Source organism: Nerophis ophidion, linkage group LG07 (genome assembly GCF_033978795.1).
Source record: "Nerophis ophidion isolate RoL-2023_Sa linkage group LG07, RoL_Noph_v1.0, whole genome shotgun sequence".
NCBI lineage: Eukaryota > Metazoa > Chordata > Actinopteri > Syngnathiformes > Syngnathidae > Nerophis > Nerophis ophidion.
The window spans coordinates 70,891,361-70,963,449 of record NC_084617.1 but is presented as its reverse complement, the minus strand read 5'-3'; the positions used below and the strand labels follow the sequence as shown (position 1 = coordinate 70,963,449).

Below are 72,089 nucleotides of genomic sequence, written 5' to 3'. Positions count from 1 at the left end.
TGTTTATGTTGTTTAAAAAGACATGTACCGTATTTTTCGGATTATAAATCGCTCTGTAGTATACATTGCACCGGCAGAAAATGCATAATAAAGAAGGAAGAGAACATTTACGTTGCACTGGAGTATAAGTCGCATTTTTGGGGGAAATTTATTTGATAAAATCCAACACCAAGAATAGACATTTGAAAGGCAATTTAAAATAAATAAAGAATAGTGAACAACAGGCTGAATAAGTGTACGTTATATGAGGCATAAATAACCAACTGAGAAGGTGCCTGGTTTGTTAACGTAACATATTATGGTAAGAGTCATTCAAATAACTATAACATATAGAACATGCTATACGTTTACCAAACAATCTGTCACTCCTAATCGATAAATCCCATGAAATCTTCCTCGATGTCGCTTCTATACAAAGCTGCCAACTCCAAAGATATGTGCCGCTTCCTCTTGTCGTTTTCTGCTGCATATTTCACTACGTCCAGCTTGTAATCTGCTGTATATGATTTCCTTTTCGGTTCCATTTTTTTTTCAGCGCCTCTCAGTTTTTATAAGTTACCGCCAACAATGAAATGATCCATTTTAATAGCTACAGGAGTAGCATATAGAAGTTAGCATTCCATGACCCACAATGCACTTCTGCCATGACCCTTCCCTACCGAATTCTTATTGGTTGACGTGTGTGTGACGATTGCTGACATTTTCTTCGTCTCTTCCGCGAATGAGATAAATAATATTATTTGAAATTTTACGGTAATGTGTTAATAATTTCACACAGGTCGCTCCGGAGTATGTCTCACCCCCGGCCAAACTATGGGGAAAAAACTGCGACTTATAGTCCGACAAATACGGTATATGTTCTCAAGAAACATGTGCTATTTAATTGTTTTATTTAGAAAAGATAGGAAGTTTGTTAACGTGTTTCTACATATACTGGGATAACATATGCGCAGTGTTTGTGGGCGGGAAGGTGGGATTGAGTGTTTCTGGTTTTTCCTCTGTGGAGCAGTTGATTAAAAATTGTGAACCAGAATAAACGTTGTGTCTATCCACCTCCATTTAACACTTACTTTTGTTTACCGACTGTAACATGATGTAGTACAGGAGGAATAAGAATGTGTATGTTTCTCACCCATCAAGGTTCAACAGGCTTGCCAGCAGTGTCACGTACAGTTTGGGGAGTATTATTGTGACATTTGCCACTTGTTTGACAAGAATAAGAAACAGTACCACTGTCATCCCTGTGGAATATGCAGGTGGGTCCACACAACATATTTACTGTATTCCATTTCACACATTAACATATACATAAATATTTGGCGTGTAACATAAGCTACAAGATACATTGGAAGTGATAGGGTGCATTCATGTACTGAATACATGTTTTATTTTTGATCCATTCAGGATTGGGCCAAGAGAAAAATATTTTCACTGTAGCAAATGCAATTTATGTTTAGCAAAGGATCTGCGGGGAAACCACAAGGTGATTAGTGTGCATTTCCTTGTATATTTAAAATCCCATTTGTCATGAAGAACTGCATATTCACTTGCTTTTTGTTCCCTTTTTCTGTTTCAGTGTGTCGAGAACGTTTCGCGGCAGAACTGCCCAGTTTGCATGGAGGTAATGAAAGCTATACAATAGAAGTAGGATGGAGAGCGGTGTTGAATATGTGCTTCTCATGTTCATTTACACACTTTTCATTTTGTGTTTGTGCATACAGGACATCCACACATCTCGAATTGGAGCTCACGTTCTTCCCTGTGGTCATCTTCTCCATAAGTATAACTTGTTACAGTTACAGTCCATAAGTAACATTATATAAATAATATCAATAGGATTTTTTTTTTGTCCTGCACAGCTACTCAGGCAAATCATATATTTGATGTATATGCTCATGTCGGCTGTACAGATTTAGTTTACAAAAGAGACGCATGGGATACTTCTCTTGTTGCCTTATTTGTATTTGACTTTATTAAATGGATTTATATTATTATTTGGTGCAGCCAGGCCGGAGCAGGAGGGGATGGAAAGGGAAAAAAAGGAAGACAGAGGGGAAAATTGCGGGGACAAGAGGGAGATAAAACAGCGACAACAGAATAGTATCAGCGAATTGGATATGTACAAATTGGGCCGTAAAAGTGTTAGCAAAGAAGCAGTTGGTAGCAGAAATAAATATTAACACAGAAATAAGAATGAGCATTATTGCACTACGAATGGAGCAATACAAATACCAATAGAAATATCACTATTGATAATGAATAATAATGATATGTACATTTATTATCAACAATACAATTGTTTCAAATGCAATAATACATATATGTAATGATAACTTGAAATAGAAAAAAAGAAGATAAATTGAGGGGAAGAAGGCAAAGTGAAATGTATTAACCTAGTAGATTGTTATAGTAAAAATGGGTTAAGCTTTGTCTGTGGGCCATGTGTTACCCAGTTTACCCTAGGGCAACAATGTTGATATATATTTGATGAAATGTGATTATATGCATGAGTGTATGTATGCATATGTATTTTTATGTGTATATGTATGTTTGTACAGTGAATGTATATGTACAGTATGTGTATATGTATGTCGGTACCGTATGTGTATATGTATCTTTGTACCGTATATGTATATGTACAGTATGTGTATATGTATGTTTGGACAGTGAATGTATATGTACAGTATGTGTATATGTATGTCGGTACCGTACGTGTATATGTATGTTTGTACCGTATATGTACAGTATGTGTATATGTATGTTTGTACAGTGAATGTGCGTGTGGATGTATGAACTTTGAGTGTGTAGGTATGTACTTTGTGTATAGGATCATTTAGTACACACTTATCATCAGACATCAAAATAAGATTGTCTCTCATTTTCTTGCAGGAACTGTTTTGACGACATGGTCAGCACTAAGTATGTGTATTTTTCCCTGGTAAAATCATTCACCCATTAGGTGTTTACTAACTTTGTATTACTTTCACCTGTGTCGTAGTGCGTATCGCTGCCCTCTTTGTATGCACTCTGCCTGGAACATGGAGGACTACTGGGATCAGATCGACAAAGAGATTGCTCATTCACCGATGCCCACTGAATACCAGGATGCCACTGTCAAGGTAAATCATCACAAGTACAGTGGCATTCACATGGTACATTCAGTGGGGAAAATAACGATTTAATTCACTTACAATTATGAACAGTCCAGAATTGGATTGGGGAGAATAAAGAATATGAATATACATTGGGAGAGAAAACATAATCAATATTAAAAAAAAATACCTTCGATAAAACATTTGATGTACATATTTCTTTTTGGTTGGATAAAATCATAAAGGATAAAGCATGAACAAAAGCACTCGTGGTCGAGCATGTTAGAAAAACATGAAGTGATCAGTGAGCAATGGGAGGGACACTAAACAGCCAATCGCATACCAGTATCAACCATCACATTTGGTGACGTTATCTTGCTGTCTTGCTGTTGATTCTCTGCATGGAGTGAAAACAGAAAGTAAAAACGAGTGCTGCAGAGAGCTAAAAAAAAAATGTTGATAAAACCACAAACGTCACCTCGGGAGTATGGCAGTTTTTTGATTTTTTCCAAACGGAGCTTAGTTCTTTGCCACGCTCATCTTTTCAACCCTCGCCCGTTCCCTGTTCGGACGTACGGAAACAACAGGTAGGAACTAAAGCGCTGGACTGTATGAATAAATAACAAAATATAACAAATGTGCTACTTTAAAGTGACAATTTTGTCCAATCACAATTAAATAATAAACACTGTATAACATAAATTCATTTCCATACTTAAATAAAAATGACAGACCAAATTATCAATCAATGTTTACTTATATAGCCATAAATCACGAGTGTCTCAAAGGGCTGCACAAGCCACAACGACATCCTCGGCTCAGATCCCACATCAGGGCAAGAAAAAACTCAACCAAATGGGATAACAATGAGAAACCTTGGAGACGACCGCAGATGTGGGGACCCACCCCCCACGGGCGACCGGTGCAATGGACGTCGAGTTGATCTAGCATAATAGTAGTGTAAGAGTCCAGTCCATAGTGGATTTAACATAATAGTGTGAGAGTCCAGTCCATAGTGGATCTAACATAATAGTGTGAGAGTCCAGTCCATAGTGGATCTAACATAATAGTGTGAGAGTCCAGTCCATAGTGGATCTAACATAATAGTGTGAGAGTCCAGTCCATAGTGGATCTAACATAATAGTGAGAGTCCAGTCCATAGTGGATCTAACATAATAGTGTGAGAGTCCAGTCCATAGTGGATCTAACATAATAGTGAGAGTACAGTCCATAGTGGATCTAACATAATAGTGTGAGAGTCCAGTCCATAGTGGATCTAACATAATTGTGTGAGAGTCCAGTCCATAGTGGATCTAACATAATAGTGTGAGAGTCCAGTCCATAGTGGATCTAACATAATATTGTGAGAGTCCAGTCCATAGTGGATCTAAAATAATAGTGTGAGTCCAGTCCATAGTGGATCTAACATAATATTGTGTGAATGGAGTCCATAGTGGAGCTGATCATTGGCTGAGCCTTTGCCATTTTGGTTATTCTTCCATCCTTTTCAATAATTATTTTTCTTTTTCTTCCTTGCCTATTTGTTTTGGCTGCCATTTTAAAGCGTTTGATATCATTTTAGCTGAACAGCCTCTCATTTTCTCCACTTCTGTATAGGTTTTCCCCTATTTTATGAAATTCTGAATCAAAGAACGCTCTTATTTTGTTCAGTGTCTTGAATGACCCATTTTACTCCTTCAAGGACAAAAGCACAGCCAGCATATGCAGCGTCAGTTGCCGTGATCCTTAAATAAGGGCCACTTGTTTAACACCTTTTTTTTTTCAATTCAACTACGCACTTCTATTTTTTTGAACACGCCCTTTTCAGTAAATGATTCAGTTTCACAGAATCAGCAGCATGCACGTCATGCCTGTTGGTTGTCTATACCTTTACTAAACCTTCTAGAAACTTACTTGCAGTGTCGAAGTTGAAATTCTGACAAAAATAGTGATTTATCTTGCTAGTGATGTGGGACTGCTATTATTTTGAACACAACTTTATAATCAGTGAGAATAATAAAAATATATGTAGATATGTTATATACAGGTAAGCAGGTATGCTCAGACGGATGTGGTATGGTATAAGTATATGTAGATCAGAGTATATGCAGCAATATGTACGCGCTAACATACAGTTATAGGGTTACATTAGGGGTGTAACGGTACACAAATATTTCGGTTCGGTACGTACCTCGGTTTAGAGGTCACGGTTCGGTTCATTTTCGGTACAGTAAGAAAACAACAAAATATAAAATTTTTGGTTATTTATTTACCAAATTTGTAAACAATGGCTTTATCCTTTTAACATTGGGAAGACTATAATAATTCTGCCCACGTTAATCCACATTAAACTGCTTCAAGTTGTTGCTTTGATTAAATAAAATGAAAAAAAACTTTCTTCTACATATAAAAAGTGCAACATTAAACAGTTTCCATTGAAACTGTCAACTCATGCTTAATTTATTACAGCATTTGGGAAGCCTGTAGTTGACTATTATTATGTAAATGTTGTATTTTTATCAACATGTGATAGCGGGGACCCTGCTATTCAAAACTAGGCTGCTACATTACTAATGATTCATGTAACTATAGCTGACAAAATAGTACAATTGCAATAGGAGAGACTTTTCATCCTAAACACAATGGAGTTCAATGAAATAACAGACAGACAGGGTTTTGCTGCCCCTAAAACACGCACGCACACGCTCACACTCACACACACAGCAAAATGAGCTAACATTACGCTAAAAGCTAATTATCCTTCACCTCAAGCCTATACTGTGAGCTAGCTGAGCTGCAGTTTATGTGTCTAGAATGTCAACGGGCTCATAGTGATGTTAGTAATAGTTATGACTGGGTAGAGTGCGCTGCTCCCCTGCTAAACGAATATCTCTGCTCGACGCTAAAGCATTGACTACATCGCTCTGAAATCTGAATACGCACTGCTGATTGGCTTTGTATGTAACCAATCAGATGGTAGGGTGGGCGGGACAATGCTTGCTGCTGAGACAGAGCCACAGAGGCAGAAAGCAGAGCAGCTTGTGAAGACTTCTGCTTCCAAACTCGTTCGGTATGCCTGCGTGCCGAACCGAAACCCCCGTATCGAAACGGTTCAATACAAATACACGTACTATTGTACCCTTAGGTTACATGCAAATGTATAAATACGTATATCACGGATTATTGCAAGTATGTTCAGATAGTGAATTAATATAGGGCTAGTAATAAATGTGGATGGCTTTTGGAACAGTGAGTGACTGTAGCAGGGGATTAAATACTTTTCCCCCACCATATAGACAACCATACACATTTCTCAGCTCGGTGGAGTTGTGCTGTTGTGGGTATTGATGTTGGCCTTTGCTGATGTCATTCAATCAATTGTTTAGGACAGACCTGGGCAAAGTAAGGCCCGGGGGCCTCACGCGGCCCATTGAGCTTTTCAATCCGGCCTGCCGGACATCACCAAATAATTTTTTTAGATCTTTTGGTTTGTAAAGTGTAGCTGCCATTATGAGGTGCAGTCATGTTTTCTAATGACCGTAAGTTTTCAACTATACAAATTATTTTAATGCTTAGAATTTGCGCTTATGGATGATATACTAGTTACTATGGTAATCTAATTAGTTGCTATGGTCGTCTGATTAATTACTATGGTCATCTACCTCACAGCAGCTCAGACGAGGCACCAAGCAGTGTGAGCGAGAAGCGTTTCCACAGACGCGGATCGAGATTTTCAAAGCACAGTTCTAAAGTTTTGCGATACATCAATTAGAATATAATACAATAGAAAGTACTTTATTGATCCCTGGGGGAAATTCAGCATATATCAGATGTATCAGAGTTTAGGTAAGTTTATTTTGTACCCTTTGCGTTCATTGATTGACTGAAACTTTTATTAGTAGATTGCACAGTTTAGTACATATTCCATACAATTGACTTCTAAATGGTAACACCCGAATAAGTTTTTCAACTTGTTTAAGTCGGGCTCCACGTTTATCAATTCATGGTATTCATGTTTCACTATTTGTTGCATTTTTGTTGCGTTTCACTTAATTGTAAAATATGTCGATCGAAAGGGGATGTGACGTTCATGTATCGTCAATATTCAGTGTTTTATCCTTACTAGAAGAATTAAAAAATCCATGATGTTTTGTAAGGCGGTCTGTCATAACGTTTTTAGCATTCAATGAGACATTATTGTGAGGTTTTGTATTAGTATTCCTAAAAATCTGGCACATTTTTTTCTCTAAATTTGGCCCCCTCGAGTCAAAATAATTGCCTACATCTGGTTTAGGAGGTGATAAATCAGTCAATTCAACAAAATCCTCTGAATTGTCAACTATTATTGGATGACTGTTACTACTGTATCCACATTTGGTTTAAACATGTAAGGTTTGACCCTGGCCCATCACCTTGTTTTACCTCAGTCTTTATTTGTTCTAGATTATATGCAACGACTGTCAAGCACACTGCACGGTACCTTTCCACGTCTTGGGGATGAAGTGCAGCAGCTGCGGTTCGTATAACACCGCACAAAACGGAGGTCTCATCCAGCAGCGCCATCCAGAGCCAGGAGACGGCGACGACAACGACAACGACGACAAGCCCGAGAGAAACGCGGAGCCGGAGCAGCAGGATGAAGTAGGGTCAGGTCTGGCACATTAGCACATGGTTTATTTCACAATTGTACACAAGTATAATACTACCATGGTGTAGTTTCCATTTCCCCTCCTGTGCCTGCTTATCCAACTAACTTTGCAGTTGCCTTGATCACCTTCCACTTTTACAATCTATTTCCTAAACAGCCAAACTCATGAATAATCATATCGAATATGTACTGTTTACAATTGTGAAAAAAAACCTTGAATCATGACATTTCTATTTCATCAGAAACATACGTTCAAATTATGTTTTGAAATATATTCAATAAGGTACAGAAATGCATGAGGTGAATAATTACATACTGTTGAAGTTAAAATATGTGCAATTGTTCCTGAAAACTATTTGAATATGAAACAATGTGAATAAAATGTTGCTTTCTGTTACAAGGCCCATGTGACATATTTTCAGGGTCATTTAAAAAATGTTTTAAAAATTACATACTTTCTATTGACTGACTGGTTCATTTGGTATGTTCTGTTATTTCAATTTTCTTTTACATAGAGGGATTTTGGAGAAAACAAAAATGACGGGATTATTTGAATTTCGCTTTACAATAAAATTGGTGGAGGAGTTCAAGTACCTCGGAGTCTTGTTCCCGAGTAAGGGAAGAATGGATCGTGAGATCGACAGGCGGATCGGTGCGGCTTCGTCAGTTATGTGGACGCTGTATCTATCCGTTGTGGTGAAGAAGGAGCTGAGCCGGAAGGCAAAGCTCTCAATTTACCGGTCGATCTACGTTCCCATCCTCACCTATGGTCATGAGCTTTGGGTTTTGACCGAAAGAAAATCACGGGTACAAGCGGCCAAAATGAGTTTCCTCCGCCGTGTGGCGGGGCTCTCCCTTAGAGATAGGGTGAGAAGCCCTGCCATCCGGGAGGAGCTCAAAGTAAAGCCGTTGTTCCTCCACATGGAGAGGAGCCAGATGAGGTGGGTCGGGCATCTGCTCAGGATGCCACCTGAACACCTCCCTAGGCTGTAGGTAAGACCCAGGACGACTGGGAAGACTGTCTCCCGGTTGGCTTGGGAACGCCTCGGTATACCCCGGGAAGAGCTGGAGAAAGTGGGTGAGAAAAGTCTGGGCTTCCCTGCTTAGGCTGCTGCCCTCGCAACCCAACCTCGGATAAGCGGAAAAAAATGGATGGATGGATGGTTTAGAAAAGAAAAATGAGGATCCCCAGTAAACAAAAAAGGAAAAAAAAAAAAGTTCAAAACGGTGGTTTTTCAGTTGCAGACACCGGAAGTTTTATTTTCAAAGTAAAAGCGGGGATACTACAGTGCCCTTGTATCTGGCTAGAATGTCTTTGGAGCTCTATACCAGTGGTCCCCAACCTTTTTGTAGCTGCGGACCAGTCAATGCTTGATCATTTATCCCGGGGCTGGGGGGGTCTTGATTTTTTTTTTTTTTCTTTGTCATAAAAAAGGGAGGTTTTTGTCATGAAAAAGGGAGTTTTTTTGGGTTGGTGCACTAAGTGTATCTTGTGTTTTTTATGTTGATTTAGTTAAAATAGAAACATTTTAAAATAAATTCTCCCACGGCCCGGTGGTTGGGGACCACTGCTCTATACAGAACATTTTTTAGACGGGGCACAAGGTCTGACATCTGCATATCCAGTTATCTATATGTACAAATAAAAGAGATTTGCTCGCATATCAAAGTACAGATTTTCTTACAGGAATGTCTGTAGTCCTGCCTTTAAAAAATACTACTTCCAGTGTCGGAATATGAAAGCATCAAATAAAATCACATGTACATAAGTATTCACAGGCTTTTCTCATTACTTTGTCGATGCACCTTCAGCAGCAATTAGAGCTTCAAGTCTCTGAATACAATGCCACAAGCTTGGCACGCCTATCTTTGGCAGTATCTACCATTTGTCTTTACAGCACTATCAAGTTGGATGAAAAGCAATTTTCTACTGTTTGTCTTTCTCGTGGTCACTGGGATTGTTGGAGCCAGCTGCATTCATGTAGACCCTGGACAAGTCACCATCTCATCACAAGGCTAACAGAGAGACAACATTGATGCTCACATTCACACACTGGGGCCAATATAGTGTTTCCAGTTAACCTATCCCCGCAGTTGCATGACTTTGAAGGTGGGAGGGAACCCACGCAGTCACGGGGAGAACATACAAACTCTACACAGAAAGATCCCGAGCACGGGATTGAACTCAGGACTACTCAGGACCTTTCTATTGTGAGGCACATGCACTAACCCCTGTGTCTATGGATATTAAAATCCCCCATTATAATTATATTATCTATGTTCGACACTAGATTAGTGATAAACTCTGACAATTCACTGATAGTCTGAGTAGGACCCGGGGGGGCAGTAGATAACAGCCAGATAGAGCCACCTCAAATTTATTACTTAGGTCAGGGCTAAGGTTAAGACTTTCGTTGGATATTAGTGCGACCCCTCCAACCCTTTTTTAAAAAAAATGGGCAAAACATGTACCTGTGTAGTTAGATGCCTCGTTAAGTGGAAAAAATGCATCTGGTTTTAGCCAGGGGTTGCTGAGACAAATGACATTGCGATTGTCTCTCGTGACCTCATTAACATTTTGGGAGACGAGCTGTTTAAAGAGCCCATATTATAGGTACTGGCCAGTTTTGTGGCATTTTTGTTGATATCTGTAGTACTAATGTGTCTATTTTGCAGTGTGCCTTAAATTAAATCACATATATGAAGTGAAATTATGGCCATCTTGAGATTTGCTTAGTGCTGCAATAATTAAGTCATAATTTGCCACCTCGGTAGAATGCATGTTCACCTCTGGCACAGTCGCTACAGAAAAAAACATGCGAGTTATGTAGTATTCTACATGTAACCTGCATATTAACAAAGTATGAGTAACGTTCTAAGAGCAAATACTGAGGAACTACTTTTTGGAATACTTTGATCATAAAGTACTGCAGCTATTGACATACTGAGCTGCTGCATCGCCTCAGTCGGTATTAGATTATAAATTATGGCTCATATAGTAGGAGGATGTGTCCTTGGACTGATAAGCAGTCAATTTTGAAATTGTGAATGATTAAAAAGTGCTCTTTAAAAAGAATCCATTGAGATTGTAGTTTTGAAAACTGTAGGCAACCGTCAGAAAAATTTTATGTAAAATATCAAAAAAAAAAAAACTTTACGTTCCCAGTGAACAGAAAAAAGCTGTCTTTGTTGCACCAAGCGAAAGACTTGGAATATTCCGCTGTGCACGATGGGAAGTGTTATCTATTGTCATCCAAGACCTGCCCAAGCCCGATCCAGGACCAGTCCAAGCCCGAGGCATCTTTTTTTGTGGTAATGTGACCAAAAACAGTGGCTGTTTACATACTCCCCATTCCTTTAGAAACATTTGTTTTGTAAACAGGGACCATCCAAATAAAGGATATGTGAACTTTGTTAGTGTGATGACTGTACAAAATGGGTGTCAAACTCTGGCCCGCGGGCCAAATTGGGCCCACGAGGTAATTTCACCTGGCCCTTGAGGAAATATTAAACAGAGCTGGCCCGCTGCTGTAACACCGCATTCACCGCTAGTACTATTACTTGCCAACCCTCCCGATTTTCCCAGGAGACTCCCGAAGTTCAGTGTCCCTCCCCAACAATATTGGGGGTGGGCCTTAAAGGCACTGTCTTTGGCTTTCTCTACAATCTGTCGCCACGTCCGCTTTTCTTCCATACAAACAGCGTGCCAGCCCAGTCACATAATATATGCAGCTAATACACACACGTGAATGCAAAGCATACTTGGTCAACAGCCATACAGGTCACACTGAGGGTGGCCATATAAACAACTTTAACACTTACAAATATGCGACACACTAAACCCACACCAAACAAGAATGACATTTTGGGAGAACACCTGCACTGTAACACAACAGAACAAATACCCACAACCCCTTGCAGCACTAACTCTTCCGGGACGCTACAATATACACCCACCTCAACCCCGCTGTCGAAAAGAGGCATTCCATTTTTATTTAAATTGTATTTGTTATGCCATTGATATTTAATTATTTGAAACTCAAATTTGCATGTCACTATAAATTTGAATCCTGAACAAGCAGTGCTTACAGTATATAATGCAAAACTTGTTTGGGCCCCTATTAAAAAGGTTAATTTGTTCAATCTCGGCCCGCTGCTTTGTTCGGTTTTAAATTTTGGCCCACTCTGTATTTGAGTTTGACACCCCTGCTGTACAAGATCACAGGTATACGCCTCTCATATTAAGCCAAATTGAATCCTGTGTATTTCCTTGCTTGTCTGTTTTAATAGTTATCAATGTTTAAACCTGACAGCATCATTTATTGAATTAGTGAAATGAAATTTAAAAACGGTTTTATTACTTGTCCAGGGTGTGCAACACCTTCCGCCCGATTGTAGCTGAAATAGGCTCCAGCACCCCCCAAGGGAATAAGCGGTAGAAAATGGATGGATGTATTTCTTCCAGAACGTAGACAAGATAGGTTAAGTAATCATGAACCACTAATGGTAAACTAGCCGGTGGTCTTATTTCTGTTGATTGGAGTTTGTTAGTTTCAAATATTCCAATTAGTTTTTAATTCATTATCAAAGGACTACGCATGAATTTAAGACCAAGGTGTCCATATTTTCCAGCGAGAGCCACATACAGAAACATTACGCACTTTGATACACGTCAGTCACTGCCAACTTCAAAGGGGATGTCTAGCATTGGCAACCAAGTAACTGTCAAAAAAATCAGTCTGTTGATACATGGCTGGTTCAGTCTTTATTTAAAACATGTGTTGTCATTGGTCCACTGGTGACACGGCTTCCTGTAATAACAAAAAAACTGTAAGATTGACCCGCCTCAAATGTTAGAGTATTTGCTACATACGTTTCCGGCGTCTGTTGCAGAAGTCACTACACTGGGAGGGGCTGCAATTTTGCTCTCGAGATCCATCATACCAGTTTCCTTAACCGCTTCTGGACTTTCCCTTCTGCAGGGCACAAATGCAGCAAAAACAAAATGCAAATAGATGCAGATTTTAAATCCTAGTTTAGATTGAGGAACTTTGTGATTCTTTTGTTTGGTTACATTGTAATTTCAATACCTTGTACTGGAACTCTTCTTGCGCTTGATCACCACTGCAATGACAGCGATGACGACAACAACCGCGCAGGCGCCGGCAGTGCTGTACACAATGGGACCTTGCAGGGCCTTGTTCTGACACCAGTCACCGTTGTAGCCGATTGAACACACGCACGTCACTTTCTCGTCAGTCTCCTTGCAGAGTCCATTTCCACTGCAGCGTCTCTGGCCACATGTTTGGGCGTCCAGGTTTAAGAGCTGTTTGATCGTGTTGGTGGTAGAGTTGAAGCCAGTGACCGGTTGTCCAGTCGGGGAGATTGGAGACTCCGTGAAAGCCGGTACAGTGACTCCAGACCTTGGTTTTAGACCGACACCTGTAATGACGACATTGTGGTTAACAGGACAACACACAGGAAAACTTTGGGAAGACTCACAGTTCTCATCCGAGTAATCAGCACAGTCAATGTGGCCATTACAAAACTTTTCAGCCGACTGGCATGAGAGTTGATCCAGACATGACCTGCTGCCAGGTGGGCAGCGCTGTTCCGGGTAACAGTGGGTTGCGTTCACGTTGACATAGTCATGGGCACACTGGCACGTTCGACCCCTCGGGGTAGCCAAGCACAAGTGCTGGCAGTGGCCGTTGCTCACTCTGCACTGGTTCGAACCTGTTAAGATTTTTTTAGGTAAGACCAATTAATAAAAAAAGCTACTTGGAATGATTAATTCTGGTAAGTTTTACTCACCGATCTGACTAAGTTTGCTGAATGCCTTCATGCTGACCACTTCCGTACCAACTTCGAACCACAATTTCTTCAGCTGCTTCTCATCGGTGTACCAGAGCCTCGTCTTATCTGGATTTATGTAAAAAAATAAATACTGCTACATGCAAGGGTGGACAATATGGACTTTTATGCAACTATTGGTAATTGCTACACAAACACATGGAAGGGTATGTGCCTCCTAAAGTCATGTATACCATGCCATATTTGGTCAAGACAGTCTTCTTACTCAAGTTTCAGTTCTTGGCCATCATTCAACTTTCAGCGGCTTTGCACAAAATTAGCATGCTTTGAATGGAACATCTATCTCTGTGTTTACTGGAGTTGTCCAGTACATCTATCCATTTTCTGCCACTTGTCCCTTTTGGGGTCACTGAAACCTCAGATGCATTTGGGCAAAAGGCGGGGTACACCCTAGACAAGTCGCCACCTCATCGCAGGGCCAACACGGAGACAACATTCACACACTAGAGACCATTTTAGTGTTGCCAATCAACCTATCCCCAGATGCACGTTTTTGGAGGTGGGAGGAAGCCGGAGTACCCGGAGGGAACCCACAGTCACGGGGAGAACATGCAAACTCCACACAGATCCCGAGCCCGGGATTGAACTCAGGACCATTCACTAATCTGTGCTGCCGTGCCTTGTCTAGTACAGTTCCAATATTGTAGTCTGTCCAATAACTTTGTCCTGTGACCATATCGCCATACCATCAGGTGGCCAAATTTTTCGAGGACCGGATATTGAAAAGATTTATGGGTGATATTCTTCGCATTTTAAATAATCCAATGCTGATCCCAAAATGTCAAATTATCAAGTTCAAAAAATAATATCTGTGGCCTTGTTGAAAGTTATTTTTCTTGAGAATTGTTATACTAGCAATTGATGGGGACATCTCTGCGCTGCTGATCCGCCTCCGCTTGGGATGGTTTCCTGCTGGCTCCGCTGTGAACGGGACTCTCGCTGCTGTGTTGGATCCGCTTTGGACTGGACTCTCGCGACTGTTGGATTCATTGTGGATTGAACTTTCACAGTATCATGTTAGACCCGCTCGACATCCATTGCTTTCCTCCTCTCCAAGGTTCTCATAGTCATTGTCACCGATGTCCCACTGGGTGTGAGTTTTCCTTGCCCTTATGTGGGCCTACCGAGGATGTCGTGGTGGTTTGTGCAGCCCTTTGAGACACTAGTGATTTAGGGCTGTATAAGTAAACATTGATTGATTGATTGATCTGAGGGCTGTAAACAAAGGAAAAATGTAGATTTTAAGAACTCTGGATGCAAGCCTGTGCTCAATAGTGCCCCCTTTAGGGTGAAATATGCACCTATGTACAATTGAAATTTCTCACTATGTTTAGGTTCCAGGACGCCCATATAAAGCATCTACAAAAAGTCCTGTAATTGCCTTTGAATTGAAAATGACTAACACAATTTTAAAAAGATTAGTTTTGCACATTAACTGCAATGCTGCAGGCCTGTAATTGTAAACATTAGCAGTACCGTATTTTTTAAACTATGAGTCGCATATTTCCATATTTTGGCCAGGGGTGAGACTTATACTCAGGAGTGACTTGTGTAAAATTAACACATTACCGTAAAATATCAAATATTTACCATGAATTGATTAACATTGCCCCGACTTAAACAAGTTGAAAAACTTATTCGGGTGTTACCATTTAGTGGTCAATTGTACTGAACTGTGCAATCTACTAATAAGTTTCAATCAATCAGCTCATTCACGTGAGACTAGACGTATAAGATTTCACGGGATTTAGCGATTAGGAGTGACAGATTGTTTAGTAAACGTATAGCATGTTCTATATGTTAGTTATTTGAATGACTCTTACCATAATATGTTACGTTAACATAGCAGGCACCTTCTCAGTTGGTTATTTAACGTACACTTATCCAGCCTGTTCACTATTATTTTGAATTTCCTTTCAAATGTCTATCCTTGGTGTTGGGTTTTATCAAAATTTCCCCCAAAAATGAGACTTATACTCCAATGCGACTTAATTTTTTTTTCCTTAATTATGCATTTTTGGCAGGTGCGATTTATACTCCGAAAAAAGCGGTAAATATACTTGACAAATTGAATTGAAGATTAATAGCTGGGACACTTTCCCCAGCTGATGGCACCATCAAACCAATTTCTATCAAAGTAATGACAAAATATACTCAGCAAAATAAAATAAAAAAACAGGCAGGAATCTACGGTGCAGGTAGATAACCAGTTGGGGGGAATTTCTTTGCTTTGTGTAAAATTCTTAATGGGGGCAGTGTTTAATTGTACCTGTTAAATATGCTGTGGGCCAAACTTCAGAGACACTGACAGACGTTTTTAACTAGACTAGGAGTAACATTCGATTAGTCATTACCACTGACGGTCATCCAGACCAGGGTATCTTCACTGAGAGCAACCACAGCCAGTCCATCAGCAACCTTCAGTTCTTTGTACCCAGAGCCATCAAGTTGAATAGAACCAATCACGTCTACACCTGTGGAAATAGACCCTTATACATCACACTGCAGTTCATATTCAACCACAACAATGAAAAGTGTCAAAATCCTCAGGTCATTAAATCCATCGCAACTGGACCGTTCAGATATTCTTAGAAGAATCCTTGATTAATCTAGCAGGCTTCATTTGTTCACGCTCAAACCTAGACAGGACAACTCTAGCCTGAGAGGAAGGTGAAGGATCCAAAGTACTTATCCTCTAAAGAAGGGGACACACCCAGACATTATGCTGTAGAGGTGCAAGATGACCGTTAAGAGCCTATGAGAGACCTCTGCCAGCACTACAACAATCTCTAGGATGTAATGCCAAGGATTTCAAACAGACCGGTCTCACGCCATTTTGCACCACAAAGCAAAATAGCCCATCCATCCATCTTCCGCTCACCCGAGGTCAGGTTGCAGGGGCAGCTGCCTAAGCAGAGAAGCCCAGACATTCCTCTCCCCAGCCACTTAGTCCAGCTCCTCACGGGGGATCCCGAGAAGTTCCCAGGCCAGCCGGGAGAGTCTCACCAACGTGTCCTGGGTCTTGCCCGTGGCCTCCTACCGGTCGGACGTCCCCGAAACACCTCCATAGGGAGACGTTTGGGTGGCATCCTCTTAAGAGGCAACGTGGACCCCCCCCACAAATGGGCTCACCACCCATAGCAGGGGCCATAGGGCTTGGGTACAATTTGAGCTGGGCGGAAGCCAAAGGCAGGGACTCGACGGTCCGTTCCTCGGCTTCATAAACTAACAAAATAGCCCGTGTCCTTATTTAAGATTGATACATTGGATCCAACACCATCCTTAGACCATAGCTGTCCTATCCAAGTCTGAACATGATCTTAAGATGCCCGTTTGAATAAGAAGCAAATTGTACAACAACCTGAACAGTCTGAGTCAATGCCTTGAGAATACCAAAACCTGGATGAATTACAATATTCTCCAGCATGTTAGCGTCAATACAAGTGATTTTTTTTTTTACCAGCGTCAGCCCAGAAAACAGTGTCTCCGTTACTGGAGAAGACCAGAGAAGTTGGTCGGACAGCATCTTTCCACACAACTCTTCTGGCAGCACCATCCATGTCGGAGCACTCCACCGTGGCCCCCGCGCCGGTGTCCTGCAGACCCTGATTGGTGAAGCACAGAATCCCCCTGGGCGGATTAAGCGCTATGGATTCCACTCTCCCGATATCCTCCTTTATCAAGACAGCAGTAAAGCCACTTCTGCTGGAGGTGACATGCAGGCGGGGTTGCTTGTTGCTACTCCAGTAGACATTGAAGGTGACCCAGTCCAACGCCATGGCGGTGATTGTGTCTCCAAGCAGCTTGAGCAGGTGGCCTTGAGAAGTCAAATCCAACTTATTCAGTTTGAAGGAGCTGAGGGACGTTGTGCCATCGTCCGCCAAGAGGAGGACGTGGTCGTGTAAGCTGTAGTCCATTAGGGCGGCTTCGTTGACACTCGGCACCGGCAGGGCCGTGTGTTCAGGCCAGCCTTTCAACACGGCTGCATTGTGTCGAGCCTGCAGGTAAATCTGTACGGAACAGAAAGGGTTTCCTTTGATACATGGTGCCACATCACTTGTAAGGCTCAGTCCTGCAGGAAACCAATTTAAATCCAATTAACTTCCAAAATTGGTAATAACTCAAGACAAGGTTTTTCATTGTCCTCCCATTGGGTTGAGTTTCTACTTGCCCTGATGTGGCTTGTGCAGCCCTTTGAGACACTCGTGAATTAAGGCTATATAAGTAAACATTGATCTTACAAAAAAGAGCCCTAAGACTCATCTTTTTGGAAAAGCCTTGTATCCTTTTAAACTCTGTAGCACTTTGAGATTGATAAATGTTAAGTGCTTTACCAATAAAATTGATTATATTCAACAGGGACAACAACTGAGCGCTCATACGACTTACAAACTGATGCAATCACACGATTCCAGTAAATCTTACAAATTGTTAGGCTCAACCTATTATACCTGTGGCGCTTTCAGTGGCACTCCCGATTGGGTTACTACTGTATTTGAGACTATTTGGCTCGACAGTGGGTATTTTTGCAGCTGCATTAAAGTAGTACGGAGACAGAGTTCTTACTTCATACAAAAGACGTCGTAAAAAGTTTTTGCCTAAACAAATCGTACAAAAACCGGGTCATATAAATCACTGAACTGCAATACATTGTAAGAGTAAACCCTTGGATTAGACTGGCACCTTTGTTTATGACCTTCAATCCCTCAGAGGGCACTGTATCAAAACCTGACAATCTCTAAAAGGATATCACCACATGGGCTCACAAACACTTAAAAAAACCACTGGGAAATTTTCAAGTAATATTGGTTACACAGCCAAACATTCCCAAATATTAAACAGGTCTAGATTCTAAACACCTTCCCCTCAGAGTAAAGGTATTCATCTTATAAAAGTGGGGATATGTCCAGACTAGTGTTGTCCCTAAACCAATATTTTAGTACCGGTACCAAAATATATTGATACTTTTTTTAAATAAGGGGGAGCACAAAAAAAAGCATTTTACCAAAATACTCTTACAGTACATTAAACATGTTTCTTATTGTAATTTAGTCCTTAAAATAGTGAACATACTAGACAACTTGTCTTTTAGGAGTAAGTAAACAAAGGCTCCTAATTAGTCTGCTGACATATGCAGTAACATTATGTCATTTATCATTCTATTATTTTGTCAACATTCGGGACAAGCGGTAGAAAATTAATCTACTTTTTCATTTACTGTTAATATCTGCTTACTTTCTCTAACATGTTCTATCTAGACTTCTGTTAAAATGTAATACAGACTTATTCTTCTGTTTTGACACTTTACATTAGTTTTGGATGATACCACAAATTTATGCATCAGATACCAGGATCATAAATTTGTGGTATCATCCAAAACTAATGTAAAGTGTCAAAACAGAATAATAAGTCAGTATTAAATTTTAACAGAAGTCTAGATAGAACATGTTAGAGAAAGTAAGCAGATATTAACTGACTTATTATTCTGTTTTGACACTTTACATTAGTTTTGGATGATACCACAAATTTATGCATCAGATACCAGGATCAGGGCTTCACGGTGGCAGAGGGGTTAGTGCGTCTGCCTCACAATACGAAGTTCCTACAGTCCTGGGTTCAAATCCAGGCTCGGGATCTTTCTGTGTGGAGTTTGCATGTTCTCCCCGTGAATGCGTGGGTTCCCTCCGGGTACTCCGGCTTCCTCCCACCTCCAAAGACATGCACCTGAGGATAGGTTGATTGGCAACACTAAATTGGCCCTAGTGTGTGAATGTGAGTGTGAATGTTGTCTGTCTATCTGTGTTGGCCCTGCGATGAGGTGGCGACTTGTCCAGGGTGTACCCTGCCTTCCGCCCGATTGTAGCTGAGATAGGCGCCAGCGCCCCCCGCGACCCCGAAAGGGAATAAGCGGTAGAAAATGGATGGATGGATACCAGGATCATACATTGGTCATATTCAAAGTCTTCATGTGTCCAGGGACGTATTTACTGAGTTTATAAACATGAATTTTTAAAAATTGAAAAAACATCGATGTAATTGTAGTATCGACTAGGTACGCTATTGTACTTGGTATCATTACAGTGGGTGTTGGGTGTAGGTCCACCCATGGCATTTGTTTATATCAGGGTGCGAGCTTGCTGCTAGTTGTTAGCCATCGTATCCTACGGTGTGTAGTGAAGCATGTTTAGCTATTCCTCGTCCTCCAGTGATACTTGTAAGAAACTTAGTCGCCATGGAGGCGAGGATTAGTGATTTAGAAGTAGCTAACGCATTGCCAACTGCGAATACCATGAATTGATTAACGTGGACCCCGACTTAAACAAGTTGAAAAACTTATTCGGGTGTTACCATTTAGTGGTCAATTGTACGGAATATGTACTGTACTGTGCAATCTACTAATAAAAGTTTCAATCAATCAATCAAAGACATTGGCCGCTGGCTAGCCATGTCTTAACACCTCTTTGAGGGCGTTTCAGTCTTAGAACTTCACCTTTATCGTTAGTTTTTAAGCCAAAATAAGTGTTCTCCCTGATGTCTACACAGGGTCTGCTTGTACATTCTCCGTGTGTGTGTGCTGAAAAACATGCTCGTCTGCTCATAAAACCAGCAATTTCACGAGGCGCCGTGATCCAGTACTTTTCAAACAAAGTATATTACTGTGATGCTATTCTGGTATACCGTACAACCCTAGTCCGGACAATGTTATGCCAAATTGTTGCGCAAAATTACAGTTAATATCTCTGCTAGTACAAATAAGATTTAATGCTAAGAATGATTTCAATCCTATTAACTGTTGCACTGGTAGAGGTTTCACCCCATTCTAATTTAATACACCGCACGAGTCCATTGTCTTTGTCTATATTACAAAACATGCCTAGTTAACCTCTACACAGCTTTATCCCTTCTGAGGCTTTACTAGTTGGTCGCCAGTCTTTTAGTACGACTGTAAAATGTGCCAGACTTTGATAAAAAGGTGAAACAAAAACTATTGTATTCAAGGGTTGAATACATGAGGACTAACAGACACACCTTTGTGACAGTGGAGGGCGACAACAGCAATAGAAAAGCTGCATCAACCAAGTTGATACAAGTCAGAGCATCGTCAGCCAGAATAAGACCAGAAGGACACTTGCACACAGCTCGGAGCCCTGGGGCCAAAACGCACAAGTGAGAGCAGTCTTTTTTCTTGCAGGGATTTTCAGTGCTTAACTGTAACATTTGGTGGATAATCTACAGAGAGAAAAATTTTGATCATACATGTAAATTGCATTCAAAGACCGCAGTTAGTTAAACTTCAATTGGAACCACTTAGAATGTAATTGTGTCTTAATGAGAAATACCCAATTGACTTACTTTTATTCCAAAAGGTTGCCTTGGTCTCTTCAAGAGAACTCGAATGTTTTTGCCGGTAACTTTATGGGCAGCCTGCACCACTCGTCTTTTGGAGTCCGACCAGTAAAGCATGTCATTGAACACCGCCAGGGAGAACGGGTTGGCGGTCTCTTTCATCTGTAGGATCTGATCAGATTTATATGCAATTTATTAGATTGTACTTCTAAATCTTTTTTTAAAAATTGCAGGTTCTATTGCTCCAATATTTTACCCGAATGTCATCTCCATCCAACGTTGCAGAGCCTATTGCCTTGAGCCTTTCATCGGTCCAGTAGACCCTGTCAGCCAGAGTGTCTACTGCCACACCACCTGGCCAGCCCAAGCTGGAGATCACCACCGCCCTCCTCTCAGAGCCATCCATTCCAGCTCGTTCAATCTTGACTATGTTGCCGATTTCTGTCCAGAACATCAGCCTACGAGAATATGAAAATTGACACCCTCAGGATTCCAAGGGTGTCAGTCTTTGTCAGGGGCCACATCAGTTAGGGCTACAGTCAGTACTGCTTGTAAATTTAACAAACTCATAATTGCTTCATAATATAGAAAACCGTACCTTCATTTGATAATTCTTATCCGGATTTCAAATTTCAAAGCAAGATTTCAGAGTTTACCTACTTCAAAAAGGGTTACAATTACCTAAAAATGGCTTGTTGCATCAAGTTGTCAACTTTAGCTACATACCGTATATTTTTCTCTCAATATATGTATGCCAAAGACTCATGTATAAATGTAAGCAATGGCTACTTTATTTCTAATTACAGTTATATCGACAGTCCCAGGACCATTGACCTAAACGGGCTTTACTGTCAATTTCAAAAAATATTTTTTTTTGGACCATCACATTTTATGAGGACTGCAAAAATCAAGACTTAATCCTGACAGTAAAGCCCGTTTAGGTCAATGGTCCTGGGATTGTCCAAATAACTGCAATTAGAAATAAACTAGCCATGTATACATGGGTCTTTGGCCAGACAAATACCTAAAATGATTTCTGGTAACATTTTGACATGCTATTCCATCATTTGTGCATATTTATAATCTTCCATTTTCAAAACAGAGCTGCTGCGATCCTGTCGTTGCATATCTTGACTCGATATTTTGTGCATTTTCAACTCCGGTGGTAAAAATTAGGAGTATTTTGTTAGTTTCTGTGTTAGAAGTCAAGTTACTAGAATGTTTTTATATTGAAGCTCCCTTTTCACCAAATAGGAAGTTACAATGTTTACAGTTACGCTGTTGAGCGATTGTTATTACTACAGTACAACACGTCGACAAACAGACCCCTTTGGTTCTCAAATTGTGTCGGGAAAACTTTGACCATGTATGTAGACGTCGACTAAATGGGCATACCACGGACCAGGACAGACTGATTTAACCATACCCTTTTTCTGGTAACAAGGCCAGGGAGCGAGGCTGATCAAGGTCTTCATCCAGGATAACCGTCTGGTCTGGTGACCCAGCAGTGGCTAGTTCCATCGCAACAATTTGACTACTGACGCCATCAATCCAGTAGATATTTCTCCCAAGCCAGTCCACAGCTAAAGAATCGGCCCGCACACCTGAGGATACAATCATTGGTTAGCATTCATAAAATCACAAGTACTATGCATTTCTAGACCCAACTAAACCAATGATCTACCTCTGATTAGGGTCCCTGTGGTCTTCTGATCAAGAGAGGACCACCTGATGCTGTCAGTGTCGAGACTGACCCAAAACACCCTCTGCTTGTACCAGTCGTAGTCCAGAGATAAGACTGCTTTCTTGGCAGAGGAAGACAACACGTCCAAGCTACCACTGCGCAAACCAAACAGGAAGAGATCCGTTTGGACGGACAACAACAGTAAAGGTTCACCTGCGGGAGAATCATTTATTTAGTTTGTGTATTCAGAAACACGTCTTATAACAAAAATGTGTGTATTATTCAAAGAACTCCGGCTTATTGGTGATTTCCCAGTGCCCCCCCCCAAAAAAAGTATACGGGCTATAGAGTGTTTTCTATTCGGGCTCAAGTACTCCGGAATGCCCTCCAGGTAACAAATGCTACCTCAGTAGAAGCATTTAAGTCCCATCTTAAAACTCATTTGTATACACTAGCCCTTAAATAGACCCCCTTTTTAGACCAGTTGATCTGCCGTTTCTTTTCTCATCTCCTCTGCCCCCCTCTCTCTTGTGGAGGGGGGGCAGGCAGGTCCGGTGGCCATGGATGAAGTGCTGGCTGTCCAGACTCAGGACCTGGGGTGGACCGCTTGCCTGTGCATCGATTGGAGACATCTCTGCGCTGCAGACCCATCTCCGCCTGGAATGGTCTCCTGCTGGCCCCACTATAGACTGGACTCTCACTATCATGTTAGAGCCACTGTGGACTGGACTCTATCATGTTAGAGCCACTGTGGACTGGACTCTATCATGTTAGAGCCACTGTGGACTGGACTCTATCATGTTAGAGCCACTGTGGACTGGACTCTATCATGTTAGAGCCACTGTGGACTGGACTCTATCATGTTAGAGCCACTGTGGACTGGACTCTATCATGTTAGAGCCACTGTGGACTGGACTCTATCATGTTAGAGCCACTGTGGACTGGACTCTATCATGTTAGAGCCACTGTGGACTGGACTCTATCACGTTGGATCCACTGTGGACTGGACTCTCACTATTATGTTGGATCCACTATGGACTGGACTCTCACTATTATGTTGGATCCACTATGGACTGGACTCTCACTATTATGTTGGATCCACTATGGACTGGACTTTCACTATTATGTTAGATCCACTATGGACTGGACTTTCACTATTATGTTAGATCCACTATGGACTGGACTTTCACTATTATGTTAGATCTACTATGGACTGGACTCTCACTATTATGTTAAATCCAGTATGGACTGGACTTTCACTATTATGTTAGATCCACTATGGACTGGACTTTCACTATTATGTTAGATCCACTATCGACTGGACTTTCACTATTATGTTAGATCCACTATCGACTGGACTTTCACTATTATGTTAGATCCACTATCGACTGGACTTTCACTATTATGTTAGATCCACTATCGACTGGACTTTCACTATTATGTTAGATCCACTATCGACTGGACTTTCACTATTATGTTAGATCCACTATCGACTGGACTTTCACAATATGATAGACCCACTCGACATCCATTTCTTTCGGTCTCCCCTAAGGGGGGTCATCTCCAGTCATTCACAGACGTCGCACTGGGGTGAGTTTTTCCCTTACCCTTATGTGGATTCTGTACCACAAATGTCGTTTATGGCTTGTGCAGCCCTTTGAGACACTTGTGATTTAGGGCTATATAAATAAACAAACGATTGATATTAAACCATGCCAGTCTACACTGCATTGACTCACCAACTAATCACTTTTCTGTATTGCTCAAGGACTCTTGTGTAGATTACATAACATGTAATGGGAGTTCTTTAGTAAATATATATATTTTTTTTACAGACCATCTTTAAAGCACTTTCCGGATGCACCGTCTTATTTCCATGCCTACACTTTGAATCGGCTCTCCTCAGCCATGTAGGTTTTAGCACTTCCAAAGAGTCTACTGGAGGTATGAGTCAACTAAACACTAATTTATTAGAACCTCCAGGTTCTGTAACAGCTTCTTCCCTCGGGTCCTAAAACTCTTGAACGCATCATAATCCCCTCAATTCCCCCCAAAAATGGATTAACTGGCTGGAATATAAAGACAACATACATCCATAAACATGGATGCATATGCAAAAGTGCAATATATTTATCTGTATAGTAATCGATATCTGCACCTTATTGCTTTTTTCCATCCATCCATCCATCCATCATCTTCCGCCTATCCGAGGTCGGGTCGCGGGGGCAACAGCCTAAGCAGGGAAACCCAGACTTCCCTCTCCCCAGCCACTTCGTCTAGCTCTTCCCGGGGGATCCCGAGGCGTTCCCAGGCCAGCCGGGAGACAGTCTTCCCAACGTGTCCTGGGTCTTCCCCGTGGCCTCCTACCGGTTGGACGTGCCCTAAACACCTCCTTAGGGAGGCGTTCGGGTGGCATCCTGACCAGATGCCCGAACCACCTCATCTGGCTCCTCTCGATGTGAAGGAGCAGCGGCTTTACTTTGAGTTCCTCCCGGATGGCAGAGCTTCTCACCCTATCTCTAAGGGAGAGACCCGCCACCCGGCGGAGGAAACTCATTTCGGCCGCTTGTACCCGTGATCTTATCCTTTCGGTCATGACCCAAAGCTCATGACCATAGGTGAGGATGGGAACGTAGATCGACCGGTAAATTGAGAGCTTTGCCTTCCGGCTCAGCTCCTTCTTCACCACAACGGATCGGTACGACGTCCGCATTACTGAAGACGCCGCACCGATCCGCCTGTTGATCTCACGATCCACTCTTCCCTCACTCGTGAACAAGACTCCTAGGTACTTTAAGTCCTCCACTTGGGGCAGGGTCTCCTCCCCAACCCGGAGATGGCACTCCACCCTTTTCCGGGCGAGAACCATGGACTCGGACTTGGAGGTGCTGATTCTCATTCCGGTCGCTTCACACTCGGCTGCGAACCGATCCAGCGAGAGCTGAAGATCCCGGTCAGATTAAGCCATCAGGACCACATCATCTGCAAAAAGCAGAGACCTAATCCTGCAGTCACCAAACCGGAACCCCTCAACGCCTTGACTGCGCCTAGAAATTCTGTCCATAAAAGTTATGAACAGAATCGGTGACAAAGGACAGCCTTGGCTTAGTCCAACCCTCACTGGAAATGTGTTCGACTTACTGCCGGCAATGCGGACCAAGCTCTGGCACTGATCATACAGGGAGCGGACCGCAACAATAAGACAGTCTGATACCCCATACTCTCTGAGCACTCCCCACAGGACTTCCCGAGGGACACGGTCGAATGCCTTCTCCAAGTCCACAAAGCACATGTAGACTGGTTGGGCAAACTCCCATGCACCCTCAAGAACCCTGCCGAGAGTATAGAGCTGGTCCACAGTTCCACGACCAGGACGAAAACCACATTGTTCCTCCTGAATCAGAGGTTCGACTATCCGGCGTAGCCTCCTCTCCAGTACACATGAATAAACCTTACCGGGAAGGCTGAGGAGTGTGATCCCACGATAGTTGGAACACACCCTCCGGTCCCCCTTCTTAAAGAGAGGAACCACCACCCCGGTCTGCCAATCCAGAGGTACCGCCCCCGATGTCCACGCGATGCTGCAAAGTCTTGTCAACCAAGACAGCCCCACAGCATCCAGAGACTTAAGGAACTCCGGGCGGATCTTGTCCACCCCAGGGGCCTTGCCACCGAGGAGCTTTTTAACTACCTCAGCGACCTCAGCCCCAGAAATATTGCTTTTTTATCCGACAAAATATTCTTATCTGCAGTGTAAAGTTCAAATTTGAATGACGATTAAAAAAAAAAGTCTCTAAATACAAAAGTAAATCAATCGTACTTTAATTCCTTCAGGAGAGTTCCCTCAGGAAAATTAAAATTCCAGCAGCAGTGTATAGAATTAAAATCAAATTTAGAAATAATGGGGGCATAAATGGAAATAAAATTAAAAATAATAAAATGACAGTAAAAATAAACTAGTGAAGTGAATTATATTTATATAACGCTTTTCTCTAGTGACAAAGTGCTTTTACATAGAGAAACAATACCTAAGTTCAATTTAAACCAGTGTGGGTGGCAGGTGTGTAAAGTGTCTTGCCCAAAGACGGCAGTGACTAGGATGGCGGAAGCGGGGATCGACCCTGGAACCCTCAAGTTGCTAGCACGACCGCTCTACCAACCGAGCTATACCGCTATGCAGTAGTGACCATATTATGAAAATGTATTGCAGTTTTTTTGTTGGTTTATTTTAGCATTATTATTGTTTTACATCCCCCCCAGAGAGGAGTTGTACAGTCTGATGGCATGTGGGACAAAGGAGTTTGTTTTTTTTGTCCATTTAGTCCTGCACTTGGGATGAAGCAGTCCAGCACTGAACAGGCTGTTCTGGCTACTGATAACACTATGCAGAGGCTGACTGGCATCATCCATGATGCTCAGGTATCAAAGAGGTATCAGTAAGAAAGAAATGATTTTGCATAATAGTTGCCATTAGGTGGTGGATGCCATTCTAGTTAATTTTGGGAAACAATGTAAGGCATTGTCTCCACAATTGGATCGAATACTGTACATGTTTGCACTGTATGACCATGCAAAACTGTGATCCCAGAACATGCACATTCAGCCGTTAACTTTCACTTTACCCTTGATTTTGCAGTTTCGTTCGCCAGCCTCCATGATGTAGCCCGGGTGACAGTCGCACTTGTAGGAGCCCGGAGTATTTACGCACAGTTGACTGCACACAGCAGAACTGGGATCGTCGCACTCGTCAACATCAGCACAGGTGGTTCCGTCAGCCAGGAGTCTGTAGCCCGTTGCACAGTGGCAATGCTGCAAAGGCACAAACGTCGGAACAATTAAACCATAGGTTTCCATGTCTTGTTTTGGTAAACGTTGCTACAAACATCTTGTGTTTAAGTTCTTGAAAGGGTAGTGCAGCCTAGTGGGCCATTTTTTGGTATACAAGTTGGCATATTCTAAAAATATAATTCACCATTTAAAAAAAAAAGGGCGGTTTGCAACTTGCTCAGTTACATTTTAAAGCAAAAACAATTGGCAGGTTAGTGGTTTTACAAAACATGTGTTAACGGTCTAGATCTGCGGTCCCCAACTTTCGGCTCGGGGGACACACATGGTTACAAAAATTGGGCCGGGGGCCAGGCAATGAGCGAGATATAGATCTCATACATACAGATCTCTAGAGATAGAGATAATCTCACGCACTAATTGGCCTAAAGAGTGCACCAGACACTGCAGCAAAAGCGCGAGGTCACAAAGTCGATGGGAAAATATTTGCCTGCGTAGCTAAGAGACCAAGTGAAACAAATGTAGAAAAGAACAGATTTAAAAATAAATATTTAATTTGGGATTTCCCACGGGCCGGATTTTGGAAGCTGGCGGGCCGTATCATTTTATTCGGGCTGGTAGAAAACTTACCAGACAAACTTTATAACTGAAAAATAGAGACAGCACATGCACACAAAAGCAGTCCAAGAGAAGCAATGAACAGTTTGTAGTCATGTTATGATGGAATATACATTCAATGACAACTAACAAACTATTCAAATAGTTATTTGGTTACACATCGTAGTTGTGCCATTGAAAATCGGGATATTCTGTGTAAAATAGATTGGAAAGTTAACGCTCTAGGCATTTGTATATGTTGCAAACAAGCACAAACTTTTTGCAGTTAGTACTTTAACTTTAAAGCTGTTCCAAAAAAAGGTCAAATTGAAGCATGTTATCCTACATAAGAATTTTGAGGATTTTTAAGAACAAAAAAAAAAACAACTAAGAAATCACAGGTATTCACAGCCTTTGCCATGAAGCTCAAAAGTGGTGAGTCTTTGATGTTCCTACAACTTCGAGTCCCCGGTGGTAAATTCAGTTGGTTGGAAATTTGTTAAAGGCACACCTGTCTTATGAAAAAAAAGGGTCTCACACTTGACAGTGTATAGCAGAGCACAAACCAAGAATGAAGTCAAAGGAGCAGTTTGTAGACCGAGACAGGAATCCGGGGAAAGGTACAGACAAACATCTGCTGCCTTAAAAAAAAAAAGGTCCCAATGAGCACTGTGGCCTACATTATCTGTAAATGGTAAGAGTTTGGAACCCCCATAGCTCTTTCTGAAGTGGGCTGGCCATCTAATTGGGGGAGATTACCAATAACTTCATGGTCATTCAGCATTCTTGAGGAGAGGCTTCCAGAAGGCCAACCACCTATGCAGCAATCCTTCAATCAGGCCTGTATGGTAAAGGGACCAGATGGAAGCTATTTCTTCACACAAGTTTGCCAAAAATGCACCTGAAAATCTAAGACTATGCTAAACAAATTCAAACTTTTTTTTTAATGCAGCTGTCAGGAGACATTTATGGACACCTTTTGGAAAGAGGGTCTTGCTTAAAGTAGTTTTTCTGCCAACCTTTTTTCAAGGACTGTTCCCTTACCGGACCATTTGGTGTGCTGAAGCAGCTCTGGGAGCAGCGGCTGATGTCAGCTTCTGCACACTTGATCTGGCAGTTCCCATCCTCGTCTGAGCCATCCGCACAGTTTCTAATTCCATTGCACACCAGGAATGGATCCAAACACTCTAAACTGCCACATTGGAATTGATGAGGTAGACATGCCGGCAACTCACCTAGTACACAGATTTGACAAGTTTAGTGTAGACCTAAATCATTCTTACATGTTTCTTGATTTTGAGGGTTTTACCCCATAAACATTTATAAGCACAATACAAATCTTTAATACTATCCAACATGACCAGGTCACCAGTAAATAGTGAACTTATTCAGTAATATGAATCGCTTGGTAGAATTCTGCTAACAGGCAGTTGACAAACAGAAACCGCAAGATTCAAATTTACAGCAACTTACACTCTGTTTCATCACTTCCGTCATCACAATCTTTGGTACCGTCGCACTTCCAGGCCTTATGGATACATTCAGTCTTTGATGAGCATGACCACTGATATTCGCCACAACTCAATGGCATAGTTACAGGGCAATCCTGCGAGGGGAACAACGGATTACCCAATTGTCATACATTTCCTACTTTGGTTGTCTGATACAGTAACAAAATCTGATACTTTTTAAAATAAAAGGGGACAACTAAAAAAAATGTAATTATCCATCAGTCATCTTCTTCCGCTTAACCGAAATCGGGTCGCGGAGGAAAGTCTAAGCAGGGAAGCCCAGACTTCCCTCTCCCCAGCCATTTCGTCCAGCTCCTCTGGAGATCCCGAAGCGTTCCCAGGCCAGCCGGGAGACAGTCTTCCCAACATATCCTGGGTCTTCCCCGTGGCCTCCTACCGGTTGGACATGCCCAAAACACATCCCTAGGGAGGCGTTCGGGTGGCATCCTGACCAGATGCCCAAACCACCTCATCTGGCTCCTCTCAATGTGGAGGAGCAGCGGCTTTACTTTTAGCTCCTCACCCTATCTCGAAGGGAGAACCCCGGCACTTGGCGGAGGAAGCTCATTCCGGCCGCTTGTACCCGTGATCTTGTCCTTTTGGTCATAACCCAAAGCTCATGACCATAGGTGAGGATGGAAACGTAGAATAGACCAGTAAATTGAGAGCCTTGTGGGTCAGCTCCTTCACCACAACGGATCGATACAGCTTCCGCATTACTGAATACGCCGCACCGATCAGCCTCGGTAAATTGAGAGCTTTGCATTGCGGCTCAGCTCCTTCACCACAACGGATCGATACAGCTTCCGCATTACTGAAGACGCCGCACCGATCAGCCTGTCGACCTCACGATCCACTCTTTCCTCACTCAGAGGTACTCTAACTCCTCCTCTTGGGGCAAGATCTCCCCCAACTCAGAGATGGCGCTCCACCCTTTTCGGGCGAGAACCATGGACTCAGGAGGTGCTGATACCCATCCCAGTCGCTTCACTCTGCTGCGAACCGATCCAGTGAGAGCTGAAGACATCAGGACCACATCACCGGCAAAAAGCAGAGACCTAATCCTGCAGCCACCAAACCAGATACCCTCAACACTTTGACTGCGCCTAGAAATTCTGTCATAACTAATAAGTTATGAACAGAATCGGTGACAAAGGGCAGCCTTGACGGAGTCCAACCCTCACTGGAAACTGGTCCGACTTACTGCCGGCAATGCAGACTAAGCTCTGACACTGATCATACAGGATTTAATGTTTAATAGCACACATCAATTGTTGAACCACTTAAGATGTTAAAACATTTGAATGCAGGTTGTTAATTTAGCAACACAAGTATAAAATACCTTTTCATCAGTGCCATCTTTGCAGTCCTGTTCCCCATCACAGACCCACTCCTGCACTAAGCACTCCTTGCTCTGAGGGCAGCGTTGCTTGGTTATACAGACTGGCGCTTTGAGGCATCCTTCTTCATCCGAACGATCCCAGCAGTCAGGGTGGCCATCACAGTGCATTGAGGCCGTCAAACACTGACCACTGGCGCACCTGAACTTACTTGCACTGCAGACTTTAAGCTCTACACAGGAAAACCTCAGTCAAAAATAATGACCGTGTACCTTGTACGCACACAACATACCACAGTCCGACTCGTCGCTGCCATCCCCACAGTCCGTCTCGCCATCACAAAGGAAGCTTTTAGGAATGCAGCGGCTCCCGCCGTCGCACTGATGAGCGCAGCCTTCCACATACTTTGCACACCTTTGTTCATCGGAGCGGTCCTGGCACTGAGGCACGCCGTCACACACCTGGTTCTTTTCGATGCACTTTTTACCATGGGCACACTGGAACTGGTCTGGAGAGAAAAATTTTCCAACTTGAACCACAAAAAATGAAGTTTGCATCGCTTTCATCCGTTCAAATATATTCTACTTAACACGTTCGCTTTGATCCGCAGTCCATGCAATATCCCTCAGTACAGTCATCACCAAAAACTATCAACTCCATCCATCTACCGGTTGTCCCTCTCAGGATACCGGGGGTAACTGAAGCCTATCTCAGCTGCATCCGCTCAGAAGGCAGAGTACACCAAGGACAAGTCGCCACCTCATCACAGGGGCAACTGCTATCCTCAAAAGGCCCACCATAGGATGGACTCAGTTTCTGATGAAGCAAAGCTAACCCCAGAAACAGTCAGTTTTGCAGAGCAGTTAAATAAGTTGTGTTCAAACAGTTTATCCATCAGTCCGGTTTGATGCTACAGAAAAAGGACAAAAATAAAACTGTACGCACTGTTAAATTAATTGCTTAACGTGGACCCCGACTTAAACAAGTTGAAACTTATTTGGGTGTTACCATTTAGTAGTCAATCGTACGGAATATGTACTGTGCAATCTACTAATAAAAGTTTCAATCAATCGAAAAGATCACCCTACCACCCACTCTTAAGTACATGCACCCTGCAAAAACAGGTAAAATGGGGAAGCAAATTCCCCCGGACCGAACCCAACCCAGTCAAAACCTTTCCAGGCTCTTGCCTCAGATACGTGCAACCAACAGCGTCCTCCCCTTTCCTGTCAACATGCTCTGGTATAGTGTATAGGACATAGGGTAATTTGTTTTACTCTTCCCTAAAAGTACAAAAAAGGGACACCAACTACTAAAAACCAATTCCTTTGGCGATTGAAGCCGATTCTTAGCTGATCAGCTGAATTTCACTTAATTGGCTGAAAATTTGGGCAGCACGGTGCGAGAGGGGTTAGTGCATCTGCCTCACAATACGAAGGTCCTGAGCAGTCCTGGGTTCAATCCCAGGCTCGGGACCGTTGTGTGGAGTTTGCATGTTCTCCCCATGACTGCGTGGGTTCCCTCCGGGTACTCCATCTTCCTCCCACTTCCAAAGACATGCACCTGGAGATAGGTTGATTGGCAAAACTAAATGGTCCCTAGTGTGTGAATGTGGTCTGTGTTGGCCCTGTGATGAGGTGGCGACTTGTCCAGGGTGTCATCCCGGACGAGCCCCCAATTTGTTGCGTCCGACCAGTTCTTCCTCCCAGGGAATCTAAGTTACTGGTCAATCCCAAGTTCTTCTGATGACATATGCTGAGTAAGAAGGACCATCGAGATAGAATTGGAGTATTTTCAAGTTTTACTAAAGCTTTAGGAGATCAACTAGAGAAGCTGAAATGAATCGGTTGAGTTGACCTACAGCTTTAGTAAAACTTGAAAATATTCCAATTCTGTCTCGATGGTCCTTCTTACTCAACATATGTCATCAAAAGAACTTGGGATTGACCAGTGACTTAGATTCCCTGGGAGGAAGAACTGGTCCGACGCAACAGTATACTCCGCCTACCGCCCGAATGCAGCTGAGAGGCTCCAGCGACCCCAAAAGGGACAAGTGGTAGAACATTTTTATTTATTGAGGCTGGTGACAGGACACTTATTAATCCTGCTAAATGGGAGCCTAAAATGAAATGTAAAAAAGGGTGGGACACGGCTTTCGTCTAATTTAACTTTATAAACCCAGGACAGGATCTTGCATAATCAAGTTGAGCAATTGCTTGTAACTTCCGGTAGGAATGCCGGAAAGACATGAAACAAAAACTTCTATGTAGGTCTCACTTTGACCTACATTTTAATAATCGACAGCCTGCAGAAAAAAATCAACAGGAAGTTGGCAATTACCCCTTCAAAATAAAAGTTTTGTGAAAACCTGTCACCTTTTTTCAAAAGTTATCTCCTCCGAGCGCGTTTGTCGTTTCGGCTTCAAACTCGCACAGGAGGGAGTTTGAACCCTTCTGATTAAAAGTATAGATCAAAGTTTTGATAAGTTTTCAGGTTTTGATTTTATGCGCCTTCAAAGAACCCCTGCGCAAAGTGTCCTAAAAAATGTCATTTTTGCCTCTTTGAGCTGTAATTTGACCCCCTTAAAATGCTTCAAAACTCAAACTTGGCACACACATCAGGACTGGCAACAATTATGAGCTAATAAAAAAACCAAACCCCAAAACTCAAAATTGTGCTCTAGCGCCCCCTAGGAATACAACACAGACAAACTGCTCCTAGGAAGAAAACAGACAAAACTGCTTGTAACTTCCGTTAGGAATGTCGTAGAGACATGAAACAAAAACCTCTATGTAGGTCTGACTTAGACCTACATTTCCAATAAACACTTCTATACCTAAAAACAGGAAGTTGGCAAAAACCCCTTCAAAACACATTTTTTGCAAAAAATGCCTTTTTTGCCTCTTTGAACTGATATTTGACCCCCTTAAAATGCTTCAAAGTGCAAGTTAAAGCTATACAATGCCAAGCGAAAGCCATTTATCAACAACATCCAGAAACGCCAATCTGTAATTTGACCCCCTTAACATGCTTCAAAACTCAAATTTTACACACACATCAGGACTGGTGAAAATTGCCAGCCAATAAAAAACCCCCAAAAATGAAAATTGTGCTCTAGCGCCCCCTAGGGAAAAAAACTGACAAAACTGCTTGTAAATTCTGTTAGGAATGTCGTAGAGTGATGAAACAAAAACTTCTATGTAGGTCTGACTAAGATCGGGACTCGGGACACGGCGGAAGCGGCCAAAGGCGGACCCGACCAACGCTGCTTGCAGCTTTATTTATTGAGGCTGGTGACAGGACACTTATTAATCCTGCTAAATGGGAGCCTAAAATTAAATGTAAAAAAGGGTGGGACACGGCTTTCGTCTAATTTAACTTTATAAACCCAGGACAGGATCTTGCATAATCAAGTTGAGCGACACTAATCAAGGGGCGTAGGGAGCGCTTCAGCATGTCCTCATTCCCAAATCAGTTTCTTCTCCCATGTACGTGTTTGGGTTCACCTTAAAATCCTTGACCATTTATAATCGCCCATCAGTCTAGTACAGGGGTAGAGAACCTACGGCTCCCAAGCCAGATCTGGCTCTCTGATCAATCCTAGCTGACAGTTCTTAAACACTATAAGTAATGAATAATTCAGATTTAAAAATAACGTTCAAAATATAAAACATTTTCATGCATTTTAGTCAATCCATACGTTTTCTACCGCATCTGTTCAGTCGCATTAATGGTAAGAGGTATTTCATATACGGGGGGACAGCCTGGCGCGGTTGGGAGAGTGGCTGCGCCAACAATCTGAGGGTTCCTGGTTCAATCCCCACCTTCTACCAACCTAGTCATGTGTTGTGTCCTTGAGCAAGACACTTCACCTTTGCTCCTGAATGGTATATTCCTCAACTGAAGTACTAGGTAGAAATATCACAGATGACATCAAAACACCTTTGACAATCCAAGCATGATCGTAATGAATGACATTTTCATTTTGATACTAGCGGATGTGACGCGTAGAGCTTTGTAAAACCAGATGTCTGATTGGTTTGAGAAGGTGGGACCCAGGGACCGGATCAGCGTCGTAGGTTAGAATTCGGGTCAGTGAAGCCTATTGCTCCTTACTGTATTAAAACCTTGGTTCTGTTGCTGCTGTGTTGATATATACTAACATACTCAACTTCTTTGAGTGGCCGTGCCAGCAACCTGAGGGTTCCTGGTCCGATCCCCACCTTGTCACGTCTGTTGTGTCCTTGAGCAAGACACTTCACCCTTGCGCCTGATTGTGGTTAGGGCCTTGCATGGCAGCTCCCGCCATCAGTGTGTGAGAATATGGAAATAGTGTCAAAGCGCTTTGAGTACCTTGAAGGTAGAAAAGCGCTATACAAGTATAACATATTTGCCATTTATTATTGGTTAACTTCAGAATAACAGTTAAAAAGAATGACTAATTATACTTTAAAAATGTTGGTCTTACTTAAAAATGCCCGTATTTTGTTGAATTCGGTGTTAAAAAAAAAATATGGCTTTCATGGCTCAGCCAAAAAGGTTCCTGACACCTGGTCTAGTATCACTATTTGGGCAAAGTTCCCAGGACTAGTTGAAGTACAAAACCTAGTTTTTGTCCTAAAAAAGGTTTAGTTCCAACCAAGGGTTTCTTTTCAAACATTGATTCACTGTAAAACTGGTAACAGGGCCTAATCTGATCTTCGACCCAACTCTCTCCTTTGAGCCACACATTAAAAGCGTTACTAAAACAGCCTTCTTTCATCTCCGTAATATCGCTTAAATTCGCTCCATTCTGTCCACTAAAGACGCCGAGATCATTATCCATGCGTTTGTTACGTCTCGTCTCGATTACTGTAACGTATTATTTTCGGGTCTCCCCATGTCTAGCATTAAAAGATTACAGTTGGTACAAAATGCGGCTGCTAGACTTTTGACAAGAACAAGAAAGTTTGATCACATGACGCCTGTACTGGCTCACCTGCACTGGCTTCCTGTGCACTTAAGATGTGACTTTAAGGTTTTACTACTTACATATAAAATACTACATGGTCTAGCTCCATCCTATCTTGCCAATTGTATTGTACCATATGTCCCAGCAAGAAATCTGCGTTCAAAGGACTCCGGCTTAGTGATTCCCAAGGCCCAAAAAAAGTCTGCGGGCTATAGAGCATTTTCATTTCGGGCTCCAGTACTCTGGAATGCCCTCCCGGTAACAGTTCGAGATACCACCTCAGTAGAAGCATTTAAGTCTCACCTTAAAACTCATTTGTATACTCTAGCCTTTAAATAGACTCCCTTTTTAGACCAGTTGATCTGCCGTTTTTCTTTTTCTCCTATGTCCCACTCTCCCCTTGTGGAGGGGGTCCGGTCCGATCCAGTGGCCATGGATTACGTACTGGCTGTCCAGAGTCAGGATCCAGGATGGACCGCTCGCCTGTGTATCGGCTTGGGACATCCCTGCGCTGCTGATCCGCCTCCGCTTGGGATGGTTTCCTGCTGGCTCCGCTGTGAACGGGACTCTCGCTGCTGTGTTGGATCCGCTTTGGACTGGACTCTCGCGGCTATGTTGGATCCATTATGGATTGAACTTTCACAGTATCATGTTAGACCCGCTCGACATCCATTGCTTTCGTCCTCTCCAAGGTTCTCATAGTCATCATTGTCACCGACGTCCCACTGGGTGTGAGTTTTCCTTGCCCTTATGTGGGCCTACCGAGGATGTCGTAGTGGTTTGTATTGTGGTTTGAGACACTAGTGATTTAGAGCTATATAAGTAAACATTGATTGATAATATTGAGAGTTTATGAAATTTTACTTTCAATCAATCAATCAATGCTTACTTATATAGCCCTAAGGGCTCAAAGGGCTGCACAAACCACCACGACATCCTCGGTAGGCCCACATAAGGGCAAGGAAAACTCACACCCAGTGGGACGTCGGTGACAATGATGACTATGAGAACCTTGGAGAGGAAGAAAGCAATGGATGTCGAGCGGGTCTAACATGATACTGTGAAAGTTCAATCCACAATGGATCCAACAGCAGCGAGAGTCCCGTTCACAGCGGAGCCAGCAGGAAACCATCCCAAGCGGAGGCGGATCAGCATCGCAGAGATGTCCATAGCCGATTCACAGGCAAGCAGTACATGGCCACCGGATCGGACCGGACCCCCTCCACAAGGGAGAGTGGGACATAGAAGAAAAAGAAAAGAAACGGCAGATCAACTGGTCTAAAAAGGGAGTCTATTTAAAGGCTTTGAACTTTTGAGTTTTCTTGCATGTTAAAGCCCTATGGAATGAAGAAATGAGAATAATAGACATTACTGTTTCATTCAGGCCTTTGCAGTGCTTGGGCCCCAATTAAAATGCTTCGAAGATACAATTGGTTGCATCTTGGCTTGCTTTTAAAAAATCAAGCTCGTTCATTTCCTCCAAACTTCAGCTGTTCTTACGGGAACCACTAGGTATAGGAAGGAATATCTCCGCCAGAGAACAAACCATTACCTTGTTCACAGGTGGATGCGCATTCCTTCTCATCAGATCCATCCCGGCAGTCATCTTCTCCATCACACACATGGCTGAAGAGGACGCACTGTGTGTTGTCTTTGCAGGCCTTGGCGCCCAAATTGCACTTAATAGGTTCAGAACCCACAATCCTAACCGGAGGTGCGGTGGCTAAACCCTTCTCCCCGTCTTCATTCACATTCTGGTCCTCTGCGGACAAAACATCGACGGGTAACAAGGTTTGGTTTCAAGTCTTGCGCTTAACTCACCGCAGTTTTCCTCGTCCGTCCCGTCCAAACAGTCCCTTTCGCCGTCGCACAGCAGGGTCGCGGGCAAGCAGCGGTGGTGGTTGTCGCAGTGGTGAACGCATCCCACGGGTTTTTGAGAACAATGCCACTCATCTGAGAGGTCCTGGCACTGAGGTACGCCGTCACACACCTCACCCTTAGTTATGCACTTCTTCCCGTGGGCGCACTGAAATTGATCTGAAAGCGGGCAAGAACATGTCATTTTAACACAATTGAGGTGGCGACTTGTCCAGGGTGTACCCCGCCTTCCGCCCGATTGTAGCTGAGATAGGCGCCAGTGCCCCCCGCGACCCCGAAAGGGAATAAGCGGTAGAAAATGGATGGATGGATGGACTTTACTGGTGCAATTTACTGGTGCTTACTAGTGATGGGTCCGGCAACACCGATGCGTCCAGCTCATAGAGCAAAACCCTGTGTCGGTGCGCTTACCGCTTTTAGAAAGTAACGTGACCGATGAGCCGTTTCGGTCACATGACCGATACACCAACTGTGTCGGACTGACGCCTGCGCACCAAACTTTTTATAAAGGAACGAGATGCTGCTGCCAACAGAATCGCCGCACTTCAGTCGGTCATTTGTCGTCGGAGATCATGGAGCAGCCTCAGGCAAAAAGAAAGATTTCCGCCGTGAAATAATTAAGCAATCTAAAAATTTTGTATGTTGGAAAACCATTTTTTTTGATAAAAGTATAAAAAAACTACAAAAAAAAAACCCCAGTCCACAAGCATCCTCATTCACAACACGTTCTCTTAGATTTCCACGTTATGATACATGCTCACATTATTTGACTATGTAAAGAAAGAAAAATATATATTTATTTAAATGATTTGAAATAATCCATCCATCCATTTATCTCAGCTACAATCGGGCGGAAGGCGGGGTACACCCTGGACAAGTCGCCACCTCATCCCAGGGCCAACACAGATAGACAACATTCACACACTAGGGCCAATTTAGTGTTGCCAATCAACCTATCCCCAGGTGCATGTCTTTGGAAGTGGGAGGAAGCCGGAGTACCCAGAGGGAACCCACGCATTCACGGGGAGAACATGCAAACTCCACACAGAAAGATCCCGAGCCTGGGATTGAACCCAGGACTGCAGGAACTTCATATTGTGAGGCAGACGCACTAACCCCTCTTCCACCGTACTAAGCATGCGCTAATTATTTTGCAAAGCCAGTTTGACCCGGCAGTAATTCAAGGCAGGCCCCCTGTGGCAATTCAAAGAAATACGGTATGTGTGTTTAAAAATCCTAAAATCATTTTTAAGGTTGTATTTTTTCTCTAAAATGGTCTTTCTGAAAGTTATAAGAAGCAAAGTAAAAAAAGAAATGCCCCATCCATCCATTTTCTACCGCTTATTCCCTTTTGGGGTCACGGGGGGTGCTGGCGCCTATCTCAGCTACAATCGGGCGGAAGGCGGGGTACACCCTGGACAAGTCGCCACCTCATCCCAGGGGCCAACACAGATGGACAGACAACATTCACACTCACATTCACACACTAGGGCCAATTTAGTGTTGCCAATCAACCTATCCCCAGATGCATGTCTTTGGAAGTGGGAGGAAGCCGGAGTACCCGGAGGGAACCCACGCATTCACGGGGAGAACATGCAAACTCCACACAGAAAGCTCCCGAGCCTGGATTTGAACCCAGGACTGCAGGAACTTCGTATTGTGAGGCAGACGCACTAACCCCTCTGCCACTTTGAAGCCCGATTTGAAATAATCCTAAATTAAATACAATGACTTGTTTTATATTATTGTATATAGTAGGTCAGGGGTCGGGAACCTTTTTGGCTGAGAGAGCCGTATAATATTTTTTAACACTGAATACAACTAAATGTGTGCATTTTTAAGTAAGACCAACAGTTTTAGAGCAGTGGTTCTCAACCTTTTTTCAGTGATGTAAACCCTTGTGAACATTTTTATAATTCAAGTACACCCTAATCCAGGGGTCGGGAACCTTTTTGGCTGAGAGAGCCAAAAAGCCAAATATTTAAAAATACATTTCCATGAGAGCCATATAATATTTTTTTTTAACACTTTTTAAGTAAGACCAACATTTCTAGAGTATAATAGGTCTCTTATTCTTTGTAATATTGTTATTCTGAAGCTAACTGTGGAGGGGGCGTGGCCTGCGGGCCTGCAGCGACAAGTGCGTAGATGGCCCACCTGGGCCTTGTTATCTAATCACCTGTCGCTCTGTTATAAGCAGCAGCCAGGAGGAGAGACTGGGTTGGGGCTGGAAAAACTATTGCTGGAAAGCAACTGAGAGACTTATTGAAAAATAAAACAATATTGTAACCCTGAAACAGGCTCTCATGTCGGTGCTTGGGGGTCTGAAGAACTCCCAGGAGGGCAAGCCCCACACTAACCAATAATAAATAAAAACTTCTTACCATTAACGCAACTTCTTGAACAGGTGCGGTAGAAAACAGATGGATGGATTAAAAATGCATGAGAATATTTTATATTTTGATTATGATTTTTAACACCGTGATTACAAGTGGAATTATTCATTACTTATCGTGTTAAGCAAAGTCAGCTCAGATTTATCTGAGAGACAGGTGCAGTCATCAAAAGAGCCATAGGTTCCCTACCCCCGCCCTAATCCATGGGTGTCCAAACTTTTTCCGCTGAGGGCCCCGCACAGAAAAATTAAAGCATGCAGGGGCCGTTTTGATATTTGTCTTTTTCTTCAAACCATAACAAATTATATGGATTGTTTGTTTTTTTACCTTGAGGGCTCCCAGGGACCATAAAGGGTCTGAGTCTGGGGTGTCAAACGTACGGCCGGCGGGCCGGATCAGGCCCATAAACGGGTTTTATCCGGCCCGCGGGATGAGTTTGCTAAGTATAAAAATGAGCTGAAATTTTCTAATTAAATAAACCACTGTTCTGAATGTGTCCACTAGATGTCGCAATTACAAATCTTTGTAGATACATATGTAAAAAAAAAAAAAGAGGAAAATGAGCAAACTACATAAACATCCCATAATTTGATTTTGATATAATTGTTTTGTTTTAGTAGATTGAAAATTAACACCAATGAGTTGACTGATGAACATTACTACATTAGTTATTCAGAAAACATAAATAACGACAAATAAAGATAGCATATTATTAACCGCAACATGTAAGTGTAAAAAAACCCCCAACATTAAGATTTGTACATTTTCAGAATGTGCTTTTTTTATTTTAAAAAAAAAAATAATAATCTGAAGATGTCTATTTTTAAGTTATCGTGCCGTGATTTTACCAGTCCGGCCCAATTGAGAGTAGATTTTTTTTCCATGTGGCCCCCGATCTAAAATGAGTTTGACACCCCTGCTCTAAGTCATTAAAATGTTAAAATCATGTCAAATTATCTTTTTTTAATTTAACACTTACAGTAAATCTCTACAGTATATCAACTTCAGGTTAATATAAAGTTAAAACAAAAAAAATAAATGTTTTAAGCCTTTTCTGTCAAACACAACTGTTTTTGATCCGAGCAGAGGATGTCGTCGTGGTTTGTGCAGCCCTTTGAGACACTAGTTATTTAGGGCTATATAAATAAACATTGATTTTCATAAGAAAACATATGCAGTATTTTCCCCGCTGCCCAAAGCATTCAGAAAGCAATGTTTGATGTGAAGTAGAGCCTGGAAAAGACAATAATGCAGGACACCACTTTATTTTTTTGAGGTATTGCAATGAAAAGATAAAATGATATTTAATATATTTGGGATCCAAAAGGTGCCCCACTCATAAAGTGAAATTATTATTTTTTTTTTTACTTTCAACACTTAAGTGACGAGATCAGCTTCAGATGTATCTGTCGATTTTACGTTTGAACCATAATTTTGCTTGTTTTATGCTGTTTTGGCAAAGAAAACGATGTATTTGTATGGCAAACACAATATATGCAATATTTTAAAGTGAAATATTTGAAATAATTGGAGCTTTGAATAGGTGAATAATTCATAAGTTTTTTTTTAACGGCAAAAAAGAAAAAAAAAACTGCCTGCATGGCAGCTTTGTGTCAACATTGCAACTTTTTCTAGTTAGATTTCACCTCATTCCACTGTTTGTTTTTTTTTATTATTTTTGCAGTAGCATTTCCAGAATGTGTGGCGGGCTGGTAAACAATTAGCTGCGGGCTGCAAATGGCCCCCGGGCCGCTCTTTGGACACCACTGCCCTAATCAGAGCAAAGCATTTTTGGTAGAAAACAAGAGATAAAGTAAAATACAGCACTATGTCATCAGTTTGATTTATTAAATTGTATAACAGTGCCAAATATTGCTCATTTGTAGTGGTCTTTCTTGAACTATTTGGAAAAAAAGATTTAAAAAAATAACAAAAAACTTGTTGAAAAATAAACGAGTGATTCAATTATAAAGATTTCTACACAGAAGTAATCAATTTAAAGTGCCCTCTTTGGGGATTGTAATAGAGATCCATCTGGATTCACGAACTTAATTCTAAACATTTACAAAAAAATTAATCTAACAATATTTATGGAACAAGTCCACAAAAAATCCAGCTTTCAACACTGAATATTGCATTGTTGCATTTCTTTTCACAGTTTATGAACTTTCATATTTTTTTGAAGTATTATTCAATAAATATACTTAAAGGATTTTTGAATTGTTGCTATTTTTAGAATATTTAAAAAAAATCTCCAAACCCCTTGGCATACCTTCAAGTACCCCCAGGTGTACGAGTACCCCCATTTGAGAACCACTGGTTTAGAGTACAATAAGTCTCTTATTTTTAATATTCTAAAGCAGGGGTCACCAACCTTTTTGAAACCAAGAGCTACTTCTTGGGTACTGATTAATGCGAAGGGCTACCAGTTTGATACACACTTAAATTGCCAGAAATAGCCAATCTGACTAATTTACCTTTAATATATATCTATATATATCTATATATAAATGGGTATTTGTCTTTCCGTTGTACATTTTTTTTCTTTTTACGGAAGGTTTTTGTAGGGAATAAATGATGAAAAAAAACACTTAATTGAACGGTTTAAAAGAGGAGAAGACAGGAAAAAAATTAAAATTAAATTTTTAAACTGTTAATCTTCAATTTCGACTCTTTAAAATTCAACCGAAAAAAAGAGAAAAACTAACTAATTCGAATCTTTTTGAAAACATTTTAAAAAATAATTTATGGATCATCATTAGCAATTTTTCCTGATTAAGATTAATTTTAGAATTTTGATGACGTGTTTTAGATAGGTTAAAATCCAATCTGCACTTTGTTAGAATATATAACAAATTGGACCAAGCTATATTTCTAACAAAGACGGATCATTATTTCTTCTAGATTTTACTAAGCAAAAATTGTAAAAGAATTCAAAAGACTTTGAAATAAGATTTTAATTTGATTCTAAAGATTTTCTAGATTTGCCAGAATAATTTTTTTGAATTTTAAACCATAATAAGTTTGAGGAAATATTTCACAAAAATTCTTCGTCAAAAAAAAAAGAAGCTAAAATGAAGAATTAAATTAAAATGTATGTATTCTTTACAATAAAAATAAATTTACTTGAACATTGATTTAAATTGTCAGGAAAGAAGAGGAAGGAATTTAAAAGGTAAAAATGTATGTGTTTGAAAATGCTAAAAACATTTATGGTTTTATTTTTTCTCTAACATTGCTTAATACTTTCAGAGACAAAGTAAAAAAAAAAAAAATGAATTTATTTAAACAAGTGAAGAGCAAGTCTTTAACATATTTTCTTGGATTTTCAAATTCTATTTGAGTTTTGTCTCTCTTAGAATTAAAATTGTCAAGCAAAGCGAGACCGGTTTGCTAGTAAATAAATACAATTTTAAAAAATAGAGGCAGCTCACTGGTAAGTGCTGCTATTTGAGCTATTTTTAGAACAGGCCAGCGGGCGACTCATCTGGTCCTTACGGGCACCGCGTTGTTGACCCCTGTTCTAAAGCTAACCAATGATAAATATAACACTTCTTACCATTAACGAGACTTCTTGAACAGGTACGATAGAAAACGGATGGTTGGATTAAAAATGCATGAGAATGTTTTATTATTTGAACGTTATTTTTAACACTGATTACCAGCGGAATTATTCATTACTTATCGTGTTAAGCAATGTCAGCTAAGATTTATCTGAGAGCCAGATGCAGTCATCAAAAGAGCCACATCTGGCTCTAGAGCCATAGGTTCCCTACCCTTGTACTAGATCATAAAATCAGTGTCAGTTGAGCCGGTCCATAAATTGCTTGTAGGGATTTTTAATGTCCAGGAGGTGTCAGTATCTAGTGACACAGTATCAATACAGTTTTGCAATGTGTCGAAACGCTTCATGACGCCTCAACCCATCTCTAAAAATGCTATAATCAAGAAAGCAGTACCGTCATTGCAATATAGTTCACAATCCTCTTCATCGGATTCATCGCTGCAGTCCGGCTCCCCATCACACACATGGCTGTGGGGCACACACTCCGAGCCATCCCTGCATAAAGTGGACCCTCTGTTGCACTTCAAGGGATTGCTTTCAGATGAAACAACTAAACAAACAAACAACAATGAGCGATTATGCATGAGAGTCGAACAAGACTCAGCCAAAACTGACATTCCTGGACTAGAGTGACAAAATAAAAATAAATATCAATCTCACCTTCTTGCAAGGAGCCTGTCAACTGCAACAAAACTGCACAAAGACATAAATATACAGCCATCATAACATTTAAAATAAAAGCGGCCAGAACCTGGCGCAAGCCATGCAGAAGTGTTTTATAACGGGTCCAGGTGGTTGCAATGCAGCCTAATTAAGGACACAGGTGATGGGAGGAGCTAAAATAGTAGGACGTCATTATTATTCATGCATGATGTTTATTTGTGTTAGAATTAACACTTTGCATTCTGAATTCAGTAAATGTAATGTAATTAAATATTTAAGTCTTGAGTTAAATAACTCGACTGATACGCATTGTTTTTGTTTGCTTTTCATTTCATTTACCATTTAATTGACCATGAATTGATTAACGTGGACCCCGACTTAAACAAGTTGAGAAACTTATTTGGGTGTTACCATTTAGCGGTCAATTGTACGGAATATGTACTGAACTGTGCAATCTACTAATAAAAGTATCAATCACTCAATCAATCAACCAATTCATCGGAAAAAAATAACTTAATTTTTTTTTTAATTGTTCTAGTCCATTACTTGTCATCAATCTAAACGTCCTTTTATAAATCCATTCTTTTTTATTTCGAGATATTTTTTTTTTTTGGTATTGAGCTGTGTTTGTTTCAGTCTAAATTGGGATTTGTATTTTTTCTTTTCTAATAAACTACAACTTTATTTATAGTATGCAACATTTGCATACAAGCAACGAAATAATGATAATAATCGAAACAAGTACAGAAACAATACAAAACAGCGCCAGGGGGTTGTAAACTCAATAAAATAACTAAAATAGAATGCAAAATATATATATATATGTAACAAAGTATCAATCAATTAAATTCATCGGAAAAAAATAACTTTTTTTTTTTTTTTTTAATTGTTGTAGTCCAGTAGTTGTCATCAATCTAAACGTCCTTTTAATGAATCCATTCTTTTTTATTTCAAAATAATTTATTTTGGTATTAAGCTGTGTTCGTCTCAGTCTAAATTGGGATTTGTATTTTTTTTTTTTTTTGGATAAACTATAACTTTATTTATAATATGCAACATTTACATACAAGCAAAGAAACAATGATAATAATCAAAACAAGTACAGAAACAATACAAAACAGCGCCAGGGGGTTGTAAACTCAATAAAATAACTAAAATAGAATCCAAAATATATATATATTTAACAAAGTGTAAAGCCATAGGCTCACACGATTTCCGTAAATAATCATAGTTTTTCCAGCTTTTTGGTATATATATATATATATATATATGTATATATATATATATATATATATATATATATATATATATATATATATATATATATATATATATATATATATATATATATATATATGCCCGAACGCAGCTGAGATAGGCACCAGCGCCCCCCGGGACCCCAAAGGGAATAAGCTATATATATATATATATACATATGTATTTATATATATATATATATGTATATATATATATATATATATATATATATAGAGAGAGAGAGAGAGAGAGATATAGATGTATAGATACATATATATATGCCCGAACGCAGCTGAGATAGGCACCAGCGCCCCCCGGGACCCCAAAGGGAATAAGATATATATATACATATATATATATATATATATATATATATATATATATACATATATATATATATATATATATATATATATATATATATATATGTATATATTCATACCGTATTTCCTTGAATTGCCGCCGGGGCGCTAATTAATTTAAAACCCCTTCTCACTCCTGTGCTTACCAAAGGCATGCGGTAAAAGTAAGCATGCGCTAATTATTTTAAAACCTCTTCTCACTCCGGCATTTACCAAAGGCATGCAGTAAAAATTTGAATCTGATGTAAGCTTGGACTTTAAATCCTACCGAATGGCTCTTAATCTTCTTCCCTTCATGCGATTTCAAATGACCGGTATTGAAATCAGCCACCTCCATTTTGAAAATGATGACAGGAGAAGTGTCACTCGCGACGTCACGAGTTCGACCAGGCGGTAATTCAAGGCAGGCGCATACTACATGCCCTGCGGCAATTCAAGGAAATACGGTATATATATATATATATATATATATATATATATATATATATATATATATATATATACTAAACAAAGTGCAAACTTATCTAATAGTATAATAATAAATACTTACTGTTTTTTATTCAAATGTTTATTTATAAATTTCAACATTTACAAACAGTAAGTAAAACAACAGTACAAAACATTACATAAATTCGTACTGTTTTTTTATGTTTATTTATACATTTCAACATTTACAAAAAGTAAGTCAAACAACAGTATAAAACATGATATAAATTAATACTGTTTTTTTTTTTCTAATGTTTATTCATAAATTTCAACATTTACAAACAGTAAGTCAAACAACAGTACAAAACATTACATAAATTCATACTGTTTTTTTTTACTTGTAACAGCCACAACTCGCGTCATCACGCCATTCTCCAATCACAGCGCGAGTTGGGTTTTAAGTACCGGTGACGACCAATCAGGCTTCTTGTCTACTTCCGGTCTACCTAACATGGCTAACTAGCACAAGTCGCACTGCTAGCAAGTTGAGGGAGAAAACAAAAACAAAAAAAACCACAGCCAGCTTTTGTCAATGTCGGCGGCAGTAACAACATCCCCTTGCTACTGTCTTCTTTTTCTTAACCTTAATTGGACCGCAGCGGCGAGGAGTTTGGTGAGTATTGTCAGGGGTTTGAAGAATGTTGTTGTGATGCTAGAGCGCCGCTAGCCAACAGGACTTAAAAGTAGTTCCTTCTTCGTGTTTTTATCACTTTGGATTATATGTTAAAACAAACATTTAAAAAGCTCCACTGATTTAAAGTTGATCACAATGACCAGTTGAATCGTAGTTGTTGTATTTTTTATGAAGGGGTGTCCTTAAATGAAAACGACTGAGGCGCATAACTGAAGTGTTGCTTGTGTTTATTGGTTGGCAACAAAAGGATTTTGATAACAAGCTGGCGGCTAGCATGTAGTCATGCTAACGTTAGCTCACCCTGTTAGCATGTACTGATGCTAACATTAGCTCACCTTGCTATCCTGTAGTGATGCTACCGTTAGCTCACCCTGTTAGCATGTAGTTATGCTACCTTTAACTCACCCAGCTAGCATGTAGTTATGCCCACAGACATGTTATAAGCGGACGCAGCATCGAGCGCAACAGCCTACCGGCGCCGACGAGACGCGCGGCCGCCATCTTGGAGTGGTGATCCGCTCCACTCAGTGCGATTCATCAATCATCCATCCATTTCCCACCGCTTATTCCCTTTGGGTCGCGGGGGGCACTGGTGCCTATCTCAGCTACAATCGGGTGGAAGGCGGGGTACACCCTGGACAAGTCGCCATCTCATCGCAGGGCCAACACAGACAACAATCAATCAATCAATGTTTACTTATATAGCCCTAAATCACTAGTGTCTCAAAGGGCTGCACAAACCACTACGACATCCTCGGTAGGCCCACATAAGGGCAAGGAAAACTCACACCCAGTGGGACGTCGGTGACAATGATGACTATGAGAACCTTGGAGAGGAGGAAAGCAATGGATGTCGAGCGGGTCTAACACGATACTGTGAAAGTTCAATCCATAATGGATCCAACACAGTCGCAAGAGTCCAGTCCAAAGCGGATCCAACACAGCAGCGAGAGTCCCGTTCACAGCGGAGCCAGCAGGAAAACATCCCAAGCGGAGGCGGATCAGCAGCGCAGAGATGTCCCCAGCCGATACACAGGCGAGCAGTACATGGCCACTGGATCGGACCGAACCCCCTCCACAAGGGAGAGTGGGACATAGGAGAAAAAGAAAAGAAACGGCAGATCAACTGGTCTAAAAAGGGAGTCTATTTAAAGGCTAGAGTATACAAATGAGTTTTAAGGTGAGACTTAAATGCTTCTACTGAGGTGGCATCTCGAACTTTTCCCGGGAGGGCATTCACACTCACATTCACACACTAGGGCAGTGGTTCTTAACCTGGGTTCGATCGAACCCTAGGGGTTCGGTGAGTCGGCCTCAGGGGTTCGGCAGAGGTCAAAACAAGTCTGACTCATCGTCTCAATAAAAACTTCTCGCTTTCGACGTATTACGGATACGGCAACAGAAGTAACACTGATTTGCAGGTGTGTAATTTGTTGTAAGTTTATGCACTGTGTCGGTTTTGTTGTTTGAACAAGGTGATGTTCATGCACGGTTCATTTTGTGCACCAGTAAAAAAACATGGTAACACTTAAGTATGGGGAACATATTCACCATTAATTATTTTTGCTCATTAACATGCAAATTAGTAACATAATGGCTCTTAACTAGTCCTTATTAAGTACTTATTAATGCCTTATTCGGCATGGCCGCATTATAACCCTAACCCTCTAACCCTGGCGCTAACCCTAACTCTAACCAAATAACTCTAAATTAAGTCTTTGTTACTTAGAACATGTTCCCCTAGTGTCCAAAAACCTCTAAATTAAGTCTTTGTTACTAAAGTGTTACCAGAAACACATGACTTTGTCTTGATTAAAAAAAAAAAATATATATATATATATATTTTGATATATATATATATATAGAAGGGTTCGGTGAATGTGCATATGAAACTAATGGGGTTCGGTACCTCCAACAAGGTTAAGAACCACTGCACTTGGGCCAGTTTAGTGTTTCCAGTCAACCAATAAATGTTTATCTATATAGCCCTAAATCACTAAAGACGGCGTGGCGCAGTGGAAGAGTGGCCATGCGCAACCCAAGGGTCCCTGGTTCAATCCCCACCTAGTACCAACCTCGTCACGCCCGTTGTGTCCTGTGCAAGACACTTCACCCTTGCTGCTGATGGGTGCTGGTTAGCGCCTTGCATGGCAGCTCCCTCCATCAGTGTGTGAATGGGTAAATGTGGAAGTGGTGTCAAAGCGCTTTGAGTACCTTGAAGGTAGAAAAGCGCTATACAAGTGCAACCCATTTATTATTATTATTTATTATTACTTATTAATGCCTTATTCGGCATGACCTCATTATAACCCTAACCCTCTAACCCTGGCGCTAACCCTAACTCTAACCAAATATCTCTAAATTCAGTCTTTGTTACTTAGAACATGTTCCCCTAGTGTCCTAAAACCTCTAAATTAAGTCTTTGTTACTTAGAATATGTTCTCAATACTAAAGTGTTACCAGAAACACATGACTTTGTCTTGATTAAAAAATATATACATATATATATATTTTTCACTAAGAAGGGTTCAGTGAATATGCATATGAAACTAATGGGGTTCGGTATCTCCAACAAGGTTAAGAACCACTGCACTAGGGCCAGTTTAGTGTTGCCAATCAACCCTAAATTACTAGTGTCTCAAAGGGCTGCACAAACCACAACGAGATCCTCGGTAGAGCCCACATAAGGGCAAGGAAAACTCACACCCAGTGGGACGTCGGTGACAATGATGACTACGAGAAACCAGGGGACCGAAAGCAATGGATGTCGAGCGGGTCTCACATGATGCTGTTAAAGTTTAATCCATAGTGGATCCAACGCAACCGTGAGAGTCCAGTCCAAAGTGGATCCAACACAGTAGCGAGAGTCCCGTCCACAGTGGAGCCAACAGGAAACCATCCCAAGCAGAGGCGGATCAGCAGCGCAGAGATTTTCCCAGCCGATACACAGGCGAGCGGTCCATCCTGGGTCCCGACTCTGGACAGCCAGTACTTCATCCATGGCTACCGGACCGGACCCCTCCACAAGGGAGAGTGGGACAGAGGAAAAAAGAAAAGAAACGGCAGATCAATTCGTCTAAAAAGGGGGTCTATTTAAAAGCTAGAGTATACAAATTAGTTTTAAGGTGAGGTAATGCTTCTACTGAGGTGGCATCTCAAACTGTTCTGGGGAGGGCATTCCAGAGTACTAGAGCTCAAACGGAAAACGCTCTATAGCCCGCAGACTTTGATAAAGCTATGATAAAGGATAAATAGATAGATAGATAGATATAGGGTTGTGCGATATAACCTTTTTTTAATATCTCGATATTTAAGCCTTGAATGAACACTTGATGCATATAATCACAGCAGTCTGGTTATTCTATGTGGCTACATTAAAACATTCTTCTTCATACTGCATTAATATATGCTCATTTTAAACTTTCATGCAGAGAGGGGAATCTCCACTAAGTCAATTGACCAAAAGTGTATTTATTAATTAATTAAGCAGTGGCACAAACATTCATGGCATTTCAAAACAGAAAGATTGTCAGAGACATTTTAAAACAAGCTAGTAGTCCACTTTTGTGCATGATGTCACTGAGATGACATATCAAAACAACACTAAATTAAAGTGCACTTTTTGTACAGAACGCCACTACAATGGTTTAAAACAAATAAAATGCACTTTTGTGCACAAGATATTTCAATAAGTGTCACATAAAAATGAGTTGCATATCAAATAGTATATGTCCTACGGTGTTGATGTGGAAATAGTTACTTTGGCATTTTGTGGGTGTGGCAACTAACGGAGATGTTGACATGCGGAGTTTCAAGCAGTCTTCATTCTCCAGCGGGGTGACTTTTCAAATGGTGCTACAATTTAACAGTGCTGCTACTTTTTTTTAGCAACGCTTCCACCGCATAAATGTTCAACATATTCCCACTTGAAGCCAAACCACCGCCAGACGATGCATATCATGTTTATCGACCAGCATGTTTAATTGGCTCAAGAGAAGTACATTATTACAGCTGTAGTACAATTATTACGTTTGAATCAATAGTTTGTGTTGGTTTTAGTAACATATCATAATTTTAAATACACCAAAACAATGTTCCAATGTCTTCTGTGGAAATGAAAACTTACTACTACTTATTGTTTGATATTAAATGAAGATGGTTAATGCAAGATGCAGAAGAAAAACGTGCCTCTTGCAGAATAGTCATTCATAATGTGGCGTGAAGCGTATAAAAAAAATCCAAGAACAGTTTGAATTTGAATTTGCATATTGAGAATAGCTTAATAAGATGTAGCATCTCATTTTTAAGGGAGTCGATATTTGTTGTTTTACATGTCCAGAGTCAACTAATTGTGAACATTTTATTTGTAACATAAAGGCAAGAAGTTATATATGAACTGCTTTATATTGTAAGCAAAAAAACAAGTTGTATTACGCTAATCAAAACAGTAGAAAGGATTAGTGTCCTAGGTACATTTCTCCACTTTAAGGACATTACGTAAAATAAAGAAATCTTCTGCTTTAAGAAAAAATAATAATCTTTAGTTCCTATTTTTTGCAACCTTTTCTCTAAAAAGTCTGGGTGTATTTCTGAATGTTTGCTTTTTTAATGGTATACGTGTCTGTGTTTGTCCTGTATCCTCATAGAGTCGGCTTTCTTTCTGACGTTTTAGTCTTGGAGGTAGTGGAAGGGTCTCGTGTACCTCTGAGAGAGAGTTCATTTTGAATCCTCTGGAGACTTCTGGGTCGCCCAGCCAAGATGTCCTCCATCTTGCCATTTACTCCACCTGTGGTGAAGAGGCTTTTGGGCTGGAAGAAGTCAACCAACGGCCCAGGCGGCGCTGGTGTCGGAGAACCCAACGGCCACGAAGAGAAATGGTGCGAGAAGGCTGTGAAGAGCTTAGTAAAGAAGTTGAAGAAGACAGGCCAGCTGGACGAGCTGGAGAAAGCCATCACCACGCAGAACTGCAACACCAAGTGTGTCACTATTCCCAGGTAACGTGTTGAGCATGAGATGTTTTCTTGTCATCCTTATAAAATACAGTACATCCCATCTCCTAGGTGAGAAACTATAAATAATGGATGTCCCAAAAAATGTGAATTTCTTTGCACTCTAATCTCTATATTTTGCTTTACCCACAGACTTTAAAGTGTAAAATGTATAGGTGCTCATCGCTGATAAATGATCATGAAAGATCCTTCAATAAAGCAAATAAAGGGTCTAGCCGAGGCCTGGGCGATATGGCCTTTTTTTAATATCTCGATACTTTTAGGCCTTTTCGCGATACACAATATATATCCCGATATTTTGCTTTAGCCTTGAATGAACACTTGATGCATATAATCACAGCAGTATGATGATTCTATATGTCTACTTTAAAACATTCTTGTTCATACTGCATTAATATATGCTCATTTTAAACTTTCATGCAGAGAAGGAAATCACAACTAAGTCAATTGACCAAAACTGTATTTATTAAACAGTTATTAAGCAGTGGCACAAATATTCATGTCATTTCAAAACAGAAAGTGCAAGATTGTCAGAGACATTATAAAACAAGCTATGAGTGCACTTTTGTGCATGATGTCACTAAGATGACATATCAAAACAACACTAAATTAAAGTGCACTTTTTGTACAGAATGCCACTACAATAGTTTAAAACTAATAAAGTGCACTTTTGTGCATGATGTCACTCAAGATATTTCAATAACTGTCCAACAAAAATGAGCTGCATAATAGGAAATCAAATAGTGTTCGTCCTTTGCTATGTGGTAGGTTACTGCGGACATTATCTCCTTTTTTTGTTGACTATTTTTTTCATATGGTGTTGATCTGGAGATGTTTGCCTCGGCATTTTGATGGTGTGTCATGGCACTGAATATTACAGTAGATGTTGATATGCGGAGTAAGCACTCTTCATTCTCTAGCAGGTGACTTTTCAAATGATGCTACATATTAGCAGTAATGATACTTTTTGTAGCAACGCTTTTGCCTCACACTTGACAAATTACGGTTGTCCGTTCGACATATTCCCACTTGAAGCCAAACCACCGCCAGACCATGGACCCCCTGCTGTTTTTCTTTGGAATTAATTCTTCCTTCATTTGTTACTAGAGTCGCACCTTCTTTCCCTCGTTTTACCACTCGCACCACAGCTAACGTTACCCATGCTGCTACCTCTCTGCTCCGCAAGGGCGTATACGTATGTGACGCATGTAAGAAGGTGCGGTTGCTGTCTGTGAGAAGGAGGGACAAGAAAGAGTGGGAAGAGCCTGCAGTGTAATGCCAGCAGCCAAAAGCAACTGCGTGAGAGCGTAGACTCGAATATCACGATATAGTTCATTTCTACATCGCAGAGACAAACCTGCGATATATCGAGTATATCGATGTATCGCCCAGCCCTAGTCCAGCCTTCAGCCTGGTTGGTAGCTACTGCAACAAATGTGCTTCATCTCCTACGGCACGGCCTCAATCTCCCCCTAAAACTACTAGTTGTGGTACTCTGCTCCGTGCTAAGATTCCAAGATGATGCAGGCCTTCCTCCAATGCCGCGTCTACATATTCACACTTCCTTTAGTAATTCCAGTAATGACCAAGAAAGGTTTGAGGTTGGATTGTGACAAAGTTGACTTGCCAAAACTTAGTCCGGCTGCCGCCTTGTCAAGTTAGTGCATATTAGTACATTAGATTAGATTAGAGTAGATAGTACTTTATTTATTCCGTCAGGAGAGTTCCTTCAGGAAAATTACAATTTTCAGCACAATCCCATTCAAAATCAGACAAACATTACAGGGAGACAGAACAGGATCGCTGACGGGTCTGCCGGTTTCCAGCGCCCCTTACAAAAAAGATGACATACAGGTAAACGGGGCGGGGGGGAGAAAAAAATAGAAGATTAAAATAAAATATAAAAAATCGGTCTTAGCCTGGGCCCTGGAGTGGGGGTGCAGACTGAGGCCAAGGGAAAAAAACAACAACTCATAGCCATAGTACACATCCCTCTTACATGTTTGTAAGAGGGAAACATCAAAAACACAGAGGACATTAAAGACATTAAAGCAGCAGATACAACCAGACACTTCTACATACAGCTATGAATAAAAAGTAAAAGAAACATATTCACTGTGGTGGCAGGTGAATGACATTGGTCTTCTCAGGAATGAATATGCAGGTCCCATGAATGCTGAATCCCAAAAAGGCGGAGATCCACTGTATGTAAAGATGTTAGGAAATATGGAATACAACCTTAGTGAGCAGAAAAAAAACTATCCAATTGCATAATTACTAGAGGTGTAACGGTACGTGTATTTCTATTGAACCGTTACGGTACGGGGGTTTTCGGTTCGGTTCGGAGGTGTATCGAACGAGTTCCCACACGGACATATTGGGTAGCGCACCGCACGTTGTGTAAACAATGCAGAGTGAGGCAGGCTAGCAGCGACCGGGCTAGGACAACATGTAAAAGCCAGAACTAGAAGACCCTCCTGCCCCGTTAAGATCTCCCGTATGGGAACACTTTGGTTGCGCGATACAACAATGGAGGACGGAGGTTTGCCGACATTGTTCAGCAGCAGTAGGGTATGCTTCTGCCAACACGTCAAACATGCTAACCCCTTTGAAGCGTCACCATCACATTCAAGCAGCCTCTCCTTGGCAAGTCAGGCAGGGCTGGAGCAATAACAAATGTTTTTATAGCAGGCAAGTTAGCCAGGCTGCGGGGGGGTGATGAACACAGACCCCGACTTAAACAAGTTTAAAAACTTATTGTGGTGTTAGCATTCAGTGGTCAATTGTACGGAATATGTACTGTACTGTGCAATCTACTAATACAAGTCTCGATCAATCAATCAATCAGAAAAAGCACTTTATATGGAGAAAGGTTTTGTTAAGAAACCATTCTGAGCCTTATCTTATTTAGTTTTTATTTTATATATGTTGACCACATTAACCCTGGCAATGGACCCTGTGTTTATATGTATATTATGCCATTGTTTACAAATTTGGTAAATAAATTACCAAAAAATGCATATTGTTTTCTTACTGTACCGAAAATGAACCGATCCGTGACCTCTAAACCGAGGTACGTACCGAACCGAAATTTTTGCGTACCGTTACACCACTAATAATTACCAAAGCATCTGATACAGGGCAATAAAATCCCTGAGGTAATTTAAGAGATGTTCTGTGTATCAGGCATCCAACCTTGATGACCTGACTCATGTTTAGTGGGAACAATGTTAAAACATTCATTTCTAGCTGACAGGCTGGCATCATTCCCATGTTTGTACGTCTCTAGATAACGTCTTACTTATCGCCTGATAAATTTCCAAGGCTTCATGGTTCTCTTCAGACAAATTCTTTGGCTTCTTAGAATTTAATTTGTTTCTTTAGAATCTACCCTTACTGCAAATTAAGTACATGATATTATAAGATTAAGACATTGCCACTAGTCAAATATGAAATATGATCAAAACTTTTTGTTTTTAGTTGTAGTACTAGTTATTTTCTGTTTCGCATGACAGATAATAGATGGCTTTAAAATGTTTAGATTACATTTAATATTATTTATCTGCAATATCTTGTGTTGGTTCTGCTTTTTGATTTTTCTTTTGTTTTCTGTGCGCAGCAATTGCTCAGAAATATGGGGACTGAGTTCACCAAACACTATAGAACAATGGGATACATCAGGCCTTTACAGCTACTCGGACCAAACAAGGTGAATATCAAAAAGTGTTGCATGATGTTCATTGTGTCCCACAGGGCTGCAATCTATCTGTGACAGTGGGTTTTGGGAGAGCTGGAGGTGTCTAATTTCAATAGTTTGCCATAAAGTATGTATTTTTTTTAAATTCTGTGGGCATATTTGTCAACATTTGCATTTGAAAAGAAGGGGAATTTTCCATAAAATAATTTTGACTTTGAAGTGTACACATGGTGCATTACTTTAGACTCATTTCTGACATACACAAGTACAATATGTTGTTATTTTGCCATCTAATGAAATAAACACAATGTCTGCATCTTTTGTGCATATGAAGTTAATATTAATTTAACTAGTAGCAGCAAAATATACTTGTATATAAGAAGGGTCGATGAAACCTAAAAGGGCTATATTTCGTTTTTTTTTTTAACATTTAAAACACTTCCTTATGGTCTACATAACATGTAGACCACCATGGTCAAAAATTTGCATAGATTGTTTTATATACCATCTTACCATGCATTGATTAACGTGGACCCCGACTTAAACAAGTCGAAAAACGTATTTAGGTATTACCATTTAGTGTTCAATTGTACGGAATTTGTACTGTACTGTGCAATCTACTAATAAAAGTTTCAATCAATCAATCTTCAAGCCGCTTTCTTACCGTCTCTTCAGGATGCGCCGTTTTGTGGGTGGTTTTATGTATGTGCCTCCACTTTGACTGCATCTTCTGCCTGTCAGCCACTGTTGTAGTTTGTATTGCTTCCATATCGAGTCTACTGATCTACGTTCAAACTACACGCTTCTTTGTATTAGAAATGGCAACAGCGCAGGATGTAAGAACGTGTACGAACCAGTCTGCCTCACAACATGAGGATAGAGAAAAATAAGGAACTTATTGACTACAATGACGGACTCGCACAAAGATTTTCCGGTAAACCTCTACCATATATGGAGATATCTGCTGACGTTACATGTTGGAAAAAAGTCGCAAGTTGGGAAAATTCCAAACGACTCATTTGGGAGAAGTATGATGGAAGGCAAAATTGTTTCATAAATATCTCCGCCATGTCATTGATTTCGAATGATCAGGACTTCTGCAGATCCCAAATACACAAAAACAGGTACCAATAGGTAAGAAAAGTTGGTCGTGCAGGTTAGCCAATGTAGATAATTTAACAGCCAGGTGCTATTTACTAAATAAACACAGCTGTCAATTTAACTATAACGGTAGAAAATGGATGTATGGATGATATCAGAACAAGAACTGTATTAATACTGTATGCATGTCGTTGTGGCTTGTGCAGCCCTTTGAGACACTTGTGATTTAGGGCTATATAAATAAACATTGATTGATTGATATGTTTCCGTCTCACCTGTTTACGCCATGCGCTCATACCTTTGCCTTTTGCCATCCATTCAGGTCTCTTGATGGCCGCATGCAGGTCTCCCACAGGAAGGGCCTTCCCCATGTTATCTATTGCCGTTTGTGGCGGTGGCCAGACCTTCATAGCCACCACGAATTGCGTGCAATCGAGGCCTGTGAGTATGCCTTTCACCTCAAGAAGGATGAGGTCTGCATCAACCCTTACCATTATCAAAGGGTGGAGACCCCAGGTGAGACAGCTCTGTGGAGCTCAAGTTTATACTTAAAAAAGTTTATTTTCTCCATGCATATCTTCGTCTTAGATGGGTGTAGTTTATTTGGAAACTTAGTGTTCATGACATCTTTCCACAACCACTATTTTGTTATTTTGATAATTGTGATGCACATTGTTGAGATCATTTTAATCCTAACTGAAGCCTGTGTGTTTCAAGTTTGAAATCAGGTGCAGAGAGATCAGATGGCTAATAATAAATACGATTTTTAAAAACTTCTTTCTGCACCTACATGTTATCTACCAGTCTACTAAATGATCCTGGTATCAAAGTAAATGGGAGACTGGGATGCCTACTGTGGTTGTATGTCTTCTAAAAGAGATAGCATTTTAAAACCACCCAACCAAGGCCAGATTATATTTTCATGTATATCTTTTTTTTTTTTAGGCGTATATATATATATATATATATATGTATATATATATATATATATATGTATATTTATATATATATATATATGTATATGTATATATATATATATATATATGTATATGTATATATATATATATATATATATATATATATATATATATATATATATATATATATATATATATGTGTGTGTGTGTGTATTTTATAAATTAGTTCGAAACAAGACTAACCAAGCTCCAATCAACATTCATTTGTCATAGTTCTGCCTCCGGTTCTTGTGCCAAGACACTCAGAAATTCTGACAGAGCTGCCGCCTCTGGATGATTACACTCATTCCATACCTGAGAACACAAACTTTCCTGCAGGAATTGATCCTCCAAATAATTACATACCAGGTGAGGTTGAACTAGTATTTGTTTTCTCCTTATAATTCAACTTTTTTAGAGTTTTGATTCGTCCCTCTAGTTATCAATTTGAACAAATTGTTTGTTGGGTTAATATAAATGTAATCATTGAATTTGAATATAGTGAAATGGATGAGATAAGAACACCTTAATGTTATACTAAATCTCAGCTGCTTAAAATGTAATTTCATTGTTGTGCCATGTAATCAATTGAACAGAAACCCCTCCACCAGGCTACATAAGTGAGGATGGGGAGGCCAGCGATCAACAGATGAATCAAAGTATGGATACAGGTACCCTGCTGCTTGTGCCTTGATAGAACATATGTCTTGCTGGGAAACATACAGTACCATGCAAGGTTTTGAGAACACCACTTGCTTTGTTATTTTAATGAACTATTTTATATTCAATTTGAATATTTTTATTCGTATAGTCAATGCAATTCCAAAGTTTATGCATAAACAAACTGTAACTATGCACACAACTTTGTAGAGGGTTAGCACATCGGCCAAAACAGAATGAAAATGATCCATATTTGTTTACTTATTTCATCACACTTTCTTACACTAGTTACATATGATCATCATTAAGTCGTCAAAACAACGAATGTGCAATAGGAATTTTGCATGCATGATGATTTTTTTTTGTTAGCCACATGATTTTTGTAATTTATTCTTGTGATATTGCTATTCTTGCTTTTGCATTTGCCATTGTCCTTGAAAGTCTGATCCATCACTTGCGATCACTTGTGTGCAGCTAAGTCTTTTGATTTCTTGTCCTGTGCCAGGTTCTCCAGCAGAGCTGTCGCCCAGCACTCTGTCACCTGTCAATCACAGCATGGGTAAGACACAGACACATATCTCAACTGATACCTCAGCCTCCTCACACAACAATCTCTCTGTAGACCTGCAGCCCGTGACTTACTCGGAACCAGCCTTTTGGTGCTCAATAGCTTACTATGAGCTAAATCAACGTGTCGGCGAGACGTTCCACGCCTCACAGCCTTCATTGACGGTAGACGGCTTTACAGACCCATCGAACTCTGAGCGATTCTGCTTAGGCCTACTGTCGAATGTCAACAGGAATGCCACTGTGGAGATGACTCGAAGACATATAGGTAAGTCTCTAAAAGGAAGCGCCTTCCAACATAAAAACTAGTTCCTGCAAAGATTCATTATCACTAAGGGGTGTAACAGTACATGTAGGGCTGGGCGATATATCAATATACTCGCTATATCGCGGGTTTGTCTCTGTGCGATATGGAAAATTACTATATCGTGATATTCGAGTATATGTTCTCACACAGTTGCTTTTAGCTGCGGGCATTACGCTAAGTGCGTTTCCCACTCGTTCTTGTCTCTCCTTCTCACAGAGACATAAACCAAGCGCACCTTCTTACATACGTCACGCGTGCAACGTCACACGCTCTCCCCGAGCAGAGAGTTAGCTACATGGGTAACATTAGCTGTGATGCTAACGGTGTGTTGAAAGTGGTAATACGAGAGAGAGAAGGTGCGAATATGGTAACAAATGGAGGATGAATTAATTTCCAAGAAAAACAGCACAGGGTGCATCGTCTGGCGGTGGTTTGGCTTCAAGCGGGAATATGTTGAAGAATTATGCGGCAAAAGCGTTGCTACAAAAAGTAGCATCATTTGAAAAGTCACCCGCAAGACAATGAAGAGTGCTCGAAACTCCGCAGGTCAACATCTCCGTTTGATGACACACCCACAAAATGCCAAAACAAACTATTTCCACATCAACACCGTATGAAAAAACAACGGAAGGAGATAACGTCCGCAGGAACCTACCACAGAACGGAGGACATACACTATTTGATTTCCTATTAAGCAGCTCATTTTTTGACAGTTTTTGAAATATTTTGTGTGACATCATGCTCAAAAGTGCACTTTATTTGTTTTTTACTAATGTAGTGGTGTTCTGTACAAAAAGTGCACTTTAATTTAGTGTTGTTTTGATGTGTCATCTTAGTGACATCATGCACAAAAGTGCACTAATAGCTTGTTTTACAATGTCTCTGACATTAATGTAGACACATAGAATCATCATACTGCTGTGGTTATATGCATCAAGTGTTCATTCAAGGCTAAGGCAAAATATCGCGATATGTATCGTGTATCGTGACATGGCCCAAAAATATCAAAATATTAATAAAAGGCCATATCTCCCAGCCCTAAGTACATGTATTTGTAAACAAATTTTTCAGGAAGGATCCTTTCGTTTGGTATAGAGGAACATGGTACTCAATTATAGTGTGGGACAGGAAGTGTGCCTCTTGTCAGGCATCCACTCGGTAAACAATTAGAATGCAGTCCAGCTCATGGCTAGTGAGGAGGCTGAGCTTAAAAACTGGTTTACAGTAAATGGGAGCATGAGCATGTCCCAATTTCAGAGAATATATACGTTGAATATGCACAACACGTTTCCATTCATGTCAGTTTCCACTGCCGATTACTTGACTTCGCCCCAACTCAACCAGAGACTATAGCTGTCTTACCTCCTGGTGAAGCCTGCTCTGAGAGGAGGCAAAATGTCCACTAAGAATCTTTGCTATGCTTTTGTTCCCCTGTTGTGCTGAAACAAACCAAAGTGTGACGTTAAAACCATTGTACATACGGACCTTGCTTACTGTTACACCCTTATTTCTAACTATTTTCAGTGTATGATAGTTTATTGGCAACACTAAATTGGCCCTACTGTGGGTGTGAATGTTGTCATTCTATATGTGTTGGCCTTGCAATGAGCTGGCAACTTGTCAAGGGTGGAGCCCATCTTCCACCCGAATTCAGCTGGGATAGGCTTCAGCCCCCCTGCGACTCCAAGAGGGACAAGCGGTAGGAAATATATGGATGGAAAATGCAATTTTGTTTTTATGCATCCAGGAAGAGGAGTTCGACTCTACTACATAGGTGGGGAAGTGTTTGCTGAGTGTCTGAGTGATAGCGCCATCTTTGTACAGAGTCCAAACTGCAATCAACGGTATGGATGGCATCCAGCAACAGTGTGTAAAATTCCACCAGGTAACTTGCTAAAGCTGTCAGTCCAATCTAAATGTCCCAAGTATTAGTTAAGTTTCTATATTCTGTATTCTCATGCTGCTCTGTCCAGAAGACCTTATAAATAAATCATATTTCACTTTTGAGATTCAACACCAAAGTGGCTGCTGAGACGCCATTTGAAATTTACTCACAAGGAAATCAACCCTTTACTCAAAGTTAATGGACTCGTTATGAAATGAATGATAAAGTCTAACCCATTGTCTTCATCCCAAACACATACTCATCAATCACTTTCATGTGTGCATCTTTACCCCTTCAGGCTGTAATTTAAAAATCTTCAACAATCAGGAATTTGCTGCTCTGCTGGCTCAGTCAGTCAACCAGGGCTTTGAGGCTGTGTACCAACTCACCAGGATGTGCACCATACGAATGAGCTTTGTCAAAGGCTGGGGAGCAGAGTACAGGTGAGTTGTTTAATATAACCTCTAACGGAAATGAATATAGAGATGTTAAAATGAACGCAAGTAGTGTTTGGACCACGTTAATTGAATCACAGCTTTTATTAAGAGCTGCTAAGGGAAAGGGCTGCAACTCGTAATCGATTCATTCGATTAGAACAAAAGCTTCAAATTATATTATGTTGCTTCCAATTATTTAAGTGCAACTAATAAAAATGGACCAAATCCAGACCGCGTAGAGTGCCCATCAATCCATTCATCCATTTTTTTTAGACCGCTTATTATCATTTGGGCTGCGGGTAAATCAAGGCAAGAGGTATGGTACACACTAGACTGGTCTTCATCCAATTGTAAGGCGCATATAGACATCTGACGTAAGGCAAGAGGTAGGGTACACCCTAGACTGGTCTTCATCCAATCGTAGGGCACTTATAGACATCTGACTTAAGGCAAGAGGTAGGGTACACACCCTAGACTGGTCTTCATCCAATCTAAAGGCACACATAGACATCTGACGTAAGGCAAGAGGTAGGATACACCCTAGACTGGTCTTCATCTAATCGTAGGGCACATATAGACATCTGACTTGAGGCAAGAGGTAGGGTACACCCTACACTGGTCTTCATCCAATCTCAAGGCACATATAGACACCTGACTTAAGGCGAGAGGTAGGGTACACCCTAGACTGGTCTTCATCTAATCGTAAGGCACTTATAGACATCTGACTTGAGGCGAGAGGTAGGGTACACCCTAGACTAGTCTTCATCCAATCGTAGGGCACATATAGACATCTGACATAAGGCGAGAGGTAGGGTACACCCTAGACTGGTCTTCATCCAATTGTAAGGCACATATAGACATCTGACTTGAGGCAAGAGGTAGGGTAACCCTAGACTGGTCTTCATCTAATCGTAAGGCACTTATAGACATCTGACTTGAGGCGAGAGGTAGGGTACACCCTAGACTAGGCTTCATCCAATCGTAGGGCACATATAGACATCTGACATAAGGCGAGAGGTAGGGTACACCCTAGACTGGTCTTCATCCAATTGTAAGGCACATATAGACATCTGACTTGAGGCAAGAGGTAGGGTAACCCTAGACTGGTCTTCATCCAATCGTAAGGCACTTATAGACATCTGATTCAAGGCAAGAGGTAGGGTACACCCTAGACTGGTCTTCATCCAATCTAAAGGCACATATAGACACCTGAATTAAGGCGAGGGGTAGGATACACCCGAGACTAGTCTTCATCCAATCGTAGGGCACATATAAACATCTGACTTAAGGCGAGAGGTAGGATACACCCTCGACTAGTCTTCATCCAATCGTAGGGCACATATAGACATCTGACTCGAGGCGAGAGGTAGGATACACCCTCGACTAGTCTTCATCCAATCGTAGGGCACATATAGACATCTGACTCGAGGCGAGAGGTAGGGTACACCCTAGACTGGTCTTCATCCAATCGTAGGACACATATAGGCATCTGACGTAAGGCAAGAGGTAGGGTACACCGTAGACTGGTCTTCATCCAATCGTAGGGCACATATAGACATATGACGTAAGGCAAGAGGTAGGGTACACCCTAGACTGGTCTTCATCCAATCGTAGGGCACATATAGACAATAATTCACAATCACTATTGACAAGTTAGAGTCCTCATTTAACCTAACATGCATAATTTTGGTATGTGGGAGGAAGCTGGAGTACCAAGACAAACCTACCCACACACGGGGAGAACATGCACACACCACTCAGAGACGCCCAAACTGTGACTGTGTAGCCTACTTGCTAACCACTAGGGTGCCTAAAACTTTAAAAATGCTATTTCAATGTCGATAATATCCATTTATTATATCAAAAGAATTAAGGTTATGGCAAGTAGAATTTTTTTCTCTCGATTAAATAGACATTGAGGCTATAAATTGTATTTTTATACAATTACTCAATTGGACAAATTAGTCGATAGTTTACTCAGTTAATAGAATGATCCAAAGCTGCAGGCCTAATCGAGGCAACTAGGCTCTTCTGGTTTGTTAAAGATGTTTATTTTATCTTTTGTTCAAAAAGATTCTTCACTTCTAAAAGTGAAAATTGATAGAAAGAATAGATATATGCAAAATTCCATTACGTAGGCCAGGGGTGCCCATTACGTCGATCGCGAGCTACCAGTCGACCGCGGGGGGTGTGTCAGTCGATCTCGAGCCAGGCTTTTAAAAAAAATAGACTTAAAAATTAGTGATCATCAATCTTCACCAAGACGTCACTTAAATGACATTCACGGTACCGGAGGGTCTTGTGAGATGACGCTGGCTGCTGCAAGATCATTATTATGAAAATATGACCGAGAGGAAGGCGAGAAACACTTTTTATTTCAACAGACTCTCGTGCCGTACCTTCCGTCAAAACTGCACATTTCGGCCGACTGCACATATCCTATCTTCACAATAAAAGCCCTGCTTCATGCTGCCTGCGCTAACTAAATACAGAGTCTCGGAAAACTGGCGTGCACAAGCGATCCCTCAGAAAGCTGGCGTGCACATCACTTGTGCACGCCAGCTTTCCGAGACTCTGTATTTAGTTAGCGCAGGCAGCATGAAGCAGGGCTTTTATTGTGAAGATAGGAAATGTGCAGTCGGCCTTTAGAGTTTTGACGGAAGGGACGGCGCGAAAGTCTGTTGAAATAAAAAGTGTTTCTCGCCTTCCTCTCTGTCATTTTTTCATAATAATGAACTGGCAGCAGCCAGCGTCATCTCACAAGACCCTCGGGTGCCGTGAATGTCAATCGAGCAAGCTACGGAATTTGCCGCCAATGTTTTTCTTGTAAAGTGTATGGAAACTGGATGAATTAGATGCCAAAAACCAACCACTTTCATGTGGTATTGTACAGAAAGGACAACTTTTTTTCTCCTCCATTTGAAAATGTGGGCGTTATCATCATTACTGTCTGATTCCAATCAATGCAAGTCATCAGAATCAGGTAATACACCAACTTATATTCTTGTCTTTGTGAAAGAAAGACATCTATATGTGTTACACATGCTGGTATTATCATTAAACACATTTAACTTGTTTACAAAAATGTCTCTTTCATAAATAAATAAATATAAATATATATATAAATGAGGTAGATCCCCTCGAGTTGGTCAATTGAAAAGTAGCTCGCCTGCAGAAAAAGAGTGGGCACCCCTGACATAGGCGGTCTGTCATAACGTTTTTAGCATCCAATCAGACATTAAGAGGTTTTGTATTAGTGTTCTTAAAAATAAATATTCCGGCCCCAGACACCTTTTTTTCTCTAAATGTGGCCCCCCGAGTCAAAATAATTGCCCAGCCCTGCTGTAAAGTGTGTTTTATCCGATTAAATCAAACTAATCAATAGATTACTAGAATGATTGATAACTGCAGCCCTGCGAGACACTACAGGACATTTATTCAATGTTTTTGTTTGACAGGAGGCAGACTGTTACAAGCACGCCTTGCTGGATCGAGTTGCATTTGAACGGTCCTCTACAGTGGCTAGACAAGGTTCTGACTCAGATGGGTTCCCCTTCTGCACGCTGTTCCAGTATGTCCTAGGTAACCAAGGAACCTCACCCTCCCCAAAAAGAAAAAAAAAAATACAAAGATCAGTTCTAATAATGGGTCTTATCAAGGAAACCCAGCAAATTTATTTTTGTCATGTACTTCATTCTATTTGTGACCTTGATCCACATACTTCTAAACATTTACACACACACAGATTTTTCAGTAAACAATTTGGCACTTTGTTAGTCATCTTTGTCATGCACCTTGTTCAATTGCTCCACCCCCCCCAAATCCTTTATTGATATTTGATCATTTTTGTGGTACAAAAGAAAAGTGTCTTTGTCCAGGAAGGAGGGAAAAATACCAAAAAGAAACCTAGAATATTTCTCCGTGTTGAAAGAGTTTCTAGTAGAGCCCGCACCAACTTTCACGAGCACTGACCTTTCTGTTTCTCTGAGAAACATGGCCCGTGAGTTTTGTCAGTCTGCTTGGTGGTGGGGGGAGGGGGGAGTGACCGTGCAGTTGAACTTTTATAAAATTTGATGAAATCGACCTCACTGTTTGCTAGGCTTGACCTACCCCTCCCCCTTTTTTTTTTTTTTTTTTTTTTTAACATTTGTGTCGTTCTAAGACATACTTAAATGACGAATAGGAATGTTTGTTTCTAAATCCAAAAAAAAAAAAAAACCCAAACAAACTGAAAATTCAGTATGTTTGATCATTTTTTTGTCATTATATGGCAGTATTTGTGTCCACTATGAAGTTGACTTGCATCTCACCTTGCATCCCGGTTTACAAACTGGGTGTGCAGGGTGCACTGGGCAGGAACCAGAGAGTCTCCGCTGTTGGCAAGAGTTTGTTTTCTTTATGACACAACACGAGGAGAGGCCTTGAATTGTCTCCCCAGGATTAACTGAAGGTATCGGCGAGTATTCATCATCGGTTTTTAGCCTATATCCCAATTTTTTTGCTACTTTTTTGTATTATCATGTATTTTTATATATAAATGTACCTTAAACATTTCTGTCATTCACATTTTCTATTAAAGTGATATTTTCAATAACATGGGGCTGTTTGAAAAAAACTGACCGGGAAGGCTTGGATTATTCCTTCGTTAAGGCCAGAGGTGTCCAAAGTGCGGCCCGGGGGCCATTTGCGGCCCGCAGGTCATTTTTTACCGGCCCCACGGCACATTTTAAAAATTAAAAACATAAAAAGTGGTATAAAAGGGCAAACAGGTGAAATGTAACAAGAACATGTTGCAATTTTTACGCTAATAACACAAAGCTGCCATGCAGGCTGTTTCTTTCTTTAAAAAAAAAATTGTTACTCAAAATCATTATGAATTATTGACCAATTCAAGGCTCCAATTATGTCACATTAAATATTCCACTTTGAGATATTTTTGGGGGCAAATGTTGCCATATAAAAAACTGAGCTGTTTTTTTTTTTTTTTTTAAAGAATGGCCTAAAACGAACAAACAAAAAAACTTATAATTGACGGATAGATCTGAAGTTGATCTCGAGACCATTGTGTTAAAAGTAAACAGTAAAAAAAAAATTATAATTTATTTTTTAACACTTTAATGAGTAGGACCCTTTTGGATCAGTGTGTTTTGTTTTTAAGTGTCATTGCACAAAAAATAATAGTGAAATAAAATCAATGCTGTTATGAGTTGTTGACCGTTTTCCGGCTCCAAATATTGCATATTTTGTTTTTGTTTTTCAATTAAAAAAACATGGTTTTCTTTGGGGGGGAAAAAGAGCTTACAAATAAATCTTTAAAAACGTCATATTGACAGATAGTCCTAATGTTGATCTAGAGATTTAAAACTTGAATAATAATATAATAATACTGAATAATGACACATTTTTTACATTTTATTTTTACCAAAACCCTTTGATCAAGCCTGAGTGTAGGCCTAAATATATATTTTTTATACATATATTGTATTGGTTTTTAAAATAAATGGCCCCCGCTCGCTTCGATTATTCAGTGTGCGGCCCTCAGTGGAAAAAGTTTGGACACCCCTGGTTTAGCCCCAACGGTTCAGCTGGAATTGGTTTCCAGTAACAGCTCTTTGTCCCAGTGAAACAAATATTTGTTCCATATGTTCTGTACCCTCTTTTAAAATCTTTTTTTTTTTTCTCCTAAATAATTTGTAAAAAAAACAACAAAATGCAATTTTCTCCAATGGATTCCAGAGGCTTGGCAATATGCTTTTCATCTTCTCATATTTTTGTTGTTGTTGAAAACATGAAAACACGGCCGTTTTTGTTCTCGGTCGAGAGATTTAATGTCCGGTAGATGTCATCGGCTTTTAAAATTCTTCAAATGTGATCACGTTCTTAAAGAAAAGTGCAAAAATGTGCCCCCTCACTGGGACGTTTGGTGTTAAAGTGTATTGTATTTAATGTGTCTTATGAAATATAGAAATACAACACTTTCTTGCTCTTCCCCTTATTGTCAGTATGTGGCTGGTGTCCCCCTCCCCATCCTCGATGTAAATGCCTTCACGCCATGGCGCTCCAGATAGTGACGTGTGGGGGAAAAAAGGGGGGGGAAGTGTTACATAATTGTATATTTGGCTTACAACATATGAATGTGAAACAACAACCAATGTGGACCATACGTACATATGCATCATAGTAGTACAGTATGTGTGTATTTAACAGTTTTCTTTTTTGCAAAGCAGTCAGTATAGTTGATGTTGCAAATTTTACCAGTAGAGGGGGGGTATTATTAGAGCAGTTTTCCTTTTCTGACCATGAGCTTCTCAGGCGTGGGGCATATTATGCAGACTTAATAAAACACTAATAAAGATTTCTATTCTCCTGACTCATGTTTACTCGCTGCACTTTTACACCGGAGCTTCTCTTATAACAACCACCAACGGTTTACATAACTCTTGCAATTATTATTTTTTAAAAACTAGTGACGTTAGCACGTTGTGTAAATGGTAAATAAAAACTGAATACAATGATTTGCAAATCTTTTTCAACTTCTATTCAATTGAATACACTGCAAAGACAAGATATTTAATGTTCCAACTAAGAAACATTTTTTTTTTTGCAAATAATCATTAACTTAAAATTTAATGACAGCAACACATTGCAAAAAAGTTGTCACAGGGGCATTTTTACCACTGTGTTACATGGCCTTTCCTTTTAACAACACTCTGTAAAGCTCTGGGAACTGAGGACACTCATTTTTGAAGGTGGAATTCTTTCCCATTCTTGCTTGATGTACAGCTTAAGTTGTTCCACACTCGCCATTGTGGTATTTTACACTTCATAATGCGCCACACATTTTCAATGGGAGACAGGTCTGGACTGCAGGCGGGCCAGGAAAGTACCCGCACTCTTTTACTATGAAGCCACGCTGTTGTAACACGTGACTTGGCATTGTTTTGGTAAAATAAGCAGGGGCGTCCATGATAACGTTGCTTGGATGGTAACCTATGTTGCTCCAAAACCTGTATGTACCTTTTATCATTAATGGTGCCTTCACAGATGTGTAACTTACCCATATTTTTGTCACTAATACACCCCCATACCATCACAGATGCTGGCTTTTAAACTTTGCGGTTAGAACAATCCGGATGGGTATTTTCCTCTTTGTTCCAGAGGACACCACGTCCACAGTTTCCAAAAACAATTTGAAATGTGGGCTCGTCAGACCGCAGAACACTTTTCCACTTTGCATCAGTCCATCTTAGATGTGCTCGGTTTCAGCAAAGACGGCCACGTTTTTGGGTGTTGTTGATAAATGGTTTTCACTTTGCATGGTATTTTTAACTTGCACTTACAGATGTTGCAACAAACTGTAGTTACTGACAGTGATTTTTTTAAAGTGCTCCTGAGCCCATGTAGCGATATCCTTTACACACTGATGTTGCATTTTGAAGGTAACGGACAATCAATGTTGGTTTCCAGCCTTGAAGCTTTCATGCAGTGATTTCTCCAGATATTCTTAACCTTTTGATGATATTACAGACCGTAGATGGGGAAATCCCTAAATTATTCGCAATTGCTCGTTGAGAAATGTTGTTCTTAAACTGTTCGACAATTTGCTCACATGTTTGTTGACAAAGTGGTGACCCTCGCCCTGTCCTTGTTTGTGAATGACTGAGCATTTCACGGAAGCTGCTTTTATACCCAATCATGGCACCCACCTGTTCCCAATTAGCCTGCACACCTGTGGGATGTTCCAAATAAGAGTTTGATGAGCATTCCTCAACTTTCCCAATCTTTTTTGCTGCTTGTGCCAGCTTTTTTGAAACATGTAGCAGGCATCAAATTCCAAATGAGCTAATATTTGCAAAAAATAACAAAATGTTTCCAGTTCGAACGTCAAGTCTCTCCTCTTTGCAGTCTATTCAATTGAATATGATTCGAAAAGGATTTGCAAATCATTGTTTTTAGTTACAATTTACACAACGTGCCAACTTCACTGGTTTTGGGGGTTTGTAAATGAGACATATGGCAATTTCTTTAATATTTTGCTGATGCTCTATTAATGAAATTGTCCATAGAAACGAGTGAGAAGCAAAAGAAGAACAGTCAACCATATATGACATAAAATGTTTGCAATAAAAAATACATCACAAAGCAAAGACCTATAATATGCATGTATGTATGTGTATATGTATATATATGTATATGTACAAGCTAATCAGTATATTATCAACATGTAGGAAAGAATATTACAGTCATTTATTAGACAGGAACATAAATAACATGAGAGCAACATAAAGCATTATTAAAGTTGGTGCTAAAAAGGATTATGAAGACATGAAGTGAAGATGTGTGTCGATATAATTGAAAGGAAATGGAAAAGGGATATAATTAAATAAGCATGTCTTCTTCCAAGTCTTTTTTGAACCCAAAAAGGAAATGTATATATGTAAACTACATGTTCGACATAGATTTATTTATTCTTTGACGTACCATTACTAGTATGTGTACCATAGTTTGAGAATACCAGGTTCATTTAATAAGAAGTACAAATAATTCCCCGACAACATTGTAGTTAAATTGAACAATTATCTACAGGCCTACAAATAATATGTATAGGCTTTATATTTGATTAAATAAAGTAGATAATGTTACGTTATGAGCTAGGTAACATAAGAACTCCATTACCCAGCATGCCACAGTAGTAAAGCACATGCGTGGTAGCCCTGTTGACGTTAATACTAGCCATCACCTGGATGTTGTTATAAGCACGCTGTGGAGTCAACCTTCGTACTCAACCAACACTTCTACATCTTTTACGATCAGACAGACAACAGTGACAAAAAAAGTACAATTTTACACATGCTTTTATTTTTTGGCGACGGAAAGCGCAAATCCCGCCCCGTCGTTCCCCTCGCCGGCCACCGTAGTCTACGCCAGACTCTTATTTTGTTAGCGCAGGCAGCATGAAGCAGGGCTTTTATTATGAAGATAGGAAATGTGCAGTCGGCCTTTAGAGTTTTGACGGAAGGGACGGCGCGAAAGTCTGTTGAAATAAAAAGTGTTTCTCGCCTTCCTCTCTGTCATTTTTTCATAATAATGAACTGGCAGCAGCCAGCGTCATCTCACAAGACCCTCCGGTACCGTGAATGTCAATCGAGCAAGCTACGGAATTTGCCGCCAATGTTTTTCTTGTAAAGTGTATGGAAGCTGAATGAATTAGATGCCAAAAACAAACCACTTTCATGTGGTATTGTACAGAAAGGACAACTTTTTTTCTCCTCCATTTGAAAATGTGGGCGTTATCATCATTACTGTCTGATTCCAATCAATGCAAGTCATCAGAATCAGGTAATACACCAACTTATATTCTTGTCTTTGTGAAAGAAAGACATCTATATGTGTTACACATGCTTGTATTATCATTAAACACATTTAACTTGTTTACAAAAATGTCTCTTTCATAAATAAATAAATATAAATGATATATATAAATGAGGTAGATCCCCTCGAGTTGGTCAATTGAAAAGTAGCCTGCCTGCAGAAAAAGAGTGGGCACCCCTGACGTAGGCGGTCTGTCATAACGTTTTTAGCATCCAATCAGACATTAAGAGGTTTTGTATTAGTGTTCCTAAAAATAAATATTCCGGCCCCAAACACCTTTTTTTTCTCTAAATGTGGCCCCCCGAGTCAAAATAATTGCCCAGGCCTGCTGTAAAGTGTGTTTTATCCGATTAAATCAAACAAACTAATCAATAGATTACTAGAATGATTGATAACTGCAGCCCTGCGAGACACTACAGGACATTTATTCAATGTTTTTGTTTGACAGGAGGCAGACTGTTACAAGCACGCCTTGCTGGATCGAGTTGCATTTGAACGGTCCTCTACAGTGGCTAGACAAGGTTCTGACTCAGATGGGTTCCCCTTCTGCACGCTGTTCCAGTATGTCCTAGGTAACCAAGGAACCTCACCCTCCCCAAAAAGAAAAAAAAAAATACAAAGATCAGTTCTAATAATGGGTCTTATCAAGGAAACCCAGCAAATTTATTTTTGTCATGTACTTCATTCTATTTGTGACCTTGATCCACATACTTCTAAACATTTACACACACACAGATTTTTCAGTAAACAATTTGGCACTTTGTTAGTCATCTTTGTCATGCACCTTGTTCAATTGCTCCACCCCCCCCAAATCCTTTATTGATATTTGATCATTTTTGTGGTACAAAAGAAAAGTGTCTTTGTCCAGGAAGGAGGGAAAAATACCAAAAAGAAACCTAGAATATTTCTCCGTGTTGAAAGAGTTTCTAGTAGAGCCCGCACCAACTTTCACGAGCACTGACCTTTCTGTTTCTCTGAGAAACATGGCCCGTGAGTTTTGTCAGTCTGCTTGGTGGTGGGGGGAGGGG

At 40.6% G+C, this 72,089-nt stretch overlaps 3 protein-coding genes across 4 annotated transcripts in view; 2 read left to right on the top strand and 1 right to left on the bottom strand.

The window, feature by feature from the left end:
• rchy1 (ring finger and CHY zinc finger domain containing 1) overlaps positions 1-8,140 on the top strand; it is a 17,039-nt gene extending 8,899 nt beyond the window's left edge. Inside the window, exons 3-9 of the mRNA XM_061907049.1 lie at positions 1,141-1,256; positions 1,405-1,483; positions 1,577-1,621; positions 1,722-1,780; positions 2,890-2,919; positions 2,999-3,119; positions 7,536-8,140. Coding sequence (XP_061763033.1) covers positions 1,141-1,256; positions 1,405-1,483; positions 1,577-1,621; positions 1,722-1,780; positions 2,890-2,919; positions 2,999-3,119; positions 7,536-7,757 — 672 coding nt within the window. The 3' untranslated portion in view covers positions 7,758-8,140. The remainder of the gene's footprint in view (positions 1-1,140; positions 1,257-1,404; positions 1,484-1,576; positions 1,622-1,721; positions 1,781-2,889; positions 2,920-2,998; positions 3,120-7,535) is intronic.
• Positions 8,141-12,486: 4,346 nt separating this feature from the next.
• On the bottom strand, positions 12,487-44,487 carry lrp13 (low-density lipoprotein receptor related-protein 13). Its single transcript, XM_061907047.1, has 21 exons — positions 44,329-44,487; positions 44,063-44,218; positions 37,651-37,866; positions 37,382-37,591; positions 31,171-31,386; positions 30,881-31,110; positions 29,501-29,633; positions 29,072-29,262; positions 27,268-27,454; positions 22,646-22,858; positions 22,388-22,565; positions 21,218-21,419; positions 20,968-21,132; positions 20,644-20,844; positions 17,075-17,624; positions 15,969-16,088; positions 13,555-13,662; positions 13,243-13,476; positions 12,831-13,182; positions 12,614-12,716; positions 12,487-12,551 (listed from the first exon to the last, which is right to left on the bottom strand). Exons 1-21 carry the CDS (start codon positions 44,390-44,392, stop codon positions 12,525-12,527), a joined length of 4,056 nt encoding a protein of 1,351 aa, XP_061763031.1. The 5' UTR covers positions 44,393-44,487; the 3' UTR covers positions 12,487-12,524.
• Positions 44,488-46,873: 2,386 nt separating this feature from the next.
• Positions 46,874-68,059, top strand: LOC133556768 (mothers against decapentaplegic homolog 2). 2 transcript variants are annotated; one of them, XM_061907034.1, is made up of 11 exons: positions 46,874-47,049; positions 51,717-52,064; positions 55,699-55,788; positions 57,200-57,393; positions 58,068-58,202; positions 58,430-58,492; positions 58,999-59,052; positions 59,116-59,328; positions 61,115-61,252; positions 61,551-61,695; positions 65,148-68,059. In XM_061907034.1, exons 2-11 carry the CDS (start codon positions 51,829-51,831, stop codon positions 65,269-65,271), a joined length of 1,392 nt encoding a protein of 463 aa, XP_061763018.1. In that variant the 5' UTR covers positions 46,874-47,049; positions 51,717-51,828; the 3' UTR covers positions 65,272-68,059. The 2 variants fall into 2 exon arrangements, with proteins under 2 accessions (XP_061763018.1, XP_061763017.1); XM_061907033.1 differs by having other exon boundaries at positions 58,430-58,504.
• Positions 68,060-72,089: the final 4,030 nt, after the last annotated feature.

Coding starts and splice junctions, on each gene's coding strand:
- lrp13 (XM_061907047.1), bottom strand. CDS start 44,392: ATGATGGCTGTATATTTATGTCTTTGTGCAGTTTTGTTGCAGTTGACA. Junction 29,263..29,500: donor CGGAAGTGATGAAACAGAGT/GTAAGTTGCTGT, acceptor TCTGTGTACTAG/GTGAGTTGCCGGCATGTCTA. Junction 20,845..20,967: donor GGCAACCTTTTGGAATAAAA/GTAAGTCAATTG, acceptor TTCTCTCTGTAG/ATTATCCACCAAATGTTACA.
- LOC133556768 (XM_061907033.1), top strand. CDS start 51,829: ATGTCCTCCATCTTGCCATTTACTCCACCTGTGGTGAAGAGGCTTTTG. Junction 52,065..55,698: donor AAGTGTGTCACTATTCCCAG/GTAACGTGTTGA, acceptor TTCTGTGCGCAG/CAATTGCTCAGAAATATGGG. Junction 58,505..58,998: donor GAATCAAAGTATGGATACAG/GTACCCTGCTGC, acceptor GTCCTGTGCCAG/GTTCTCCAGCAGAGCTGTCG.